The following is a 72,089-nucleotide window of genomic DNA, read 5'->3' as shown; positions in this document are numbered from 1 at the left end:
TAGGTGTATGCAATGGCAATTGTCACTCTTAGCAACTCTAAGCAAAGAAATAACACATACAGCAGAATCTCAATAGTTGTTAGCAGGCCTGCTTTTCTGAAGTTAACCCAATACCTCCAACCTGAAGTGTTTCTAGTTCCCTGTGAGCAAGGAAAACTACCAAAGGTTGAACTAGCTCACTTCGAGCCCTCATATTCTGATGGCAAGGTTTAAATCTTAAATAGGAAAGAGCTCTATACCTAGCGTAGTTCACATCCCTTTAAATGCAGTGAGGAATCTTCTGTGCTCTTGTTGCGGCCCAGTTAGTGCACTATAATGATTCAGAGCTTTTAAGGGGAAAGAAATGAAAGTGACAGTCCCTCAAAGGATCAATACAAGGAAAGGAGAAGTAAAGGCAAGTACCATTAGTAAAGGCAAGTGCCTTTAGGTAAAAAGATATAATAGGTGAGTGCACAAAATAAAACAAGCTGCTGGCATAAAGGATGAACCCCTGTATCCTCAAATAAACCGTAAACAAATATGCAGTGCTATATATAAGACAGTGACATGTGCATAGAGGCGCAAAAATGACTGCGCAAATATCAGTGAAAACAAGAAATATTTTCAGCTAAGTGACGAGTACAAATGTGAATGGATGAGTCAAAAACAATTATAGACACATTAGTGAAATGAATAACCAGTGATCAATTGTTATGCCCAAAACATAGAGCAATATGACACTCAAAAGTATCCTTATGAATCTGTAGGCCAGTAAATTTGTGAATGAATGAACCTGATATAGTTAATTATATATGGTGATCAATATATAGGATGCTCCAGTATAGGTAGCAATCCAACATATTCAAATATAAAGAGTCCAATAAAGATGGTGAATCAGACCTATGGTATATACGGGGAGTTCTCATCTGCCTCTCCCCCAGGCCCCCAGGGGGGAGAGGCAGATGAGAGCTCCCCATATATACCATAGGTAGCGGCGCCCTCCTGTGTTCACTGCCTGTGGAGTAGTACCATTTTGGCAGTCGGTTTTCTTTGGTGGAAACGCATAGAAGGAGCTGTCCCTGTATGCTGTAAGGGTCCGGTTGTGAGGTCTGGAGTGCCAATCCTGTATGTGTGTACCAGTGGAGCCCCTGTCCCTGGCCAGATCCCTGATGACCACCAGTGTTCTCCCCAGATATTATTATATGCGCATTTAACTTGCGCTTCCGGTGAGTGCAAGCACACCTCATTTTATACCACAAGAAGTAACATGCACAGAAGTCTGATTCACCATCTTTATTGGACTCTTTATATTTGAATATGTTGGATTGCTACATATACTGGAGCATCCTATATATTGATCACTATATACAGTCAGGTCCATAAATATTGGGACATCGACACAATTCTAACATTTTTGGCTCTATACACCACCACAATGGATTTGAAATGAAACGAACAAGATGCGCTTTAACTGCAGACTGTCAGCTTTAATTTGAGGGTATTTACATCCAAATCAGGGGAACGGTGTAGGAATTACAACAGTTTGCATATGTGCCTCCCACTTGTTAAGGGACCAAAAGTAATGGGACAGAATAATAATCATAAATCAAACTTTCACTTTTTTAATACTTGGTTGTAAATCCTTTGCAGTCAATTACAGCCTGAAGTTTGGAATGCATAGACATCACCAGGCGCTGGGTTTCATCCCTGGTGATGGTCTGCCAGGCCTCTACTGCAACTGTCTTCAGTTCCTGCTTGTTCTTGGGGCATTTTCCCTTCAGTTTTGTCTTCAGCAAGTGAAATGCATGCTCAATCGGATTCAGGTCAGGTGATTGACTTGGCCATTGCAGAACATTCCACTTCTTTCCCTTAAAAACGCTCTGGTTGATTTTGCAGTATGCTTTGGGTCATTGTCCATCTTCACTGTGAAGCGGCGTCCAATGGGTTCTGAAGCATTTGGCTGAATATGAGCAGATAATATTGCCCGAAACACTTCAGAATTCATCCTGCTGCTTTTGTCAGCAGTCACATCATCAATAAATACAAGAGAACCAGTTCCATTGGCAGCCATACATGCCCACGCCATGACACTACCACCACCATGCTTCATGGATGAGGTGGTATGCTTAGGATCATGAGCAGTTCCTTTCCTTCTCCATATTCTTCTCTTCCCATCACTCTGGTACAAGTTGATCTTGGTCTCATCTGTCCATAGGATGTTGTTCCAGAACTGTGAAGGCTTTTTTACATGTCGTTTGGCAAACTCTAATCTGGCTTTCCTGTTTTTGAGGCTCACCAATGGTTTACATCTTGTGGCGAACCCTCTGTATTCACTCTGGTGAAGTCTTCTCTTGATTGTTGACTTTGGCACACGTACACCTACCTCCTGGAGAATGTTCTTGATCTGTCCAACTGTTGTGAAGGGTGTTTTCTTCACCAGGGAAAGAATTCTTCAGTCATCCACCACAGTTGTTTTCCATGGTCTTCCGGGTCTTTTGGTGTTGCTGAGCTCACCGGTGCGTTCCTTCTTTTTAAGAATGTTCCAAACAGTTGTTTTGGCCACGCCTAATGTTTTTGCTATCTCTCTGATGGGTTTGTTTTGTTTTTTCAGCCTAATGATGGCTTGCTTCACTGATAGTGACAGCTCTTTGGATCTCATCTTGAGAGTTGACAGCAACAGATTCCAAATGCAAATAGCACACTTGAAATGAACTCTGGACCTTTTATCTGCTCATTGTAATTGGGATAATGAGGGAATAACACACACCTGGCCATGGAACAGCTGAGAAACCAATTGTCCTATTACTTTTGGTCCCTTAACAAGTGGGAGGCACATATGCAAACTGTTGTAATTCCTACACCGTTCACCTGATTTGGATGTAAATACCCTCAAATTAAAGCTGACAGTCTGCAGTTTAAGCACATCTTGTTTGTTTCATTTCAAATCCATTGTGGTGGTGTATAGAGCCAAAAATGTTAGAATTGTGTTGATGTCCCAATATTTATGGACCTGACTGTACCTCCTGGAGAGTGTTCTTGATCTGGCCAACTGTTGTGAAGGGTGTTTCTTCACCAGGGAAAGAATTCTTCGGTCATCCACCACAGTTGTTTTCCGTGGTCTTCTGGGTCTTTTGGTGTTGCTGAGCTAACCGGTGGGTTCCTTCTTTTTAAGAATGTTCCAAACATTTGTTTTGGCCACACCTAATGTTTTTGCTATCTCTCTAATGGGTTTGTTTTGTTTTTTCAGCCTAATGATGGCTTGCTTCACTGATAGTGACAGCTCTTTGGATCTCATCTTGAGAGTTGACAGCAACAGATTCCAAATGCAAATAGCACACTTGAAATTAACTCTGGACCTTTTATCTGTTCATTGTAATTGGGATAATGAGGGAATAACACACACCTGGCCATGGAACAGCTGAAAAGCCAATTGTCCCATTACTTTTGGTCCCTTAACAAGTGGGAGGCTCATATGCAAACTGTTGTAATTCCTACACCGTTCACCTGATTTGGATGTAAATACCCTGAAATTAAAGCTGACAGTCTGCAGTGAAAGCACATCTTGTTCGTTTCATTTCAAATCCATTGTGGTGGTGTATAGAGCCAAAAAAGTTAGAATTGTGTCGATGTCCCAATATTTATGGACCTGAGTGTATATTCACTTAATCAGTTCATCCATTCACAAATTTACTTGACTACAGATTCATAAAGATACTTTTGAGTGTCATATTGTTCTATGTTTTGGGCATTACAATTGATCACTGATTATTCATTTCACTAATGTGTCTATAATTGTTTTTGACTCATCCATTCACATTTGCACTCGTCACTCAGCTGGCGATGTTTCTTGTTTTCACTGATATTTGCGCAGTCATTTTTGAGCCTATATGCACATGTCACTGTCTTATATATAGAGCTGCATATTTTATTTATGAAGTGCCTTTAGGTGGCACTTGACTTGGGTGGTGTCCCTTTAATGCACTGTGCAAGTTGCACATTTTAGGCAAAAAGTTGTCAAAAGTTGGAAGAAGCACTTGCTGGCAAAGGGAAACTCCTTTCTGGGCTGTAGTACCTAATGACAATGATAGTAGAGGTTCCTTTAAGAGGGTAGGTCGATGGTTAAGGGAACACTGATGCAATTTGGCCTACAAAAGGAGTGCACTGTGGCCTGCTCTGTTGATTGGACTGTGCTGCAAATGTGTTCAATAGTAGTGGCCTGGGAAACTAGGCCACAACACGTGTTAACTATATGCAATGTCCGCAACTGTGTGCAGGAAAGTGGCTGATATGAGAAGAATGTCAGTGTTCACTTGTTTGGTTGGTGTATGGGACTCTCTCACCTGATTGGTGGCTTCAGGCAGGTCCTGGCAGTCTCTATCTTTCAGCAGATGGGGGCCCCCACAGATACTCTGGTCTAACTTGCAGCGTTCCATCCAGTCACCATGCTCCAGGCCACCTGCTGGCAGACTCTCGCTGAACAGGGTGACAAGGCTAGCAGTCAGTGACTTCTCCTTGCCTCTCCTCTTTATAGCTCAGTGGCCTGGTCCAGTTCTCCGGCAGTCAGCACAACTCTCTCTCTTTACTTCTGCTCTCCAGCTCTCTCACCTCTCAATTCCTGTCCAATCTCCTGGGCTTCTGTATATGAATGCCCCCACCCACATGCCAGCTCCCCTGGGAAATGTAGTCCTCTGGTGCACTGCTCTCTATCAAAGTCCTGCGATTCAGCACACAAGATCAATGGGGCTGTTCTACAGAGTGTGCATGCCACCGAATTGTAGGACACTGCCATCTTGAGTTTCTCTTAACATCCTGCAACTTGCATTATAGCAGGGTGTTACACATATATTGACTTCAACCACATATGAAACATTCTCATGTTCCCTCCATCAAAGAGAACATAAAACACACAAGTGGGAAAATAAGAATCTGCTACAGAACAATGTTTTTTTGAAATTGTAAACAACAACAACAATACCATAGCGTGACACTATAAGTAAATTATTTTTGCCCTAGCAGTGGGACAAGTCATTTAATGCATACAAATATGTCCTGATTTCTGAACAAGATTGCTCTCAATTACCTGCCAAATAGATGGTTATTAATGTGTCATGCAAACAACTCTGCAGGCCATGCTAAAACAGGAAGAATAGAATAGAAGTTGTGTAAGCAGAACACGGCATGCATGATGACTTGTTTCAAGATTATGATCATTCTAAATTATTCTAACACTCTAATTCTAAACACTCACATTCTCTATGTTACAAAGAATAGAGCAGGTGGGCTGAAACAAACTCATGTTTTTAAAACAGAAACTATACAGTATTTACCAGGAGGATTTCATTTGACATCAACATTTATTGTTAAGAGAGAGCAATCGTTCCCTCTATAAGGCGTTTTGGAAAGCACTTTTTTTTTCCTTATTACAATGCTTACTAAAAGATAAATGAAACTCCTCCTTTTTGAGAAAAAAACATTCACCTCTGGATGATTTATGTACATTGCATTCTAAAGAAATTGCTTTTTTTTGCCTGTGTCCATGTGCAAAGTGAATGTGAATAGAAGTGATTTTATATCAGTTGCTGCACTTGCAGGGTTCTAATGAGGAAAAATGGCAGACATGATTTCTCTTTGGGAGAATCTCAACAAAAATGTAATTTTTGTAGCAGGGGATGCCAACAATCTACTTGTACCTTAGTGCAGACTTCTAGGAAAATCAGTAAGCCAATCACAAAAGCATTAAATGACATTTCTGGGGGTGTTCTGTGTACTAACTGTGCACAGAAGACCTCTGGGTAGCCATATTGCAATGAATTTTACAGAAAATGACAGCACTGAAGTTTGAAAAGGAAAGCTAATCTTTAATACCATTCAATTACAATATGGCTTGTGCAGCAATTGTACATGCTATATTAATTTTATTATCTGCTACTTTTTTTCCCACAAAAGTTACCCTTTCCTAGAGTTACTCTTTAAGTGCAGGTTCACATCAACAGACAGAACTGGCCAGTAGTACCTTAATGAGCGAAGCAAGAATATTAATCCTCCATTTCCCAGTGGAAGTCCAGGATTTCCTTGGTAAGATAGTTAATGTGGTTCTACAGTCTCAAGGTTTTTTACCTTCATGTATTCTATGCATGAAGGAAAAAAACCTTTGGTGTGCAGGACCCCCCCAGCCTCCCTAACACTTACCTGAGGCCCCTCTGATCCAACAACATTCTCGACAGCTTCTGCTGTCTGTGGACTCTTCTTCCTCATTCGCTGAGACAGCAGCGGGAGCCCATTGGCTCCTGCTGCTGTCAATCACAGCCAGTGAGCCAATGAGGAGCAAGGGTAGGGGCAGAGCAGCTGCTCTATGTGTCTTATGGATGCATAGAACTGCTGCTTGGGAGCAAGCATGTAGCGGTGCCCCCAGGACAAGCAGCTTTCCCTGCTGTGCTCGAGCTGGAGAAACCAGAGAGCTGGCGGGGGACCCAAAATGAAGAGGATTTGGGCCGCTCTGTGCAAAATCACTGCAGAGAGCAGGTAAGTATAGACATGTTTGTTATTTAAAAAAAAACAACTTTAGTGTCACTTTAAGCACTTTAAAATGTAAGTAACTTGTATAGCCAAGTAACACTGGGGGCCTTAGGGCTCATGTCATAAGTGGAAAGATGTGGGAAAATCCATTCTTTAATATGCACTGGAACAGAGAAGATGTACAGTAGTAGCAGAGATACAGCCTTATAGAGAGAATGAGTAGAACGGCATGACAAGGGTGATGCAGATGAATATTTTGTAGATGTTCTGCTGTCCAACATAGCCAATAAAATAAAGGCAACTCCACATTTAAGTTCCACAAGGTGTTTGAAGTGAAGATAGCAGATGAGATGTCTGGAGCAGACATACAGGCTTGGATGGATAGACTTTTAAATATTACCTTTTAATCCTACTAGGAAATTAAAATGCTATTTAAAACAATTGATTAAGAAGGGAAAAGAATTAGGTGTTCGGAATGAAAAGGAGGCTAGATATCTTTATATCAAAAATCCTAGGATCCGACGATTTATTACTTACCAAAATTACACAAAGATAAACAAAATCCTCCCGGGAGACCCATTGTGGGATTAACTCTATTTTTGCTCGTATTGGAGAATACGTAGATTTTTTTCTACAAACCATAGTAAGAAATAATCTATCTTTTCTTAAAGATAGTGGGGAACTTATTAATATTCTTAGAACAATTAGAGACATTAACGAGTGTCTCTTGGTCACCATTGATGTAGAGGCCCTTTATACGAGTATCAACCAGAAAGATGGTATTAGAGCAGTAAAGTGGTCTTTAAAACATAAATCCAACCTTAAAAAAGTACAAAGACAATTTATTGTGGATATTTTGGAATTTGCTATGTCGAATAATTTTTTTTTGTATAAAAATACCTTCTTTCAACAATGCAAAGGAGTTGCAATGGGAGCTAAGTACGCTGCCAGTGTTGCTAATTTAGTTCTAGACAAATGGGAGGAGGAATGTATTTTTGATAAATGGCCAGAGATGTTTCTATATAGGCACTATATTGATGACATCATTATGGTTTGGAAAGGTTCTTCAACAGATCTTGATTTATTTACTCAATTTATTAATGACAACATTTATGGCCTAAAGTTCACTGTCACTAGTGATCATGAAATGGTTAATTTCCTAGATTTAACACTGTATAAGCATAATGGATGTATTTTGACTAAAACGTTTTTTCAAAGATATAGACAAAAATAGCTTTATTCTCAAATCTAGTGGTCATCATCCTAGATGGCTTCTTTCGACTCCAAGAAGTCAGTTTACTAGAATCAGGAGAAATTGCAGCACCCGAAATGACTTTTCAAATCAAACTGATATCTTGATTAATAGATTTGTTGATAAAGGTTATGATAGATCTTTTTTAGAACTCGAAAGAGAATTGATAAATAAGAAAGATAGAGACACTCTTCTATCAAATAACAAAAAAAGAACAAACAATACTATGGATAATGTGGTTTTTATCACAGATTATAGCATCCAATATAAAACCATTGAAGCCATTTTCAAAAAACATTGGCCAATTTTGTTGAAGGATGATATTCTTAAAAAGATCATTCCTTCCAAACCTAGATTTGTCTATAGGAAGAATAAATCGTTGCGGACTAGGTTAGTTCATAATGTCATAGATCCTCCCAAAGTTACCAATTTCTTTTCGGACCTAAGAGGTTTTTTTCATTGTAATAAATGTAAGGCGTGTAAAACAGTGAAAAAAGATCTTAGGATAAAACTAAAAGAATTTTGTTCAACATCTACAAACAAAAAATTTAAGGTCGATTCATTTATCTCATGCAGTACATCCTATGTAGTCTATATATTGGAATGTACGTGCCATCTTCAGTATGTGGGAAGGACAGGCAGATGTCTGAGGACTAGAATAGGTGAAATCCCTGGTTTGACTGGAGGAAGGCCTAAGAGTAGGTCTCAAGTGAACCTCATGACTGGAAGAGTATAACAGGGTAGAGTCGTACAGGCTCCATTGACCATGGTAGATGAGGAATCATTAGACCCATCTGCAACTAAAAAAGATGGATAGATATAGCATTGCCAATCCCCCCCCCCTTTTTTTTTTACTGACAAAGCACATTTATTTTTAGTGACAATCTAAAATATGACCAAAAATAATATTAGGGTCTGGGGTGTGGCAGTAGGTCGCGGACCAAAGTATCCTGAGGAGCTGGTCCGAGGTTTCTGGTATAGCTCAGAGTTTCCACCAAAAAAGAAAAGCGAGGAAGGCAGGCTGGAGAGCCCATATAGTGTAGTAGATTAATTCATAAACAAGGATGCAGTCCTTCCACAATAAAAGGAAAAAAGTTCAAAATGGACCATCAAGTGTTGAGGTTGCGGTAACCCAGCTAGGGGACAGCCTTCCTAGTGCTCAGGTGAAGGAAACCTGTCTCCACGCACAGTGTGGTCGCTCTCTATGCCTCGGACATACCCATCCTGGGAGCTCTTTGGGGGTTCTCAAGTGGGAGAACAAAGTAGTAGAAAAAGTCAGTGCAAAAAGGGGTCCTTAGGTAGTTCGATTGGCAGAGGCGCCTGATGTTTTTGTTCAAAGAATAGGCAGGAGTCGTCTAGTAGCAGCTAATAGTGAGCTCCAGTTGTTTCTTTGTTCTTTAATGGCTACTATTGTTACACATGATCCCCCTAGATCAAATCACTGCTACACTCATCCTAGTGGTCAATAAAGAATATTTCCCGAGTGGAGCTCCCCATCAAGTGATACTAGACGACTTGTGCCTATCATTTGAACAGGGGTGGACTGACAACTCATGGGGCCCCCGGGAAATAGGGGATCATGGGGCCCAAACTCAAAAAAGCCTATGAAAAAGGTACCAGGGGCATCTCATGGGGCCCCCTACTGACCCCAGGCCCTCAGGCAGTGCCCGAGTTTCCAAATGGTCAGTCTGCCCCTGCCTTTGAATAACCACAACGGGTGCCTCTGCCAATCAAACTACCTATGGGCCTTTTTTGCTTCTAGGGCCATATGCATTCAGGCATGTTTGCTCAGACTGGTATTTTTCACTCTGGGGCTGTCCCTGAACACATATGGCCCTAAACGCAAGTACCCCTAAAGTAGCAGTGTAGTATATCAGATAATTTGTGAAAAAAATAAGCAGCGGCAGGACAATATGTAACAGGACTGTATGTAATAGGTCAAAAAGTGTAAACACAAAGCAGGGTTTAACCACTTTCCTGCTGTCCTGTAGCAGATATACTGCTACAGGGCAGCAGGGGTGCGCAAAATCATGTATATATACAGGTGATTTTGCACTTCAGTGTAGGGGGCTATTCGCGGCCCCGACTGTCAATCACTGGGTCCCGGTCGGATATTACTCGCCATCACCCAGTGATCGCTGAGCATTACCAAAGGAGGGAGAGAACAATAAACAATACAGTTCTCTCCCCTGTCAGCTCCTGCAGACTGCTTTGCATGGCTCTGCATAGCAGAGCCATGCAAAGCAGTGTGCTTACAGTTTAAAGTACTATCACAGCTTACTGTGAAACAGAACACAGCACACAGTTAACCCTTTGATTGCCCCACATGTTAAACTCTTCCTGCCCAGTGGCATTAGTACAGTGTCAGTGCTTTTTTTTAGCACTGATCACTGTATTAGTGTCACTGGGGATGTCAGTGACATCAAGTCAGTTCCCCGCAGTGTCAGGATGCCCGCCGTGGTCCCGTTATAAGTTGCTGTTTGCCGCCAATACTAGTAAAATTGAAAATTTAAAAAAAATTCCAGTATATATACCGCCATTTGTAAAAGCTATAACTTTCATGTAAACCAATGATTTTACATGTACTGGGATTTTTTTTTAGCAGACATGTAGCAGAATACATTTTGGCCTAAATTTATGACGAAATCTGGTTGTTTAATTATTTTTTACTGGACATGTTTAATAGCAAAAAGTCAAAAAAATTGTTTTCTCCTCAAAATTGTCGGTCTTTTTTTTTATAGCGCAAAAAATAAAAAACGCACAGGCAATCAAATACCACCGAAAGAAAGCTCTATTCGTGAGGAAAAAAGGGTGCAGCATTGCATGACCATGAATTGTCAGTTAAAGTAACACAGCATCATAATGCAAAAAATGGCTTGGTCAGGAAGGGGGGTAAATCCTCTGGAGGGCAGGTGGTTAATGGTTAATTCGTCAACAATTCCATTTTCACAGTGCCATGCAGATGCTGTTTTACAGCACATTAAAATGCACATGCCGTGTATTGTCTTGCCAAAAAGTAGTGCAGTGAAGTTTTTCATGTGTTAAGATGAGTTGCCAGAACATTTAAAATTATTGGACTGTCTTAATGTCTCAACACAAATGAGCCCTCAATGATACGTGTGAAGACAGAGAAAGCAAGATTTCCAGTGTTGTTGGGGCTTATTCTTCTCTTGCCTATAGCTGTGCCATTGAACAATATTGCACAATAAACTGAATGGATATGCTAGTCACCAAAAATTCCGGACTATTTCTCAGAAGGCTAGAAACCAACTGACATTTTCATGTGGATTTAATTGAATGCCCATAAAGTGAGCTAAAGAAGGTGGCCTTAAGCGGAGATCCTGCCTCTTTCCTTCGACTATTATTTCATACAGAAAATAACCATTGTTTACCAAGCCAGATTGACCAATAACAGTGTAAGCCTGCATATTGTTAACCATTTCAATACCGGGCAATTTTACACCTTCCTGCCCAGGCCATTTTTCACGTTTCAGCGCTCTCACACTTTGAATGACAATTGCGCGGTCATACAACATTGTTCCAAAACTAAAATTTTATCATTTTCTTCACACAACTAGAGCTTTCTTTTGGTGGTATTTAATCACCGCTGGGGTTTTTATTTTTTGCTAAATTAACAAAAAAAGACCGAAAATTTTGAAAAAAAAAACGTTTTTCTTTGTTTCTGTTATAAAAGTTTACAAATAAATAATTGTTCTTCATAAATTTAGGCCGAGATGTATTCTGCTCCATGTCTTTGGTGAAAATAACCCAAATTAGGATGTATTATTTAGTTTGTAGGAAAGTTATAGAGTTCAGAAACTATGGTATAGATCTGAAAATTGATCAATCTTGAAGTACTGACAGCCATCTAATTTCTTGAGGTCCAAGAATGTCAGAATAATACAGATATCCCCAAATGACCCCTTTTTGCAGAGTAGACAGTCCAACGTACTTCATAAGAGGCATGGCGAGTTTTTTGAAGTTGTATTTTTTTTGTCATAATTTTTCGGAAAATGAAAAAATGAAAAAATTATTTTCACTATTTTTTTTTACATACTGTCACCAGTGCAGTACAGCGTCATCATATAACTGGCATGGCGGTGAACAGGGACACTGACTGGTGACAGTATGAAAAAAATATATATATTTTTTTTTTATTATTATTTTTAATTTTTTATTAAATTTGTTTTTGTTTTTTTTAAGATTTTTTTTTTCATATTTTACTATGATCAAAGTAATACAATGTTACCATAGTAACATTGTACTACTTTGGGGAAGTGATCAGTATTTTTTTTTTTGTTACACAATTTGCTTATAGCAAAGAATTACTTTGCTATAAGCAAGCATTTACCTGAATGACATCGATTCATTCAGGTTTTTTTGTTTTTGTTTTTTTGTTTTGTGCTTAGCTGTGATTTGGCCACAGCTAATCACATGACATGTGCATGTGACCTGCTGTGACCATTCACAGCTAGGCACTAGTATACAATGGATGGCATGAATGAAGCCATCCATTGTATACAACTGTCATGTGACCTGCTGTGATTAGTCACAGCAGGTCACATGGTACCAGCAATGGGGGCCGGTACTCAGATCTGTCATCGGCCGTGTCCGAGGTACACGGCCGGTGACAGATCGTGCCGCTGCGTGGCTCTGCAACCTCGCAAACTGCGCATGTGCGGGAGGACGCCAAATGGCGTACACCCCGAAAAGCTAAACCATTTTTGCGGCCGCCAAACAGCTATAGGCCGGGCAGCTAATGGTTAAGCAGCAGCAAAATTCACTTTTTTAATTTTAACACTGACTAAGATATGGCAATCCAAGCAATCTGATACCAACCCACATTCACAAATACAGTATTTAAAGAATTTGGGAGGATTTGTTTTTTACTCTCTTCCACTATGTGTCTCTTGGTAGATCAACTTCTGCACAACCACAGTGCCCTTGTATGGACCAGATGAATTTCGATCCATATATGGCCGCTCTTACTTCCACATCTGCAATCAGATCTGTGTTGTTTGCAATTAGTAGATCTAGCAGAGCATTATATCAAGTTGTGGCTTACACCAATTGGCACATGAAGTTGTCCTCTTCAAGATGTTACACAAAAGAGTCCCAAGACCTCCAAAGTGCCAGACCAGCACACATGCTTTGGATACGAAAAGAGGAAATCTGCATACTGCTATATATTTCATATTTACCGAAGAGAAGACAGTCATCAGGTGCTTGCTGTTACCTTTAGCCTCTTTTTTAATTAAGTTAACTTTCTTATTAGAGGCAAAATTTCCATGGCTTCATGTTGAAGCCCTGCAAACTGCTATTGCGCTGTTAGTAAGACCTTCATCAGTGACAACTAGGAGTACTCACACTGGGCATGGGGATAGCAATTGATGAATCTCAGCCATGAAATCAGGGAAGGTTAAGACTCAGGAACAATGTAAAACTGAATCAGAAACAGTCATTTTTTTTTCTGTCTAATACAAGTATTCTCAAAGCCTGGGTATTCACAAACCCTTATAGTTAAAGTGCTTTTAAAACTCAGACATGAAATATGAACAAATCATATCCCTCTAGAGCAGTGGTTCTTAACCTTGTTGGAGGTACTGAACCCCACCAGTTTCATATGCGCATTCACCGAACCCTTCTTAACTGGAAAAATAAAATATGATTTTTAAAATTCAAAACATAGGTATATATTTAGGTATATATTTATACATAGGTGCACAAAATGAACAAAACCGTTAAGAACAAAACCATTAAAACATGATTTTCACACAAAAACAAAAACATAATAATGAATATTTACTGCACGAATCATATGAGTCGGGTGTGGGTCTTCACCTCCGCCGAACCCGCGAGACTGACTCACCGAACCCCTGGGGTTCGATCGAACCCAGGTTAAGAACCACTGCTCTAGAGTGTGTACTTGTCTCAATCCAGAGCACTAAATGTCAATTCTGTCTGCTGCTTCATTCCTCTGCTGAATCCAATGATTTCGAGGGCTGTCCCAATACTTTTGGCAATATAGGCTATATCTGGCTTCTAGCAAATGACAGTTTGGCTCTGTGCTCATAGTATACATGCTGCAAATTCTGTTTTGTCTTGCAAATATAATCGGAGCAGGAAGCATTTTAATGTCTTATATTGATTTAACATTTGTGAAAATATTGAGCTGAATAAATTTGATATTTTTTGAAAGCTGACATTGCTAATGGGTATATAAAGCAGAAAAAAAAGAATGTGATCTGTTACTTTCGGAAATTGATAAGGTCAGAGTGAAATAGTGTGTTATCAATATCTAGCCTTACTTTACAGGGGGTCAATGCTTCTTTTTACAGTATACTATTAAAAGTGACATACTAAAAATGATGGCAAGTCCTTTCATACCACATGCATACAGCTGAGTTACAGGCATACCAGACAGTTATAGCAGAGGAGGGTAGAACATTAAAATGTTCTGGAAAAAAGACATTATTTACTAGTATCTCTTCTCTTGTTTTACAAAACTCTTTTTGACCTTAGTAGGGCAGATATACTGTTTTACAGATAGCATGATCACATTAATTAGATTTTTTTATTATATTTACTATTATTTTTATTATATACGTGAAAGTGTTTAAACAAAATAAATTTAAACAACAACTATAAAGTCCATCAATTAGTCCAACTATTACCCCTAATTACCCTAAAATATCATAGTGAAAAATAGTTCAAACTGTTCAAAATTCTTCCAACGATCTCCCAGATGTTTATACCTCAAAAAAAGAAAAATATCACATAGTGCATTATCCTTCATACAACATCAATTCAATTCATCCCCCGCACTTCGTACAGTGAATAAGTGTGAAAAAAATGAAAAAACGTGAAAAAAACGTGAATTAATTAGTGAAAACACTGTGTGTGTGAATCACCCTTCAGTGCCACAAAAAGTTGCAAACCAGTGTGCACTTCTATTTAAAGTAAGGGTACCCTTACCAACACTCCAAATAACACATGCTTATACTGATCCAACAGCTTTCCCAGGAATAGGTAATCTCCACAATCCTCCCTGGATTCCTTAACCTCAATGATCCCAATGACTCCAGGCGCTTCACTCCATCCAGAGATAAAATATGAGGGACATAATAGTGTAATACCGCCAATCATATAATAATTAATTAATAAAGGTCATATTATTATATGATTGGCGGTATTGTGTTGTGGGGTTCTAGTATTATATTTTGGAGGTGGTTTTTTGATTGAAAAAAATATTATTTTTATTAGCAGACGTGGTAGTGGTAGTAGTAGTAGTAGCAGCAGCAGCGGCAGCAGCAGCAGTAGCAGTAACATGAAACAAAAAGCAGGAAGGTCCTGTCTACAATAATTTTACGATCTCAAGGAAATGAATTAAATTAAGGCAAGAAGATTAAGTGCTTCTTTGTAAAATAGACCAGTCATGTCTACTTGTCAAAGATAATAATATCATAATATTGAATAAACTGTAGTATTCTTTTGGGTGGGGGTCATGAGAAATGGCCCTCCCCAAACATGATATTTCTTTAAACCTGTAGGTAAATAAAAAACAGAAAATCTGCTAAGTGAAAGGGTGGGTTTGATAATAAAGTAAGCAGTGCCTCCACGCAGGACAGGGCCTCTGTGAGCAGTGAGTATACCTTTCCTGGGAAATTAACTAGTAATCTAATCAAAGTAATTGGGAGAATTGAAACTACTGCAGCCATCAAATACCATTAAGTATATAGATACACACCATTATGGCAATAATATAAGCTTTATATAATAAAAGGTTATTATTAGTACATACGATACATCCAATGTACAATCAGGTAATATCAACAAATGGCCCAATAGGAGTCCTGGTGGAATTGTGTGCTTATATCTAGGTATATAGTTATTAATAAAGGTACTTCCAGATGAATGTTGCAGCAAAGTCCAATGGCAGGGGCCCCTGAGGATAATCAGGATGTGGTGTCCATTTTGGTGTCAAAGACCTGAAGACAGAATTAGTGATTATGAGAAGTCCTCCAACCATCATCTAACCAACCTGGAACGAAGCTTCTCACTGGCAGAAACCTGCCATGAAACCAAACTTCTAACTACCTGTGGGCCATCAGATTGCTTTGCTGGTTATTAAGTCTAGCTATAGAATCCCAGACCAGAAGGGGCACAATTAACTAACATAACAGGAGGCACATATAAACTCTATTGCAATAAACAGGTTTACTTACTAATATACAGCAAGGTGATCACCACACACACACACACACACTGTCACAGTCTCAGCTACATTATCTGGTATAATGAATGTGAGATATCAGCAAGGGGACAAATATTTACAGTATTTATAGTTCTTCCATGGGGACATGTACTTACTCTCTCTTACTCTGTCTATCTCTCATTTATATAGCATTAACTTCCTGCTTCCTGGAATCCACCTGTGCTTAGCTCAAGCATGCATGCAGGAGGGTGTGCTTAACTGAGAAAACCCCTGCTCAAGAAGTAAAAAAAAAAGATTAAGACAAGTAAATATGTTATACTTTCCTATTATTTCTATCTATTTACTAATACTAACAGCATGAGCATTCAAATTGTCAATGTTGATTGAGAGACTGAAGTTCAGATTTAAGGAAACATATGTTAATGTAGCTATAAACCTCTGAAATGAAATATGAATATCCCTCTGTACAGTGTATACTTGTCTCAATCTAGAGCACTAAGTGTAATTTCTATCTGCTTCTTTGTTCCTCTGCTATCTGCATGAGTCATATCTGACAAGTTTTCCTGACACCAAGAGATAAAAAAGTGCCAGAGCTCCACCACACAGCCTGTGACTGACAGCCTCACTTCTGTTGCTGTGTACTGTGTGAAGGGTTGTGTGTACCATTCCTCCAATCAGCTTTGACTGAGTTCTGCAGAGTGAAACTACAGCTACCTTCTCCCTGCTTTCTGAAAGCTCAGACAAGCTGGATAAAATCTGGACTTTGAACAGCTGTGCAGAAGAGAGGGCTGCAGATAAACAGATCCAGCTTATGTAAGATGATTTGTTTCAGCTTTGTGTATCACCTAAGGCTGATCAGTTCACTGAGTATATGTTAGGGCTAACAACCACTTTAAAAATGCACATTCATTTTATATTGCCTGTGTGCCTTAATGCACCTGTCAAAAGGCTATGTGAGTTGTTGTGTGCTGAACTGCAGGTGCTTGCATAACAGTCTAAAGCAGTGGTCTCCAAACTTCGGCCGTGAGCCGAATGTGGCCCTTTTCTTGCCTTTATTTGGCCTATAGGGAACTATTCCTTCCACCATTCATCCTCTTACTACCCACAGAGGTTATGTAATTTTTTTACCTCCACTGACCACCAAGTATGGGGCATTTTCTACACCCACTATCCACAATCTGGCCTTCCTAAAGTCGGACGTATTGTAAACTGGCCCTTAGAACGTTTGGAGACCCCTGGTCTACAGGAATGTGAGTTTTACTGCAATGCGACAGTGTAAATAAGACTTAACACAGCTATTTGCAGACGCCACATGATGACTTCAGCACTTTTGCTAACTCAGAAATGTTTTAGGTCAAGTTCACTTTTATGTAGCTTGATGTACATAGGAATGTAATTAGTTTCATACAGGAAACACACAGCAGAAAACTGGAAAGCCATATCAGTTGTCAATATCTTTTGTAGCCCTTACGTAAAACATAATTAGCTTTTTGTTTATATTTCCAAAGGTTTGAAGGCATGCACCAAAGCAACATTCATTAGCACACAACCTTGATTAGCAAGCTGGCCTTGAATGAAAACAATAGGTCTCTTAGAGGAATTCAGTTTGAATGTGTATTTTTAAGTACATGGAACAAAATAATATATAATGAAACTGTAAAGACTAAATTAACACACTGTGCCTAATAATTACACAGCTTCACTATGCGTAGGTTATTAATTTAAAAGACACAGTATGGCTTGTGAATGCTAATGAACACAACCATTCACCAAAGATTTTCCTCAGGACCCCACTCTACCATGATAGGCTGTAATGAGGGTGTCATATCATAATAAAATCAAGCTGGGTTCACTTGACAGCTTGTACAAGAAAGAGTTAATAGTTCCCTTCTCCGTGCCCCCCTTCACCACAAAGCACCATCCAAAGCCAGTTACATCCAAGTGTGGGAGCAGAGGGAACATTGGACACTCCCTCCTGCTTAATACATTGCAGGGTTCAGTGCCTGAGAGATCGCCAACAATTGATAGACCCAAGTGCTGCCATGTAGCGATGGAGGAAGCATGAATTCCAATAGGCAAGTTTGCAGTTTATGAAGGTCAAAACTTGCAAAGGTGTTTTTGGGGTTACAGTGGTGAACTGAGCAAGCTGCAGCATGTTATGAAAGGAAATATACAGTAAATTCCTTGCGCAGCATGCTTTCATGTGAACCTGGTACTTTGCCTACTTTAGGAAATATAAAGGATCCCTTTAAGATTAGAATTAATATGCAGTGTTCTTTTACTAAACTTTCCTAAATATCACACTGTAACTTTGATTGCATTGCCTCCATATTCACTAAGAGATCATTAGGATGTCTTGCAACGTGAGAAGGCAAGAGCTGAAAACAAAGTGGACTTTTCAGGATTATTTCCTGTGGGGGTACACATATTGACTGAAAGCGGGTGTAGAGCTCAGGGTAGCTGAGTATTTGAGTATTAAATTAAAGTGTAAATGGAGCTGGGTGGAAGGGATGTGGATTTATGGGTTTAAGAAGTGAATTGGGGATGTGCAGCTTGTCCTGGAAAACAGCGGTATCAGTAATAAGAGTGGAATTCTTCATTAATTTGCATGCACATTGTAAAATGTTTATATATTTATGACTGTATGTATGTATTTTAACAATATCATTTTATATTTTAACATAGGCTGTGTATATTCTGCTATCAGAGTGGCAGCTGACTTTCAGAATTGTTTAGAAACCAAGAGCTGAAAGTCCAGGGTGTCAAGAGCTCACACAATATGGCCTTGTCCCATTTTGTGATCTCTTGGAACTCAAGCATGTGGTCAAAAAAACTACTGATAGAACATCCAGTTTGAGGCATGGTGGTGGCCCAGTGGTGTATGTGGGATCCAGGGTATAAACCAATTGCTATATTTGGAATCAGGAAGCAATTATATTTACTCTTTGAGACACAATTGGCCAAAAATGACTCTAGGGGGTTTCTTCATCATTCTCTGGATTTACAGAGCCGTCCATTCCTGGAACAAAATTCATCTGGTTCAGCAGGGACCAACCAAATTTTAATCCATGTATGGACACCCTAGTTGTACATAAGTCAATCGATCGACTTGTGTACAACCAGCCTATCAGGTTCTTCTTGAATGATTAGCACCACTAGCTGTAGCCAGCAACACTAATCACTGTTCTGTCCACAGGGAAGGCTCCCCACACTCCCCATATGCAAAACAACATAGCGTTGCAGGAGAGATTGATCAGTGATCAGTGGCTGTGGGTGGGCTGTTTGGTGGTTTCTGGGGCTGGGAACGTGCGGGTTTTGGCGATGGTTTTTGCGGAGGTGGAGTCTGCACGGGCTGGGGGGAAGACAAGAAACTCGGTTTTGGAGAGGTTCAGTTTAGGGAGGTGGAGCAACATCCAGTCTGATATGTCGCTCAGTAGCTGTGTGTTGAGAGGGGTTGGGCTCCGTTTCCTCCACCCCCCTCTGCCAATCCCTCCACTGGCTTCCGATTGCGCAACGGATCAAATTCAAAATCCTAACGCTGACGTCCAAAGCCGTCCACCATACTGCCCCGAACTACATCACTGACCTAATATCCAAGTACCGCCCAGCACGCACACTCTGCTCCTCACAAGACCTCCTTCTCTCTAGTTCCCTGGTCTCCTCCTCCCATGCCCGCCTCCAGGACTTCTTCAGGGTGTCACCCATCCTCTGGAACTCCCTGCCCCAACCTATCAGATTATCACCTACTCTCCTCTCCTTTAGGCGCACCATGAAAACCCATCTCTTCAGGGAAGCCTACCCCACCCCCTGCTAACTTGTCGACCTCCTCCACTCTTCCTACCACTCCATCCCCCACAGCTATCTCCTCCTGTACCACTATCCCCTCCCTCCTAGATTGTAAGCTGGAAAGAGCAGGGCCCTCAATCCCCTCATGTTTGCATTGTATTGGTATTGTTCTGTCACATGTTCTGTCCCCCTTTGTAATGTACAGCGCTGAGTGAACTATTGGCGCTTTATAAATACTGTATAATAATAATAATAATAATCAGTGCTAATAAAAAGCTCTGACACTGTACTAATGACACTGGGCAGGAAGAGGTTAACATCTGGGGTGATCAAAGGGTTAACTGTGTGCTGTTTTACTAGGGAAACATGCTGCTGTGTATTTCTCTGCTGTGCATGTTATTGCTGGTAGGAGAGAGACCAGTGTTGTTTACACACAGGTATCTCCCCTGTTAGGGTTACTCGGCGATTGCCAGGTGCCGGCGGGAATCTCCAGCCGGGACCCAGTGATTGACATCTGTAGTCACCCATGGCCATGTGGGCAGGGCGGCACGCACGCACCCCCTACCCGAAACTGTAAGTCACATATATACGTGATTAATAGTCTTCAGTATGTATCTCTCCCCCCTGCCCCACAAATACTTACCCGAGCCTGATCCCAATCCAGCGATGTGCATGATAGCGGCTGCTGTCCCAGCTCTCTGCCGCCTCATTGGCTCAGAGCCATTGGCTCCCACTGCTGTCAATCACAACCACCAAGGAAGGAGTGTGGGAGGGGCTTATGGACACACAGAGCAGGGTTTGGGATCAAACACACACACAAGTCCCCTCAGAGCAAGCGGCTTGCTCTGGGAGCACTCAGCAGAGCAGGGCCACGAGCGGTGGGAGCGCCTCAAGAAGAGGAGGATCAGGGCTGCTCTGTGCAAAACCATTGTACAGAGCAGGTAAGTATCAAATATTTGGGGTTTTTTTAATTAAGCTTTTAATTAAGCCTTTAAAATCAGCATTTTATACAGTTGCCTTCTTGCCACTAACCAACTAATCATCCTTTATGAGACCAATATGCTCTGACCTTGCCTTTTTTACTATTAATATACACTATACTGCCAAATGTATGGGACGCCTGCCTTTACACGCACATGAACTTTAATGGCATCCCAGTCTTAGTCCATAAGGTTCAATATTGAGTAGGCTTATCTTTTGCAGCTATAACAGCTTCAACTCTTCTAGGAAGGCTGTCCACAAGGTTTAGGAGTGTGTCTATAGGAATGTTTCTTCAGTCTTCCAGAAGCACATTTGTGAGGTCAGGCACTGATGTTGGACAAGAAGGCCTGGCTCACAGTCTCAGCTCTGATTCATCCCAAAGGTGTTCTATCGGGTTGATGTCAGGACTCTGTGCAGGCCAGTCAAGTTCCTCCACCCCAAACTTGCTCATCAATATCTTTATAGACCTTGCTTTGTGCACTGGTGCACAGTCATGTTGGAACAGGATGGGGCCATCCCCAAACTGTTCCCACAAAGTTAGGTGCATGAAATTGTCCAAAATGTCTTAGTATGCTGACTCTTAAGAGTTCCCTTTACTGGAACTAAGGGGCCAAGCCCAACCCCTGAAAAACAACCCCACACCATAATCCCTTCTCCACCAAACTTTACACTTGGCACAATGCAGTCAGGCAAGTACCGTTCTCCTGGCAACTGCCAAACCCAGACACATCCATCAGATTGCCAGATAGAGAAGTGTGATTCGTCACTCAAGAGAACATGTTTCCACTGCTCTAGAGTCCAGTAGCAGTGTGCTTTACACCACTGCATCTGACGCTTTGCATTGTACTTGGTGATGTAAGGCTTAGATTTAGCTGCTCGGCCATGGAAACCCATTCCATGAAGCTCTCTATGCACTGTTGTTGTGCTAATTTGAAGGACACACAAAGTTTGGAGGTCTTTAGCTATTGACTCTGCAGAGAGTTAGCGACTTCTGCACACTGTTCATGACTGAGTTGTTGTTGTTCCCAGTTGCTTCCACTTTGTTACAATACCACTAACAGTTGACTGTGGAATATTTAGTAGCAAGGAAATTTCACAGATGGACTTATTGCACAGGTGCCATCCTATCACAGTACCATACTTGAATTCCTGAAAGTGACCCATTCTTTCACAAATGTTTGTAGAAGCAGTATGCATGCCTAGGTGCTTGATTTTATACACCTGTGGCTGATGTGATTGGAATATCTGAATCCAATGATTTGGAGGGGTGTCCCAATACTTTTTGCAATATAGTTTATATATATAAATATAGTGTATTTTAAACATTTGTGAGGATTTCGGTTCTTACTCTCCTCCACTATGTGTCTCTTGGTAGATCAACTTCTGCACAACCACAGTGCCCATACATACACCGAATGAATTTTGACCCATGTATGGCCACCCTTACTTCCACATCTGCAATCAGATGTGTTGTTTGCAATTAGTAGATCTAGCAGAGTATTATTTCAAGTTGTGGCTTACACCAATTAGCACATACATGAAGTTGTCCTTCAAGAAGTTACACAAAAGAGTCCCAAGACTTCTAAAGTGCCAGACCAGCACAGATGCTTTGGATACGAAAAGAGGAAATCTGCATACTGCTATATATTTCATATATACAGGAGAGAAGATAGCCTGCAGGTGCTTGCTGTTACCTTTAGCCTCTTTTTGAATTAGGTTAACTTTCGTAATAGAGGCAAAATTTCCATGACTTCATGTTGAAGCCCTGTAAACTGCTATTGCACTGATAGTGAGACCTTCATCAGTGGCAAGTAGGAGTACTCACACTGGGCATGGGGTAGCAATTGGTGAATCTCAGCCATGAAATCAGGGAATGTTAAGACTCAGGAACAATGTGAAACTGAATCAGAAACAGTCATTGTTTTTGTGTAATACAAGTATTCTCAAAGGCTGGGTATTCCCAAACCCTTATAGTTAAAGTGCTTTCAAAGCTCAGACATGAAATATGAACAAATCATATCCCTCTAGAATGTGTCTCAATCTAGAGCACTGTGTCTGTCTGCTGCCTCCTTCCTCTGTTAGCATGAATAATTTCTCATACGTTTTCCTGACACCAAGAGAAATATAGTGACATGAGAGGGACCTCCAGTACATTGACTGCCTCAGCTCTGTTCCTGTGAACTGTGTGGAGAGGAGGTGTGTCTCTTCCCTCCAATCAGCTCTCAGAACTTTCCTCGTTGAGCTCTGCAGGGTGTGACTTCAGCTCTCTACCCCCTTTTTTTCTCAAACAAGCTTTATAAAGTTAGCACTTTGAATGGAAATAGAGAAGAGTCCAGTCAATTCACTGGCTATATGTAAGGGTTTACAACCACTTTAATGTAGACCTGATTATATTACACATAGAAGCTGTGTGCAGCTATAATTGCAGGCAACTACCACCACTTTACCCAAAGGGAATGACCCCACAGCCACCACACAAGCTAGCTAAGAGCCCAAACTGCTTCTCTGCATAGGGGCAGCTTGTAATTGGTCTCTGTTCATACTTACAATAAATATTTTTCATGGTATAACTAATAGACTTCCATCAATGAATTGCCTCACTGAGGTTTTGTCTTCTTCAGTATTCCTGGTATTGAAATAGGATGAACGTGACAGAAGCAAGTCTATTTTATCATCATTAGTTTGTCAGCGTTTTTATATGTTACTTTCAGAAATAAAAAATGATCTCATTTAGAATCCTACATTGAGTAGTGACAGCAAAAAGGGTTAATACACTCTAAAAATAGTGTCCTCTACAACCTTCATTGACCTTTTCCATTTACATCTGCTGTGATTTTGTTCCAGAGGCAGTAAAACATCCTGTCATTCATCTTACAAATACACCTGTCTCTACTACATTGAATGAGCACTTTTTTAGCTCTGCTCTCGCCCCATCACTCGCATAAACTGTTGCCTCAAGGCAGAAAAAATTCACATGTTTAGAAATGGTGTGACAGCTGGGCTAAATCAAATGACCTGAATACTAGTCAAAAATAGTTCACTGTCAAGAAAATATGGCAAGAGCAGAAAAAAATCTGAGAACGATTTTGATTAAAGAAACTTTATTTTATTACAAGTGGCAAAAAGTAATGTCATTTTTATGGAAGTCATTGCCTTGTAATAAGTAATCAAATTTATAAATCTTGTATGCCTGTCTAACCCTCTGCATGGAAGACTTAGGGGAATAAGTAGCCAAGAAATGTTATAAGTAGTTATAGCTTTTCTTCAGTACTAAAATCAATAATGCTGTTGAACTTTGTGTAATACACAGAGGCAACAATTGTGACTGAGCACTTATTATACAGCAGCAGATGTTCCAGAAGACATTTTTAGCTTAGCAATGTGAAGGTTCTATTTGTGCATATGACAAGGGTATTGTAGAATCAATAAGCAAAACAACATCTACCCCCACTTAATCCCAACCCAATTCCATTCTATATAGCCAGGCTGTTATGAGAGAAGTCTACCACTGCTGATTTCCTGCCGAAAATGCTGTTAGTTTGTACACTAGTGGTTACATGTTATGCGGACACACTAACTTAAAGTGATACTAAACAGAGCAATGTTAATTTCCATAACTCATTCACATAAATCATATACTGCGTATATATACAGGTGAAACTTGAAAAATTAGAATATCGTGCAAAAGTTCATTTATTTCAGTAATGCAATTTAAAAGGTGAAACTAATATATGAGATAGACTCATTAAATGCAAAGCAAGATAGTTCAAGCCGTGATTTGCCATAATTGTGATGATTATGGCTTACAGCTCATGAAAACCCCAATTCCACAATCTCAGAAAATTAGAATATTACATGCAATCAATAAAACAAGGATTGTACATAGAACAATATTGGACCTCTGAAAAGTATAAGCATGCATATGTACTCAGTACTTGGTTTGGGCCCTTTTTGCAGCAATTAATACCTCAATACGGCGTGGTATGGAAGCTATCAGCCTGTGGCACTGCTGAGGTGTTATGGAAGACCAGGATGCTTCAATAGCAGCCTTCAGCTCTTCTGCATTGTTCGATCTCATGTCTCTCATCTTTCTCTTTGCAATGCCCCATAGATTCTCTATGGGGTTCAGGTCAGGCGAGTTTGCTGGCCAATCAAGCACAGTAATCCCACGGTCATTGAACCAGGTTTTGGTGCTTTTGGCAGTGTGGGCATTTTCCTGCTGGAAAATGAAGTCAGGATCCCCATAAAGCTCGTCTGCGGAAGGAAGCATGAAGTGCTCCAAAATCTCCTGGTAGACGGCTGTATTGACCCTGGACTTAATGAAGCACAGTGGACCAACACCAGCAGATGACATGGCTCCCCAAATCAACACAGACTGTGGAAACTTCACACTGGACTTCAAGCATCTTGCAGTGTGTGCCTCTCCATTCTTCCTCCATACTCTGGGTCCTTGGTTTCCAAATGAGATGCAAAAGTTGCTCTCATCAGAAATGAGGACTTTGGACCACTGAGCAACAGACACTGAGTTCTGAGGAAGGGGGTTCAGCTCCCGAAACGCGTCAGCTTATCCGCATCATTAGACACAGTTGTTTTGTGACTGTCCTTGTGGATCACCTATACTGCCTATAATCACGTTGGTTTGTGAGTATACATCCTTTTTATTCAATAAATTACGTGGTGTACCACGGTAATGCACGATGAGAGTGCGCCCTTGTTTGTTTTTATTCACTAGTGGTCAGATTTTCCGATCTCAGAAAGGCAGCACCTCTTTGATTGGCATTTTGGCAATTCCTTGGTTTGCATGAAGATTGGAGCTCTGGTTTCGTTTGTCTATCTGTTTTTCTTTAGCCCAGGTAAGACACTTCTGACGTTGTTTGTTGTTCAGAAGCGGCTTGACAAGAGGAATACGACATTTGAAGCCCATGTCCAGGATCCGTCTGCGTGTGGTGGCTCTTGATGCACTGATTCCAGCCTCAGTCCACTCCTTGTGAAAGTCCCCAACACTTTTGAATGGCCTTTTCCTGACAATCCTCTCCAGGCTGTGGTCATCCCTGCTGCTTGTGCACCTTTTTCTTCCACACTTTTCCCTTCCACATAACTTTCTATTAATGTGCTTTGATACAGCACTTTGGGAACATCCAACTTCTTTTGCAATTACCTTTTGAGGCTTTCCCTCCTTATGGAGGGTGTCAATGGTGGTTTTCTGCACAACTGTCAGGTCAGCAGTCTTTCCCATGATTGTGATTCCTACTGAACCAGACTGAGAGACCATTTAAAGGCTCAGGAACCCTTTGCAGGTCTTATGGCTTAATTAGCTGATTAGAGTGGGACACTTTGAGCCTAGAATATTGCACCTTTTCACAATATTCTAATTTTCTGAGATTGTGGATTTGGGGTTTTCATGAGCTGTAATCCATAATCATCACAATTATGACAAACCATGGCTTGAACTATCTTGCTTTGCATGTGATGAGTCTATCTCATATATTAGTTTCACCTTTTAAATTGCATTACTGAAATAAATGAACTTTTGCACGATATTCTAATTTTTTGAGTTTCACCTGTGTGTATATATATATATATATATATATATATATATGCTATACACATACATACATACACACACACTCACTATATTGCCAAAAGTATTGGGACACCCTTCCAAATCATTAGATTCAGCTGTTCCAATCACCTCCATGGTCACTGGTGTATAAAATCAAGCACCTAGGCATGCAGACTGCTTCTAAAAACATTTGTGAAAGAATGGGTCACTCTCAGGAGCTCAGTGAATTCAAGTGTGGTACCGTCATAGGTTACCGGGGTTAGGCTTGGCCCCTTAGTTTCAGTTGAGGGAACTCCTAAGGCATCAGTCAAGTTCCTCCACCCCAAATTCGCTCATCAATGTCTTTACGGACTTTGCTTTGGAGCATAAAATTGTCCAAAGTGTCTTGGTATGCTGATGCCTTAAGAGTTCCCTTCACTGGAACTAAAGGGCCAAACCCAACCCCTGAAAAAAAAACCACACCATCTAGATAATTTGTAACGCATTCCTATCTACACTCAGTTGCACCACATCTACATCTTTACTCAGCAGACTGCAGTCCGTATATATAGTCAATAAATCCAAAATAAATGTGCGCTTGGAGTACAGAATGAAAACACAAACAAGAGCAGCTAGACACTATACCATGATACCAGGTATTCAAGATAAATGTGTATAATAAAAAGTGCAGCGCTTATTCATTCAAAGATGCAAAACAATTTACACCTGTACCATTCAATGTAACAAATATAATAAATGTGAAAAATTGTGATCATAAAGTGTCCATAATGTAAATAATCAAAATAATAATCAGTCCCACATGCCGTGATGGAAACAAGAAATTTCAGAGATTACCCATGCAAGGCTTACCGGAAGGTTTGTAACCCCCTACTAAAAGTGGTCAATAAATGCTCTTTAAGATGCTAAAGTTGACATCATGGAAACCGAATGGTCATCATCAAAAAGCCCAGAGATGTGACAAGCTATTTCAGCCACTGCCACCTCTATGGTTAACAATAACTCCATAGCACTCTGACACTATTTAATGGAACTGGAACTTGCAGCTGAACACATGCAATGAAGGAATACTCCACATTGAGTAAAACCACTAGCATGGAACATTTATTAAATAGAATTGCACTTACATTGTGTTCTGTAAAACCAGCAAGTACAAAACACCAGAGAAATGATTTCCGGTAACAAAGAAGGTCACCAGCCAACTGTGTATGCATGGTAGCATGTGTAAGGGAGTCCGCCCCGCGCGTTTTGTCATACGTGACGTCATCAGGGACATATTTATATAGTCCATAACTTCATCATTAACAAAGCTTGGCCTGTTAAAAAGATTGCCATACGTTTCCTGAGCATAAAACTCAATGGCCAGATGGCCTTCCCTACAGCTGTTAAAAAAACTTCCATTAGCTCTTACTGCCACACATGATCAAATTGTTCAAAGGCTTTCTCCACAAAGGGCCTGTACCAAGAAATAAACATTCACTCAAGACTTCATTCATTACAGTCATCCCCAAACCAAATAAGGATCATACTCTGTGCTTTAAAGTGTTACTAAACCCAGGTCCCTGCATTCACTATATTTGGTCTCCCACAGTACACAGAATATGGGAATGTAATTATTTTAGTAAATATAAACTGCTATATACCTTTTCTCATCAGCAGTTAGAGCAGTCTTGTGACTTCTATCAGTGTCCAGCAGAGCACTGGTTAAAATTGTAGGAGGAGTTTTCATTATCCCCTGATTGTCCTATAAGACTGCATAACCCCTCACTCTCTCTCTGGACAGTGCTGATTGGCCCTGTGCTGATCCCATGCACTCTCCCAAGAAAAAAACCTCTCTAGCAATGCACACCAAATTGAGCATGTGCAGCTAGCCCCCAAGGCTCTGTTCTTTCAGGAGATGGATTGGGGACAGTAAAAGAAAGGGAGGATCAGCACAGACAGGATCAAACAGCCTTTTTATACAATGCGGAGGATTAACCTCTTAGGTTCCACAGTGCGTATAAGAAGCACGCTTTACTGCATATATAGACTGATTTTACTGTTGTGGGTTTAGTGACACTTTAATTATAGGGCCATTACCTATATAAAGTCTGATTTGAAAATATCTGTGGTACTGTTGTTGCTCAGAATGAACAGAATCCATGAAGACCAAGTTGGTTTTATACATTAAATCATATTGATGTAGTTAACAGAGAAGGGAGAGGCCCTTCTGCTATGTTTAAATGCAGAAATGGCCTTTGACAGACTGAGCTAACTTTTCCTGTTCGATACTCTAGGGCAGGGGTGTCAAACTGGCAGCCCTCCAACTGTTGCGAAACTACAAATCCCATCATGCCTCTGCCTTTGGGAGTCATGCTTGTAACTGTCAGTCTTGCAATGCCTCATGGGACTTGGTAATGCAAAAAGGAACTGGAATCTCTTCAACATATACTGTATATTTGCACTACCCACTCATCAAACCTTACTCAGAATCAGTTCATTATCTAGTTTATTGAGTACTTGATACATGGATTCCCTTCTTTCCTTAATTCTACCTATTAGGCTTGCCCCTATCTGGCTTCTCTAAATATACAAAAAGATTGCTATCAAACATCACTGCAGTTAGATGCCTGATAGCTCTCAAATAGAAAAAGATAGAGCAACCAACCTTCACAGAATCCCAAGTCAGGAGGATAAACTAATGGAGAATCTTACCACACACCTCCATGACAGACTTGAACAGTTCAATAAAGTATGTAAGCTTTGGCACTTTAAAGCGGAGTTCCACCCAAAGGGGAAAAGGTAAGTTCCACTTTAAAGATTGGTCCCCTGCTCCCCATTAAGGATTGGCACCTTTGGGGAGTGGGTACCCGAAATTGACAGGTAACCGCTCCCACTGCGATCGCCTAGGCGATCGAAAGCAGAAGTTGTCCTCCTACCCTCCCTCCCCATAGTCTTGTGGGACACGTGACAGGTCCCAGAAGATGACGGGGCCATTCAGGAAGTGAAGCGCTACTCGCACATGTGCAGTGGGCACCCGGCTGTGAAGCCGCAAGCCGTCACAGCCAGGTGCCCACACTGAAGATGCCGGTGCCTGGAATACAGGATGGCCAGTGAAACGGGCTGCAGCGGAGGCACCACGGGATCGTGGGACAGGTGAGTGGCTGTTTTTTAAAAGTCAGCAGATACAGTTTTTGTAGCTGCTAACTTTTATTTTTTAACAGAGTGAGTGGAACTCCGCTTAAAGGAGGGAATATCTTGATGTGAGCCTATCATTTTATTTTTTTTACCTAATAGAGGCTTGTAAAAGGACACAGTTTGATTTTATTATTCATCTGTTTGTTCTTTCTGCAACAATTCCTCTTTATACTCTTTATATATGCTATACCTTTCCCTCCTCATTAAGTGATCCCCACATTAAATATGAATTGTGTATCTCCGACTAATATACCTAGCTTGAGGTCCATAAATCTACTGTTATCATTGCCCTAGACAGCCCCAGGCAGAGTAACACAGAAGACTGCACACTGTTGTAGGATTTCAATTGTACACAACTGCCCTAGAAATGACTATATCCTTGAACAAACAATGTTATTTCTAGAATTGTTTAAGCTACAACTAAAACACACAATGTAGTCAAGGTATTGTGTCCACTGTAGCTCTTTTGAACGTAGACTAATTCTATATTCTTTGGAAAAGTCGCTACAAAGGACAATCTATATTGTTATAATTATTGCACACTGTGAAATGTCGCACATCTCCTTTCTTTACCTAGATGTTATAGTATTCTGTTAAAATACAACAAAGAGCCAGTATATATATATATATATATATATATATATACACAATATATGAATTGATATTACAGATATTTTATCATTTCGAAAATGAATAGTTAGACAAATGTTCACAATTTGAATGTTAAAAGATAATTCAGGACTGCAGGCCTCAAGTGACACCTACATAGATGCTAAAGAGTTTCTGCCAGGACCTGTGGACTTGTTGGTGTAGAAGTGATTAATTAAACTATATTTCAAAAGCCCTCAAAAGGATCCTTCAGACCTTTCAACTGCAAAAAAAGACTGGGAGGAGGAGATCTGACACACTAAGGCCCTGAAAGGTCTGAGATGTTTGTCATTATTCAGAGATCAGAGGGAGTGTGTTTCGTCCATCATGGAATCCAAAATTTCAATAGCATAGAGATATAAATTATTATTTCTGTACATATTCTGAGCTTCATACAAATACAGATTAGTATATCCTGGCCTGATTGAACAACTTAGGGACAGACTAAAAAATTTAATCAGCCCGGTTCATAGCAGCCATGTTGTGTATGAACTTGCTGTGATTAGACCAGTGTATTTATGTTGGGAATACTAACTCTCACTTGGTCATCAGAAATGGCTGGTCCATGCAACCTATAACCATTTTCGGAGGCAAGATCTCTACTAGCTGATGTATGACCCCCAGAGGTGATTGGTCAAGGGGTTAGAGTCCATCCCAAGTCAATACCTCTGTTAAATGACCAGCATAATAAATGAACTGGGCAATACGTACAAAGGCTGTTCTGAAGAAGACAGATTGCTGACTTAAACCATTTCCAAACCATTCGGTTTTTTCCTTTTATTTTTAAAGCAAATGGCCAAATTCTGTAGGTCATTTTCTGTTTCAGTATTTTGTAGTTTTTAATTTTTTACATATTTCTATTCACTGCCCACCTAGGGATCTCAAATTTCTGTGTACTAAGCTAAGAATGTATACTCCTAGACAGTGATGAGCCAAACTTAGGTTAGGTTTGCACAGGGTTCGGCGAACTTCAAAGAAGTGTGAATTCTGAATCCAAACCCCAACGAAATCAATGGGAGCTGAATCTGGGCTAATAGGCAAGAGTTTTACATTGCTGGCAAATGATATCTCCCTCTTGGCTTCTTTTTTTAAATGAATAAATGGACAAAGACCCCAAGCCCCCCCCCCCCAATACATAGTAGACCCCCTAAGGGGTTGTTATGTATTTTGGGGGACTTCTGGAGAGCTTTGTATGCTTTGTTTTTTTATTTTAAAAGAATCCAGCAATTAAATTTTTTTTTCCAGCAATTTAAACTGTGTCATTTTTTTCTTCTTTGCAAATGTCATTTTCCTGTAGCACATCATACAGCAAGAATGAAAATATACATGGATTCTCCCCCAAAATGCGCACCAAATCCTTTAAGTCTGGCACAAATTTTAAGTGGATACCTCACACAAAAAAAACAAAAAAATGTGCATGCATATTAGTGTGTGTGTGTGTGTAAGCGAGTAGATATGTGAGTGTGCCTGTGTGTGTATGGTTGTCTAGCAGACCAGTCAGCTGGCAAATCGCAGGAGTCATGTGCCTGACGACTGTTGGTGTGTGTATGTGGGCAGTGGGAAAAGTGGCAGCACCAGAATTCTAGCTTGCAGGATCGCTTAGGAAATCACAGAAGTGTGTGGGAATCACTTTGCTACTCCACAGCCCTTGGAGTGCACCAGATTGTATGTAAGATTTGTATCTGCCTGTGTGTGTTCAGATTTAGGATGAGCCCCTCTAGTAGCAGCCAGCCATATAGCAGGCTATGATAACTCTATTACTTTCCCAATCATTCCTTCTCCAAGGTGCTTGCTCCAGTTAGTGAGTTTCTATGTGCATGATTTATTAACCTGTTGTTTACAGTTGTTACCTGTGTCCAGACTGGGGAACTTGGGGTTCTTGTGGGAATCTGTCAGCATCATGGTCAATTTCCAGGGCTGTAAGGTGTATAGTGATTCGTCATATCACTCAGCCTCCTTCATCCCTGTACCCTCAGTACTCCCACCAATGATACTATTTTTGTACATTCCAAATACCATCAAGGTATTTAAAGTGGTTGTAAAGGCTGAAGGTTTTTTTACCTTCATGCATTCTATGCATGAAAGTAAAAAACCTTCTGCATGCAGCAGTGCCCCCAGCCCCATCATTACTTACCTGAGACCCGTCTCGATCCAGCAATGTGAATGACAGCCTCGGCTGCCCCAGGTCTCTGCCTCCTCATTGGCTCCCACTACTGTCAATCGCAGCCAGTCAGCCAATGAGAAGAGAGAGGGGAAGGGCCAAGCCATGTCTCCATGTGTAAATGGGCAGACGGAGCAGCGGGTGCCCCCATAACAAGCTGCTTGCTGTAGGAGTACCTGACAGACAAGAGGAGCCAGGAGAGCCTGTGGGGGACCCAAGAATAGGAGGATCCAGGCTGTTCTGTGCAAAAATACTTCACACAGTAGGCACATATAGACATGTTTGTTATTTTACAAAAAACCTTTAGAATCACTTTAAGGTAACTTGTATTAGAGAACTTATTAGGCTGCCAACATGCAACTGAAACACGCTTATTTTGCCAGAAGAAGACCAGCAGTCTTTTTAGTTGGAGGATAGCTGCTTATATCAGTTATACATGTAGGCAGGTGTAGTCTGTAGTCTCAATTGCAGGTGGCGTTTATCTACAGTGGCAATGCAGATGGGGTAGAAAGTTAAGAGAAATTGAGTTTTTCTATGATTTCCCTGGAGACTTAGGCCAGGGATTCCATTGGATGCTTATGCCCCATGTGACCCCAGCAGCCATCTTGGGTAAGGCAGAGTCTATTTAAGACTCTGACACTGGGTTTGGCACACTTTATGCAATTGGCTATGGTAGAGACAGGTTCCCCATCTGCCAGGGACAGTGTTGAGCTTTAGGAAAAAGTTCTGGAGGAGTAGAAAGAGAACAGGGACCATGTCTACATCATCAGGAAGCTTCCCCTTTGGGTTGAACTGGCCAGGCCGCATTCATGGCAGATGCTGTCAGCATCCTTGGTTTTCTGATCATTGTCTCAAAGATGAACAGCTGTATGGGACACTGGACCCTTCCTGCCAGGCCTGTTTGCACAGGTTGAACCTTTTTTTACAATACATTGTTTCTGGCAAAAGGGACTCTGTGTTCACTGCCTCGCTGCACCTACCCAACATACAGGTTTATTATAAACACAATGCAGGAGTATCCCACAGGATGAATGTCCCTATCCATAAAATGTATTGATCAGCAAATTGCAGAGCAGAAACTGCTAGAGTTAACTATCAACTAAGAAATTGCAAGTACCTATAAACTAATGTAGACATGATTGTCATTTTTAGCCTGTCTCGACTTCCTCTAAATTGATCTATGTCAATAAAAATGCATCTTGAACTTTTGTTCCCCAGGAAAAAAAATGTGACCTTCAGAAAGCACTGAAATGATAAAACTAATATCACAGTTACTTATATTTATTACCTTGTTGTTTTAAGGAGCAAAAAATATATCCCTCACAAGCACTGCTAGTTGTGTAACGTAACACAGGTTCAGTGCAGGTTATTTTGATGACTATAAGAAAAATAAGTAAATGAATAGGATATGATAGCCACCATCTGTCCTAAGGAACAGCAAGAGAGACAGACTACCTCATCTTAAAACATATTTGTGCTTCCTTCTCCTCCCTCCATAGCCACAACATGACAAAGTCCTCAATCACAAATACTGTTAGCCCTGAGAGTTGTTTTTCACATCCGTGGAAGTGGCTATATATCATACTTTCATTTTTTCTTACAAATTGTTTGTGAGGCTTGTAATGGTTTTGTTGACTTGTCCCTTACTTCACTTTTGCTTCTATTCTCAGGAAAACACTGTTCTCTGTGATTTATGGAAAGAAGTTTTGAATAATGACGAAAAGATAACAAGAGGAAGGCTCCAGAATGCTGGTGAGTTGTTAAGGACACAAATGAGGCTCGTTGCTGCACATTGCACCTGCTGCAGATTTCTTATGGCACGATGTGAATTGGCCATAAAAACAAAACTAATATATTCTTTTCCATATCTGCACCATTTTTCTTTCATTGAGGCAGAGTAGCAGCTGCTCACACTCTCCAAATTAAAATGATAATACATGTCATAGAGCTTAATTGCTTGAATCATAGACACTCAGTAAAATACAAATTTCCTAAAGTTTATTATTTTTCTGTAGCCCAAAGAAAGCTACAGAATAAAGATGATATACAATGAGCATGCACTAGACATTTACTACTTTTAAAGTACATCTATAGCCAAGGTTTTTTTCAGTTTTGAATAAAGTAGGGGTATTTTTTCAATCTACTTAACGTATATAAAGCAGATTTTCCTTCAGATCCTATCCAAGAAACACAACAGGAAGCAAGAGGAAATCTCTCTAATGTGAGAGTAAATCCCTTTTTAGACTTCTGTTACTGGAACACGTCCCCATTAGAAGATTTCCTCTCAACACCTGTTCCAACAACAACCGTACAATTGTAGATTTCCCATCAGTTTCTGCCCCAGTGAAAATGGACACCAAGACAATTAGAAAGGGACACTGCAATAAATGTTCTAACACTTCTAACAATTCCTCACTCTATTTAAGGTGAAGTATGTTTAATTCTCTTCTCAAGGGTAACTCCTTGCCCTTGGATTCGTTGAGGGTGCATATCACAGTCATTCCAAAGGAAGGATCCCTCTCAGTGTCAGAATTATAGGCCCATTTCCCTTTTAAACGCAGATCTAAAAATATTTACCAAGATTCTTTCTGTCCAATTGTTGCCTTTCCTCCAGGAGCTAGTCCATCCTGATCAAGTGGGCGTTATGTCATGCAAGGAAGCCAAAGACAATACTACTAGGGTCTTGAATGTGATTCATTGTGCCCATTCTCCAAAGCTTCCCCTGTGTCTGCTTTCTGCGGACGCTGAGAATGCCTTTAACAGGGTGGATTGGCTATTCTTGAAGGAGACGCTCCGATATATAGGTGTGGGTTCGGGATTCCTGGCTTGGATTGATGCCATCCATTCCCACCCTTTAGCAGCTGTCAGTACCAATGAGGCCACCTCTGCGTATTTCTCCCTGTCCAATGGGACTCGCCAGGGTTGTCCTTTGTCGCCAATGATCTTTATTTTGACTTTGGAGCCCCTTTTGCATCACGTGCGTTTGAACAACAGTGTTCAGAGGGTTCTCATGGGCAAGACGGAGCATAGGTTGGCAGCATTTGTCAAAGACCTTTTGTTCTTTGTGGGGGCCCCAGAGGTTACATTGCCCAATATTTTAGAAGAGCTGTCTTGCTATGGGGCTCTTTCAAATTTCAAAATTAATAACCACAAGTCAGAGTTCTTGAATGTTACTATGCCTGATGGTAGATTTTAGGGCCACCTCATTGCTGTCCTACCTGGGGGTCAGGATTACCCGTACTCTGGATCAGTTATTCCAAGCCAATTAGCTTCCTGCTCTGGTGGCTGTTACAGCAGATCTGCAAAAATGGAATGATATTGCCCACTCTTGGATGAGGAGGAATGTAATACGTAAGATGAATGTTTTGCCCTGCCTACTATATCTCTTCCAGACGCTCCCAATTGCAGTCCCTTTGGCATTTTTGAGGAAGGTGAGGGGTGTATTTCTGCATTTCATATGGGAAAAGACTTTCTCATTCCTATTTGTCATTGCCTAAGGGCCCCGTTAGGTACTATCAAGTCATTAATTTGGCTAGAATTCTCTCCTGGTGTAGGGATGGGGGTCTTCGGAAACAGGTAGAGATGGAGCAGTGTGCAGTGGATGCTCCTCTTCAGTATCTCCCGTGGTTGAATTCTCACAAACTCCCGGCCGTTAAGTCCCATCCTTTGTTGAGCGCTTCCTGGGGGGTTGCACGTGGTTGTGTGGAGGGCCGACTTGTCCAATCCACGATCTCCTGCTTGTATCCTGTTCTGGGTAACCCTCGCTTTTCGCCGAGGATTTCAGTCTCTATTGGTGGGCGATTCTTTCCGCCTTTACGATTTTATGACCAGGCCCCGGCTGAAGTCTCCGATGGAAATAGGGCAGATGTTTGTTCCTCCCTTGGATAGTTGGAGGTTACGACAACCTGTTCATTTCTTGTCTTCCTTGACTCATAAGGGAGTGGACCTGGGTCCTAGTACTCTTTTTGAGGATCTTTGCGTTACTCCTGAGCCCACTTCACATGCCATCTCGTTGGCTTACAAGTTGCTCAGCCATCCGGATGACACGTTTGTGCCACCGTTTTTTCTCAAATGGGACGAGGAGTTGCACAGGACATTTTCGTCCAAACAGAGGGACCACATCTTGTATTTTGCCCATCGTTCCTCCGTCTCCAGCAAATATCAGGAATTGGGGTATAAACTGCTTACTCAGTGGTATAGGGTTCCATTGCTCCTGCATAAGATCTTCCCTGAGGCCCTGAAGGTTTGTTGGCGCTGTAAGGAGGAGGATGGCTCGCTCTTACATATCTTTTGGTCTCGTAGGAAACTGACTGCATTTTGGGCACAGGTGAGGGCTCTGATTCAACGCCTGACTGGGTTTGACCAGGAGGATGACCCTGCTGGATATCTGCTGCTCCACTCTGATCTCTCTAGGAAACGTTTCAAGCGCTATTTGTTGGTGCATTTGCTCAATGCTGCTCGTGCCTGTATACCAGCTCTCTGGCAGAAGGAGGCTCCCCCCTCTATTTCTATGTGGTTATCCAGAGTAGATGTCAGCCACCGCCCGGCGGGATCTCTAGTGATCCACAGAACAGGATTCCCCAGGACGCGGAGTCTAAGTTCCAGTCTGCCTTTTCACCAGAGCCCCTGATGGTGGGGATGGTGCAAGACTGAAACCAGGTCACGACCCCTGAGTGCACCCAACTATGGTAGAGGGGTCCCGCCGAGGGTATGTGCCAGGGGTGAGCCTGATGTGAAGAGGCTGACAAGTCCAGGTCCCGAGCGTGATGGATGGATGACAGTCAGGAATGAGTGTAGTCAGACTAGCCGGGTCGGTAACGGTGGAGGCAGATAGGTACCAAGCAGTAGACAGAGAGCAGCCGGGTCACGAGCCAAGGTTCAGCAACGGGAGGTCCAATAGTAATATAACAACAGGCAGAAGAGTAGTCAGGGACGAGCCGGGGGTCAGAGCAGGAGAAGGTCAACACAAATCAGGACAAGCAGGATCGGCAACAGGAACACATCAGAAACACAGGTACAGGAACTAGACCTTGCGGCGACCTGATCACTGCCTGGCCAGTTTAAATAGTGCGCCCTGCACCGCCATTGGTGCCAGGCGCGCGCCCGCGTGCGCGAGTGCGCATGCGCAGCCACAATTGCCGCCGCCGACGCCCAGGTCCTAGTGCCTGCACATTAGTGCACCTAGGCAATCTGCGCATGCGCAGACCTGTGCGCTGCGGCGAGACCCGCAGTCCCTGACAGTAGAGGACATTTACTCAATGGAAAGTATCATGGCGGCAGTTCGGGGTCAGGAGGCCCAGTTTCACCAGAAATGGGTTTCATTGGTCTCTCTTTACTTGCTCAAATGATTATGATGCCTTGCTGCGTTCAGTGGCTTGAAGTCCCTTCGTTGTCCTCCTTTTGCACCTTTTTTCTCCCTTCTCTCCCTCTTTTTCTTTTTTTTTCTTTCTCTTTTTCTTTTTTCTTGTCTGGGAAGCTACTGCTGTTTGTTTATGACAATAGCCTGGTCTGTTTGTACCAACTTTCGGCCCAGTGTGCTATACTTTGCTGTTTTTGGAACTGATAATTTGCATCTCTATGTATTTGGACTGAACATGGTTTGTTGTCTTATCTGCTGGCATACATTAATTTGCCTTATTTTTGTATACATTTGTATTGTACAAAAGCTGTTTAAATAAAGAATGTTAAAAAAAAAAAGGAGAAAAATTGCCAAAGATCTTTTGACCATACTTCTGTGGGTCATAGGAGTGCTCTCCTGCAACCCAGAGCTGGTCCAGGCTCTGCAAGGACCCCAACAATAATGTCAGGATCCACCCAGATGCCTGACCTACAGCTGGCTCAGCTTCTCAGTGCACTACTGAGATCAATCAAATCGATGTTGCAGCCATCTAGGTGAGTATGCATGTTTTTTTTTTTATTCCCAGACTTCTTTTTTAAAAATAAAGTTTTCACCTCAAATACAATTTAAGGTGCTCTAATCGTACACTTTTTTATTGCTCAATTGTTTTGAGTGCAGGTAAATCTATACAATAGGTACAGTTTTATATTATCCCTGTGCACTATATGTGCAAATGATTGTTACTGCTTCTTCTTAGAAAGCAAAATCCTATATATACAGTAACAAATATTTTTACATTTATCTTATTGTATTTATTGCCATATTAAAGGAAATTATATAGCACTGTCAATTTTACAGAGCTCTTTACATACAGTATATTCACATAAGATATACTGTGTAAAAAGCTAAAATTAAAAAAAAATGGGTAAGACTGTCTTTCATTGTACATTTTCTGAAATTAAATGAATAAAATCAATTAAAAGTTTTTACATGTTTTGAACACATGAAAAAAGTCTCATAAAATAACAGGTTTTTTCAAAGTTAAATAATTGTGTGGTAAGTCAGTAAAAACAAAAACAAGCAGGCAAATATGAATCCACACTAATATTAGTCCATAAGATCCAAGAAGTCCATAGAGTCTGTGCATAAAACATAGAGCTAGGGACTGTCACTATGGTGTCAGTGTGAGAAATCAAACTGCCAAAATGTCATGCAGCTTCCATATCTTGTAGAGGTACAGCTGATAGAAATAAAGGGAGAAGAAACACATAGAAATAGGGCAATGAAACCTTTTATTTAAAAAACAGCAAACAAAATGCAGTACACGTACTGCACTGACATGTAAGAGATGTAAGATTCACCTTTATGAATCAAAATGCAGCCTGGAGTGGACCTTAGAGTCAGTAGTGCAATGAGCAGGAACCGGAGGACATCTTTTACCAGACAGAGGGAGGCTATTCACTAAAGTAACTCTGAAGTCCAATCGGGGCTGCATCTTAATTCTTGTAGGCAACTCTTACATGTGACTGCAATACATATATGTTGTCTGTTGTTTTATAAATAAAAGTTTGCACTGCGCTAGGTCTATGGGCTTCCTTTCTCTTTTTGTTTCTATTGGGAAATAATTTACCCTCACAGCCAGATATACCTGAAGATATTTTTATCAATTTCACAAAATCAATATCAATGTTGTCTACAGGACATTTGTACGTAAGCCTGCTGCATGTGCTTGATCATATACTGTAAAAGTATATAAGGTTATACATTTATTATTTACATTTGAATCTGATGAATACAAAGGCAAAATTATAAAATGGGGTTAGAAAGTGACTTATTATAATATATTTGCTGACATTACAAATTAATTATAGGCATTCTTATATGTAAAAAGGTGTTGTTATGTACGCTCAGACATTCCACATTATAAAATTAAAAAAAAAACTTAGAATAAAACTATTGATTGGTAAAGTTTACTTTCTCAGCCAAGTATATCTAAAGATATTATTAGATCATTGCTGTATATAGGAGAGCTGTGGATAGGTCTGTTTGCTTGGCCTATTGTTTATATTTATTTTGAAAAATGGAAGTCTTTGTGTATATCTGTTCTTTCATTTTCATCTTGACATCTTCGATTTATATTTTTAATTACTTTATATTCATTTTAGATATGAAATATTGCACACAGTTTTTACATTTTCATTTCCAAGTAGCAGGTAGGTGTTTTTGTTTTGTTTTTTTTTTACATTTTTGAGGCTTACCTTAGCTGCTTTGTTTAAAAAAGCCTGTTGATTACAAAGTTCAATAGCTCAGGAATGATTTCTTCACCCCCCTTCATTTCTATACTGTATGATGTTTCTATTAGGCCAAGTCAGTCTGAAATAAAACAGTGTTTGTTGTGCTCTTTCTTTCCAAAGTCCTTAATGTGATTCTAAAGCCTGAAGGTTTTTTTTACCTTAATGCATTTTGCTCCACCTAACTCCCCTTATACTTACCTGAGCCTGATCTCAATCCAGTGATGTGCACGAGAACAGCGGCTCTCTCTTTACTAGACAGAGAGGCAACAGCAGGAGCCATTGCCTTCTGCTTATGTCAATCACAGCATGGAGCGGGGGCAGGGATGAACCACGCTCTATGTATCAATAGACACACAGAGCTGGCTCAGGAGCAAGCATGCATGAGTGCCCCCATAGCAAGTGGCTTGCTCTGGGGGGACTCAGCAGGGGGGAGGAGTGAACAGCGCCAGTGGGGGGACCAGAGGATCAGAGCTGTTCTGTGCAAAACCATTGCACAGAGCAGGTTTGTAGAACACGTTTGATATTTAACACCTTCCCCCTACGGCCTATAGCAGATTGACGGCCAAGTAGGACCCTCCTCCTTCTGAGTGGATGTCATATGAAGCCCTGTCAGAAGGCACTACTCACAGCGATCACATGACACTAGCAGCAGGCCAGTGCAGTGGTCAGTCACTGGCTGAGATAGTGAGTGGCGCGATCCACCGGACACAGCCAATGACTAATCACTACACCGGCCTGCTGCCAGTGTCATGTGTTCACTGTGACCAATCACAACAGATCACATGACAATTGTATACAGTGGATGGCTTCCTTTCATGCCATCCATTGTATACAATTGTGTTAGCTGTGATTGGTTACAGCGGTCACATGGTAGAGACAGGGCCAATCACAACCCATCTGTACCATGTGATGAGCTTTGACCAATCAAAGCTAATCACAACAAAAGACACTGAATGAATTAGATTCATTTGGTAAAAATGATTGCCAATATCAATAAAATACATTGGTATAAGCAATCATAATGTGTAAGAAAAAAAAATCCTGATCACTTGCACAGAGTAGTACAATGTTACCTTGTATTGCTCTAGTCACAGTGTGTTGCAAAAAAAATAGTAAAAAAGAAATAACAAAATGTAATCACATTTTTTTTTTACATACTGTCACCAGTCAATGTCCCTGGTCACCGCAACACCAGTTTACAGTTGTGACCAAAATTATTCAACCCCCACTGAAATTGAGTGTTTTGGCCAGTTTGACATTGCTTTTGATCATTCAGTCATCTTGCTTACATTTACATTAAAGAGGCACTTGTAGGTCAGACAAATATAACATAACAGTTATAATGAAATAACCACAAATGTCTTTTCTGTGCTCACAGCATTATCAGTTTTATTCAACCCCCAAGTGACATTCAATCTTAGTACTTAGTACAGCATCCTTTTACAGTTATAACAGCTTTTAAACGTGAAGCATAGCTTGACACAAGTGTCTTGCAGCGATCTACGGGTATCTTCGCCCATTCTTCATGGGCAAAGGCCTCCAGTTCAGTCACATTCTTAGGCTTGCGCACTGCAACTGCTTTCTTTAAGTCCCACCAGAGGTTCTCAATCGGATTTAAGTCTGGTGACTGCGATGGCCACTCCAAAATGTTCCAGCCTTTCCTCTGCAACCATGCTCTAGTGGACTTGGAGGTATGCTTGGGATCATTGTCCTGTTGAAAGGTCCAACGTCTCCCAAGCCTCAGGTGTGTGACGGACTGCATCACGTTTCCATCCAATATCTCCTGGTACTGAAGAGAATTCATGGTACCTTGCACACGCTGAAGCTTCCCTGTACCTGCAGAAGCAAAACAGCCCCAAAGCATGATTGACCCTCCACCATGCTTCACAGTAGGCAAGGTGTTCTTTTCATCATAGGCCTTGTTCTTCCTCCTCCAAACATAGCGTTGATCCATGGGCCCAAACAGTTCTAATTTTGTTTCATCAGTCCACAGAACACTATCCCACAACTTTTGTGGTTTGTCCACATGGCTTTTGGCATACTGCAGTCGACTCTTCTTATTCTTTGGAGACAGCAAGGGGGTACGCCTGGGAGTTCTGGCACGGAGGCCTTCATTACGCAGTGTGCGTCTTATTGTCTGGGCTGAAACTTCTGTACCCACATCTGACAAATCTTTTCTCAGTTCCTCAGCAGTCACACGGGGACTTCTCTCCACTCTACGCTTCAGGTAGCGCACAGCAGTCGAAGTCAGCATCTTCTTTCTGCCACGACCAGGTAGCGTTTCAACAGTGCCCTTTGCCTTGAATTTGCGAATGATGCTTCCTAAGGTGTCTCTTGGTATGTTTAACATCTTTGCAATCTTCTTATAGCCATTGCCCTTCCTGTGAAGAGAAATCACCTCTTCTCTTGTCTTCCTGGACCATTCTCTTGCCTTCACCATGTTTGTAACCACACCAGTAAATGTCTAGAAGGAGCTGAGTATCACAGTCATTTTAAAGCTGCCTAATTGGTGCTTATTATGCTTGATTGCTGCTCGGTGACATCCACAGGTGTTTTCAATACCTGATGGAAAGCACCTGTATGAACCTCTGTTCTTCAGAGTGGTAGTCTTTAAGGGGTTGAATAATTGTGGCAATGAAGAAACCACATAAGAACCATTTACTACTGTATTACATAAACAATTGATGTCATTTTAGTTGCATTTGGGTAGTTACAACGTCCTTGTAGGATTTGATTCTGAATACAATTCCAAATGTACACTATAGTCCCTAAACCCCTTTACAGCATTGGGGGTTGAATAATTTTGGTCACAACTGTATATGATAACACTGTACTGGACTGGTGACAATTTGTAAAGAAAAAAAAAGAAATGCAAAAAAAAGTTTTTTTCATTTCTTTATTTTCCAAAAAATTGTGACAAAAAATTACAACTTCAAAAAACTCACCATGCTTCTTGCTAAATACCTTTGACTGTCTATTTTCCAAAAATGGGTCATTGGGGGGTATACTATCCTAGAACTTTCAGGCCTCGAGAGATTAGCAGTCAGTACATCAGGATTGATCGATTGTCAGATATACTGTACAGTATATACCATAGTTTGTGGACTTTCCTACAGACTAAATAGTATACACTAATTTGGGTTGTTTTCACCAAAGAAATGTAGCAGAATACATTTTGTCCTATATTTATGAAGAAAGGTTATTTATTAGCAATATTTTATAACAGAAACAAAAAAAAACAAGGTTTTTTTTCAAATGTTTTGTGGGTTTTTTTTGTTTATTTAGCAAAAAATAAAAAAACTCAGTGGTGATTAAATACCACCAAAAGAAAGCTTTATTTGTATAAAAAAATTATTCAATGTTTTTATGGGTACAGTGTTGCATGACTGCACAATTGTCATTCAAAGTGCGACAACGATGAAAGCTAAAAATGTGCCTGGGCAGTAAGGGGGTAAGAGTGCCCGTTATTGAAGTGGTTAAAAAAAATAAAAAACAAAGCTTTACAATCACTTTAACACTCATAGGTGAACTCCGAATTTATTGCTTATTTTAGAGGAAGCATGCCTAAATATCACATGGCAAAGGTAACAATTAATATAATTTTACCATTCAACGACGTCTCATAAATAAGTGTTTTTTTTCTCAAGAAAAATAGTTTTATCTCCACGCTATATGATTTTTCCATTCCTCAAAAGATATGTTATAGAAATTTTAAGTCAACATTTTTGGGATGAAAAACCCATGAGTTTTTTTTGCTAGCTGACTTTTACATACAAAATTATTATAGAAATGAACAACATGATATACTGTCCATATGGTAAATGCTTCTCTGTCTGATAAAGCCTTTAGTACATTAAAAATATTAATTTTATAAAGAATAGCTTACAATAGTGAAATACATTGTGCTTTAGTTATCTGACCTCAATATATTGCCATCAAGCATTTGTTCCAATACATAAATTATAAATAGACATTAACATTTTATTATCATTTTTGTCTTTTGTCAATGTCCAGAGAACATTTTAATTTAAAAAAAGGAAATTATATTTTCCAATGTCACTTGCATCTGTCTGCAATTTGTGTTAACCCATTATGACCACTTAAAAATTGCTGCTACCAATGAAAGCTGTCATTATCAGTCATGATTATCAACTAATCAGCCAATCTAATTCTTCTGCTGCAATGTCTACGAATACTAAAACCTGAATTTGTTATTAGCTGATATCAGCCATCAAAACTCATTCTACAAATTCCACCTGGCAATCAAAGCTACCTCTCTCACTAATTGCTTAAGTGCCACATTCTTTTAATAGCATGATATTGCAAGTTATCACTGTCAGTTGTGAGCTACAACTCTGCATTTTAGTTGACAACTGACTACTCCAACAGCCAGTCAGAGTAAAGGACAGTTCAAGGCCATAAGGCAGTGGCTATACTGACAGCGTTCCAAGTGTGCAAACACAACGTATCTCTATTTAGGTTTTGTAAAAAATACAATTTAGTCCAATACATTAAGATTCGTAAGCTCCATGTACACGGGACACTTCTGAACGATGGAAACTGACTGCTGGAAAACGTAGATAAAAAAAGTCTGTCCAGCCACGTTTGCATACCGCGTTTATGTGCGTTTATGAGCGTTTGCACTTAGAAGCGTTTTTTAAAGATAATCTCAGGAGACCTTCCAAAATGCAGAAAATGGACTGAAAAACAGTAAAATATTAACTATTTCAGACATTTTGAGAGAAATAGAGAGAGCAGAAGCAGAGAGAGCAGTATTTGTCTTTTTTTTTGTGGTGTTTGGATGTTTTCCAGCTCATGTCTGTGCAGAAATTATTGCAGCAGTGTCTAACATATTTTTTTTCATGCAAAACCTCAAAGTATGGTGTACCAGGTCCATTTGAGTACTGGGAAAACGCTTTGCATGCATTTTTCATGATGAAAAAAGGCTCTGGACAGTATCTGGAAATGGAAGAGTTAAAAAAAATTTCCAACCGCAAATGCTTATAAACGCGGTTAGCCAAGTTTACATGCGTGTACAAGCATTTGGTGTTTGAAACGCGGATAACATCTACTCCTGAGCACAAGTTTGGTGCGTTCAAAAAAAAAGACTGTAAACTCAACTGCCTGTAAACGACATAGTGTACATGGACACACAGGAAAACATTAGGGAGAGTTCAGGGGCTGCTGAAAAAAACGCAGAAAAGCTCCTAAACGTGAGTTTATCAGCTGCAGTGTACATAGAGCCTTACACAGCCTTTTATCAGACATAAAGCTTTTTAAAGTGTTAGTAAAGTAGTAAAGTCTTTTTTTTTACCTGTCGGTACAGTAAATATCTCCTACATGTGCACTGTTAGGAGATATTTACTATAGCAGCGCCGGTGACATCACCGCCACATGCGCATTGCACTCTCAATGGATGGTGTGCCATCCAATGAGAGGGCCATGCTGCGGCTGACTGATGTCATCGCAGCTTGGCCAGTCAAATGGCTGCAGCCCACGAACCTAAAAAGAAGACCGGGTGAAGATGGAAGCCCCAGGGAGCCGAGACAGCTCTCCACTGGAGAGCTTCATTTTCAGGGAGGTCTTTCATAATGTGCTAGTATGCGATGCATACTAACACATTATGCTCTTAACCTGCAAAGAGAAGATTTTTTTGTTTGTTTGTTTTTGCGGTTTACTACCGCTTTAACACATTCCTTTATGTGGAATCCCCCCCGGTCATGCTGCGTGTGTGGAAAAAAGGTTGCAGTGGATCGTTCTTGACAATATGACTAAATACAACATGTTTTTACAATAAACACATCAGTCTAAATTGTCGAAAATTATTATTTTTTTGGGCATGAGAATTTGCTATTTGTAACCTTATCATTTTCATTATGTTTTATTTTTAGGACATTTTGTGCTTATTGTTTGCTAAAATATAAAATGATTCACTCAACCAAGGAACTGAATAACTGGAATACAAAATAGGCTCAAAATAAGTTCCATCTGAATGAATGAAAATCTTTATAAATAACAATCTGACAATTTTAGCTGTGTAAAAATGTAACTGCTACAGAGCTCAAAGACCATGCCAAATGAGATAAGCTGAGGAAAATAGCCTAAAGTTGCCCAAAGATGATGCGATTTTCTATCCTGTAAATACTGGCTGCAGGAAAGAAAACAGCTTGATTCCCCATCAACACAATTGGCGTTAATGGGGGAATCCCTCCTGTGGAACTATTGTGTTCTCCTGGCAGGGGGGTGTGGGGAGAGGCAGGAGAACACAATGATTATTGCTGGTGGCTAAAGCCGCCGGCAATAATCACATGTAAAAAATTCAACAGGCTGGTTGCACCCATGTTGTACAAGAATTGATTTGGGTACAATCAATCTGGCCATAGATGGTTCTAATCTTGGTCGGTCTCTGCTGAACCATCTATGGCCGGCTTTACTCATACTAAATAATTAAAGGCACTTTTGTGGTACTTCATGTTCCTAATTACCAGCCACATGCAGACAAGCAACAATAGGCTGGAAGATTACTGTCTACTGATGACTTTCTGTCAGTGCCTTAGAAAAAAAAGAATAGAATTCCGTTAAAAGCCAATGAGAGAAAGAGAAAACTCGGCAATATCAGCAATAACACTATGATGATTGAGATAATCGTCTGTATAGCACTGTCACCACAGACAGGTTATACAGAGGGTTAAACAAACACAGTAGCGCTCTTTTAGAGGCAGGAATTCGTAAGTTGCAATAAGGAGCTTTAGAAACAGTTCAACACTTTCAGAAAGAAAGATTTATTACTAAAAGGTCAGAAGGGTACAATAAAAATATTTACAGTAAAAAGATGTAACCAATATATATATAAATATACCAAGAACAATAGCACAGCAAAGAGGTAACAGAAAGGAGGTTAAAGGATTAAAGTACTTGCCAATTAGCCTTGGGTTAAGCAGATCAAGTTTAAGAGCGAAAGGGCATGATCTCCCACAGTGGTTCTGATGTTAAAAGGGAGAATTCTTCAACTTACACTCTTAGGCGTGACAGCCTATTTTGTAGTCCCCCAGCAGGGGGTGTCTCTGAAGCCAAGGACCAATGCCTCATTTAGGGAGGGATTGTCTGGGCGGAGACCTAAACTAGAACCAAAATTTCTCTTTGTTCATATTTTGGCTCATAACTTTCTCTATGCACAAGTACCATTCAACCCGTGGGTTAATTATTATGCAGACGCATCTGAGGAACGGTTAGATATGAAATACCTACTTGAAGGGTTCAAGAGATGTGATTTTATGCTTTCCTAGGTATTCCAGTCAGGGAGTGTGACCTATCAAACAATTTGTCTGATCGTGACCAATCCGAAGATATACCTGGTTTTTATGTAAGTCTCTCATATTCAAAGATATGAGACATAGGGGAAAAATGGATCTTAAAAGTGTTAACTAGTTTCTTACTCCTCTGGAATGTCTTTGAACTCAGGGGAAGGCTTGGGTTATCTTTTTACAATGTTCCAGATTGCACAGGTTCTTTAGACAGCGAGGCCCCAGCTCCCTTGGGGGTGTTATAGCTCGGAGCTCCCTGCTGTGTTTTGGCCTCCTGTAACACTTTCAACACACACGACCACCTGTCACGGTGTATGAAAAGAGAGGAAGGGGGGATGATGGGACAACATGGAGAATGCTTAAAACAATGGCTGAACCGCGTCCATCTCTGTGGCATGATTGCTACAAGGGTCATTTAATTAAGATCATTAAACTGATAACATTTTCATTTCACTTAGTAAATGTAGTAGCTTTGATGTGATGTTTGCATGACAATAATGTCATTATTTTATGATTGGACTAACACCTTTATAATATTAGAAATGGTTGTCATTGTACTGTGTTATGATGTTGATTAACATGTCCACTATACCAGCAAATATATATATATATATATATATATATATATATATATATATCCACCATTTTAACTGTAGGATTGCTTAGATAATAAAGAAAACATCACATGCATTTTTAAATTTCAGAAGAAAACCTTTAAAATCTTTGCATGAAGAGACTATTATACTCTTTTAAAACAAAAGGTTGTTATTGTTTTGACTGTTTTTGTAGGCACCAGGGAATGGAGATTTGAGTTCCTTTCGGTACTTATAAAGTCTGCTTAGCTCTTTTTCTTTTTTGCTCTTTACAAGCTTAAAACAGTATTAAACCCAAAACCAAAAATGTAATATACATTATTGCAGCTTACCAATCATTAGATGTGGTGGCTGCATTTGTTTTCATTTTTAGGTTTTCTTTTCCCTCTGTTTTCCCCTTGTGATCTTGCCAGTAACACACCTCATGTAATATAATGCTCTCACTCTGGATGAAGGAGCACAGGGGCCACAGCAGACAGCAGCATTGTCAGTCTGGAGGGAGGGAGGGAGGGAGGGAGGGAGGGGGGCGTTAGAAGTACTTGCAGAATTAAACACAGTAATGAACTGAAACTGAACTCCAGTTAATACTTACTGGGCTCAGCATAAATGAGTACACCTCAACAGATTTGTCAGAAAACCTTTCCTTTCAGAATCAACATTTTCTAAGGGACACTATACTACAAAATACTCCCACAAATGTGGACCATTGATTGCAAACAAGATTTGTTCATTTGCACACACAAAAAAGTACTTTTGCTATTAAACTCATTCAAGACCATGTTGACAAAAATGAATACACCCCAATGAAAGACTTAGGAGCAAAGCTAAATTTTAGACAACAAAATTCTAATTAACAAGAATTCAACTCCAGGTGAGTCTAATTATTCAATAACAAGTGTCCAGCAGACAGTTGATTATAAAATGGCGTTACTTAACAAAGAAAACCCCTTCCCATTTCATGCTGTCAGCAATGGCACCACATGGAAGAGAAATGTCACAAGGCCTGAAAAGTAAAGAGAAGATCAACACAGTTTTACTTATCAGTCAGAATACTCTAGCAAAAGTGATACAAAAATTTAACAAAGATGGAACTGCAACCATCTCACAGAGACTTCCAGGCTATCCATGGATGTTAACACCTTGACAGGAGTGTCTTCTGATAAGAAATGTTGAAGAAAATTGCCATGCAAGTTCACTGCAGTTGGCTAAAGAAGTACAAACTGGGGTGATTGTTTCCCATGACACAATATGGCGTGCACTGCAGAGGAATGACATATATGACCCACTGACTGGATCTCAAGGTAAAAATAAAAGAAAGAAAGCCAAAAAAGTAAACTAATACAGCCATAATATCTAAGAACTGCTAAACTGCAATATAATAAATGTTTTGTTTCGGGTTTAATACCAACTGCTGCTGTGAGTCAAAATTCTGTTAGTGGGCATTCTATCTTGATGAGCTTAGAATAACATTTCTTTTTTTCATTTTATTAAAACAACCTAGTCACCCATTACTAATCCACATAAATTTAGCCACAGCACACTTCCATAACCAGAAAGTCAGATGTACTGGTTATGTCTAAAGATGAACCAGAAAGTAGAATGCTTTAATAGAAAAGAGTAATACAAGCAAAACAGTAACACGAGTAAAATACTTTAACATGATAGGAACATCATGAAAGAAATTCTGTCTGCAGTCTAACTATATGAGAAAGAATATTTTTGAAATATTGACAAATACTACGGTTTGTTTCCTTGGTTAAAAATCCCTGTCTTACAAAACATTTTTAATAAAGGATCGACCCTTGACTCCGGTGTTGCAGCATATACATAGAATTCTTTTAAAGGTACTAAAGGTAGGTTTTTTTTAATAACAAACATGTCATATTTACCTGTTCTGTGCAATCCTTTTGCACAGAATAGCCCTAATCCTCCTCTTCTTGGGTCCCTCGCCAGCTCTCCTGGCTTCTCCCCACTGCTGAATGCCAGAGTGCCCCCATAGCAAGCTGCTTGCTATTGAGGCACTTGTGTCTGCTCACTCCCAAACCTTGCCTATGAACACACAGAACACTAAGTCTTTAGAACCACTTTAATTAAAGCAGAACTCCACCCAACTGCCTTCACCATACTATCTATGGTCAGTGTGCTGTATGGAGTGTGCTTTGAATCTTTTGCAAAATTCCTTCACCACAGAACACATAGAAATTAATACTCCTTCTCTAAGCTCTGGTTTATACTGTATGACAAGTGAACTAACATGAGTTTCTATGAAAGTAGTTTACATGCAGTATGTGCAGTGTGATTCTGTTGCAGTTTTAAAAAGGATTCTGTGGAGTTTAGTGCAGTGCAGTGCAATTATTTGTCCTAAGATAATGTGATTCCAGTACTATTTCTGCAAGTCTTTTCTTTGTTTCTTATCTCCCATCCCTGGTCCATGAGAAATAGAGAGAGACTGAGAACACTGACAAATTGCATCAGAGTTGCACCTGAATCGTTGAACATGTACCCCTTGAAATCACACTGAAAAAGGCAGGAAAGTCACACTGCATTTATGTGAGCCTAGACTAAAGGCTTGAACATGTAACTATTCTTTAGACCTTGACATTGATACTTACATGGAGCAAATTAGGCTTTTGAAAAAAAAAATCCATTTCCACCAGCTGCTCGTTGTGCCTGACAGGAAAGACAAGACATCTTTTGAGGTCTTTGTTACCCCATCACAGTTGTCACTTTTTTCTGAAGTATTGGCAGGATGGGATGGCGATTATTTAATGTCAATGGATATTGCGCTCTTTATTTATATGTATTACATCCATCTAGGGAGACAGGATGATTAAAACTATTCAAAATGTTAGTCAATTATAATATATCTCTTTCATCAAATATGGTACATTATCTTTTCTTATAGCACTCAGTAGGTGTCCATTCTTCTTTGAAGCACATTAATCTTTCACTCTAATCATTGTTGCTAACATCCATCTTAAACCCTTTGTTCTCCTGCATCTCTGTTCTTAATACTGTCAGCAATTAATTAGCAGCTTTGAGGTTCCTACCTGTCGTTATCAGTGTTTTTCTATTACTGGTTTTCTCCAAAATATCTAACGCCCTTTTCTTCTGATGTAACTGAGCTAAATCCTTTTATGTAACTACTGCCAGTTTGATACAATAAATGTGCTCATTATGATAAAATAGTTCATGTGTAGCTAAAAATTTTTAAATGAGATGTTGATTCTTATTACTGCCCTTCATTTTAGACATTAATCACAAAAGGTATAAAATTTGAAAAACTCCAGTGGATGTGGAAGGGCACCATCTGATACGCCCTTAGGACTGGCTGGGACCTGAGCTATAATAATAGCCATTTCTGAAAATCTAGTGCACCTGCCCATGTTCTACAGAGACTCTTACTCTAACTAAGGGAATGACAAACATGATGTCAGTCTACAGAGTCCCAGGAGGCAGTGGACCTATACAGCATTTCTGAAGTTACTAAACATCCAGGGATGTTCAGGGGTGCAATTCTCTGATACAATATTTCCAGGCATCACCTATGACTTATAATGTTATGATGTACTGTAACTTCTAGAGAGAGCAGACATATGTAAGCACTGGAGAATAGATTATTTGTGCACCTATACATAGAATATTTTCATGACAGCAGTAATGTTTTCCACTTAAATACCAATACTGTGAGTAATACAACACTTTCATAATAGCAGAAGCTATAATTTAGCAACCTTTGTATCCTAGCATTCCCTACTTCACAGCTGTTATTGCAGTGATGTCCTCCTAACATGGTATAACAGATTACGGATAAATACAGTATATGTGATGTTGACCCTAACTCACAGGACAGTTTATCTTAGATGGCAGTCTATTTGGTAACATTTTAAGATTATGGCAAAATCTCTGGTAAGGAGGTCATCTCTCTCTAGCATGAATAAAGAAAGATTTTATCCATTTACCATAATTTTCCTTACCTAACTTTTCCTCAAATTAGCATACTAAATGTCAACTCTATCTCTATGACATAGGACCACCTTCCTAATCTATGAGAGAGTAAAGGAAAGAAGAGTAGAGAAAAGAAAGAGCAACCATAGAACTCAAAAAAGTATTACAATATTAATGCAATTAGCACCAAAGACCCCAAATGGGTCTATGTCTAGTCTATGGTGTTGAATAAAAGTATTCACAGAACTTCAGTTGGCCATTTTACAGATGTCATCTATGAAAACCTTGGTATGAACAGGTCACAATGTTTTCATCCCTCTGGTTGAATGAACTTGAACCTCAGTCAGTGGGCACTCTGCTAGATATGTTGACTTTTTGAATGCATTGTGGGAATTCTAGTTGACACTGGCAAACCTTTCTTAGCACCAGCTGGAAAGATGAACATATTGTCGGTCTTTCTGAAGAGCTTCACCATGCCCAGTAGACTTACTGTAAGTAATCCTGCTGAGAATCTTCATTGGCAGGGGAAAGAGACAGTAAGATGGACTTAACATTGGCATAGGGTTATGAGGCTTTGATTATGACCTGATCGCCCCATTCCAAATTTTTATTAAAACTCCCAACATTAGCAGAGACAGAGGAAAACATAAGTCAATGGAAAGTCCCGTATTATAATGAATGCACCTTAAGCCAGAGCTTGAGGGCACCCGAACTGGGAAATGAAACAGGGAGCATGCGTGCATTTATAGAATCCCCCAGTGTGCAAAAATGTTCCAAATATATCTTCTGTTCACCATTCACATGTAGTTGTCTGAGAAATAATCCAACAGCAGGTTCTTCACCTCCAGGTGGCATGCTGCTGTCAAGACCTCCAAGAGTGTCTCTGCCCACTGAAACATCTCAGCTGTAATTTTCAGGAAGAAGATGCTCCTTGTGCCACCAATGTATGGCATGACTGTCTTGTTGGCTATCAGAATTTTAGTCTGGCAACCTTGGAGGAGAAGGGCAAATGTCTTTAGGGTCAAGAAAGCCACAAACCTAATTTCAGAAGAATGGACTTAAAAGGCACCGGGCCTTCCAACTGCCCTGAAATGGGCTCCCCAGTTCTGAAGAATTTCATCCAGACGAAGAAAGATCTACTCTTCAAGAGTGATCCAGATTAAAAATCTAGTCTTCAAAACTGGGATGCATGCTCACGAAGAGGTTGGATGGAACTGTCCACTACAAAGCTTGTCAAATAGGATAAAAGCTGATGGAACCACAGAGATGCACATGGTCATCATTCCTAGTAAGGTCATACAGTCCCTTAAATACAAGGGTGGTCTTGGCATCACTTGCTGAGTGCACTGTATTGTGGATCTTGCATTTGGGCAAAAATGCTTTTGATAGAACCGTACTGAAAAAAAGTGCCTAAATATTACATTTTAGGGCTCTTTATGGCTCTTTCTGAAGTTGACTATACAACTAAACCATATCAGCTCCAGAAAAACCACTGACATGTCATCTGCTGGTTCGTGTTTTAATTTTGACAGGGCCAAGCTATCACCTAGAGTGAAAATTGCAAATGTTTCTGAGATGAAGCAGGGCTACCATGGTGAAATGCACTTTGGATAATGTCCAGGAAGCTGTATACAGCCAAAATTGGAGGCAATTATATTGCATAGGGCGAGTATTGAGGATGATCCTGGTATATCAGTAAGTAGGTGCCACCTAAGTTATCAGATAAACTATAGTCATTATTGTTTTATTTGAAACCTTTTAAAGTAGATAAAAATTGGATTTTTAATGTATCTGTAAAATCCATTACATTACATTGATTGTAGTACAAGACACAGGTCCTTACACCAAAATGCATGTGTTATATGCCACAAATTTAGGTGCTTGGACACTGGAAAAGCCACTCAAAGCTTTAACACTCCCTCACATAATCTCTCCTTCTATGCTAGTATCCTCTGTTTTGTAGCAAGAAATGTTAGGATCACAGTAACAGAGGGGGAAGTCCTGTGTCCTGTACTGTACTCCAAGAAAAGGATTTTACAGGTACATTAAAAATTTCATTATCTTTATTGTACAGTACAGGACAAAGTTCTTCAAATCATAATGGATAGAACATCCTAAAGCAGTAAAATGAGGAAAGGGTAACATGGCAACCGACAACCTGCTAACAGAACCCAAAAAAAACAAAGACCAAGACCAACTGTAAACGATGGTCTCCAACATTTTGCGGCCAAAGATGGCATCATCAGAGGCCTGAACATCAACCCAGTAGCACTTAGTAAACATCTGAACTGAAGACCACGTAGCAGCCTTACAAAGCTGTGCAGCAAAAGCCTGATGCTGAAACACCCAAGATATGCCAACAAATAATAGAATGAGCTTTAATGAGAAAAGAAGGCACCTTACCCATCAGGCTATAGGCACAAGAAACAAACTGGCGAATCCACCTGAAAATAGTGGACTGTGAGGCAGAAAGAGCATTCTCTCTCTAAGGTTCTGGTAATTCTGAGATCTGTAGTTCCAGAGCTAATATGTATAGGCTCAGTCTTCCTGGGGAATACATTCCCCATGTTGAATAGGTTACGTGTATTTGTGAATACACTCCAATCCTAGTAGGAGTATCTACATATATCCAGCTAGATCTGAGAGTTCCTACACAAAAGAGGTAGTTCCATCTGCAATATACATTTATTGATAGAGGTACATAATATATACAAATTACACGCTAAGCAGTATTTCCAACACAATGTACAGTTTAAGTCTCTTGACTTATACGATAGTTACAATTTACCCACAAAACCATGTTTAACCATTTCAATACCGGGCAATTTTACACCTTCCTGCCCAGGCCAGTTTTCAGGTTTCAGCGCTCTCACACTTTGAATGACAATTGCGCGGTCATACAACATTGTACCCAAACTAAAATTTTATCATTTTTATCACACAACTAGAGCTTTCTTTTGGTGGTATTTAATTACTGCTGGGGTTTTTATTTTTTGCTAAATTAACAAAAAAAGACCAAAAATTTTGAAAAAAAAACACGTTTTTCTTTGTTTCTGTTATAAAAGTTTACAAATAAATAATTGTTCTTCATAAATTTAGGCCAAGATGTATTCTGCTACATGTCTTTGGTGAAAATAATCCAAATTAGGATGTATTATTTAGTTTGTAGGAAAGTTATAGAGTTCACAAACTATGGTATAGATCTGAATATTGATCAATCCTGAAGTACTGACAGCCAATCTAATTTCTTGAGGTCCAAGAATATCAGAATAGTACAGATATCCCCCAAATGACCCCTTTTTGCAGAGTAGACAGTCCGACGTACTTCATAAGAGGAATGGTGAGTTTTTTGAAGTTGTATTTTTTTGTCATAATTTTTCGGAAAATTAAAAAATTTAAATTAGTTTCACTATTTTTTTTTTTTACATACTGTCACCAGTGCAGTACAGCGTCATCATATAACTGGCATGGTGGTGAACAGGGACACTGACTGGTGACAGTATGAAACAATATATATATTTTTTTAAGATTTTTTTTTCATTTTCATATTTTACTATGACCAAAGTAGTACAATGTTACCATAGTAACATTGTACTACTTTGGGGAAATGATCAGTATTTTTTTTTTTTTTTTACACAATTTGCTTATAGCAAAGAATTACTTTGCTATAAGCAAGCATTTACCTGAATGAAATCGATTCATTCAGGTTTTTTTTTTTTTGTTTTGTGCTTGGCTGTGATTTGGCCACAGCTAATCACATGACATGTGCATGTGACCTGCTGTGACCATTCACAGCTAGGCACTATAAGCAAGCATTTACCTGAATGAAATCAATTCATTCAGGGGTTTTTTTTTTGTTGTTTTTTTTTTTGTGCTTGGCTGTGATTTGGCCACAGCTAATCACATGACGTGTGCATGTGACCTGCTGTGACCATTCACAGCTAGGCACTAGTATACAATGGATGGCATGAATGAAGCCATCCATTGTATACAACTGTCATGTTACCTGCTGTGATTGGTCACAGCAGGTCACATGGTACTGGCAATGGGGCCGGTACTCAGATCTGTCATCGGCCCTGTCCGAGGTACACGGCCGATGACAGATCGCGCCGCTGCACGGATCTGCAACCGCGCGAACTGCGCATGTGCGGGAGGACGCCAAATGGCGTGCACCCTGAAAGCTAAAGCATTTTTGCGGCCGCCAAACGGCTATAGGCCGGCGGCTAATGGTTAAAATACAATGTACAATACAAGTATACAAGTACGAAGTTTACCTCTGAACTTCAGGTTTAGTCATCCTGCCTGCTGTGTGTGTCTCATCACAAAGAGTCTCCCAGCTGGGTGACCAGGCCTTACATCCCCCCTCCTTTCTGTACTGTGGCTAATATAATGCTCACAAATTGGACACTGTATCTAGCCAATGTATATTGGGCACAGCCTGATTGGAAGTTCAAAGAAGGCTGCTGTTTACCACTCATGTGAGATATGCTAAGGGTACAACGAAAGGCCAGAACTTGTATAGTGGAAAACTCTATATATATATTTACAGTAATCTGTCCGATTTTGGATTCACGTCTGTATATGTATTGTTATGCCTGTTTTCTCCTAATAAAAATCTTTTTTGGAAGAAAAAAAAATATATATTTACACCAGTATGGAAGCTAGAAAGTTTAAAGCACTCAATGGTTTAAATACTGTATATTTCCATCTAACTAAAATATACTTGTATTTATAACATTATTTACATCCATTAATGGAGATTTCACATAAACTCATTATCTAACACCCACAAGTCAGAATTCCTGCCAGTAGGCTCTGTCCTTCCCACAATCCACAGCAGCTAAGTTCCCTCTTCCTCTGCTTTGGTTGGGTGATGGGCAGGGCAATCCCTCTGGCTGAATACAGTCCTGCATACATACCTGTGTACCAAAAATGGCTTTCCCCAGGGTTCAAGACACTCCATAGCTGAGCATTGTTCATGGGGTTCCCTAAAATGGTCAATGCAGCTCAATATTGCAGGCAATTTATATAACCCTCCTTGTATCACAGACAAAGAGCAAAGCTTCCAAGCAGGGAAAACATTTGTAACAACTAGCAAACCTGGGTACATATGCTTGTAATATATGACACTCCAAAATGATAACAACCAAAAATAAATAAAATAAGTAAACTCCAGTTGATCAGGCTTAGTTAAAAACTGCAGTTCTAATCACTAAGACCATGTTACATGTGCATTAAACCTAACAACCAGTTTAGAATTTATCTTTTTAAGGACCTAAGTACAGTGAGCTGATCTGCTTGGCTGCTGTGGACAACTGTAGGTTACATATTTTCTTTTCACTTTGCACCAGTTTATTAAATTAACCCAAAGTCTAAAAGAAACTGCCTATTTCTACTTTATGGCTATTACTAATACATTTATTTTCACACTATATGTAACTGTTTTCTAAAGTTTATGTAAGGCTTATCCTACATTCAGTAGGAAGCTTTGGAACATCCAAGGTCACACAGTCAATAGTCAGTAGTGTCACTGCAATGGAATGGGTAGTCATTAACTTTTGGAAAACACAGCAAAATATTCTGAATTCAAAAACTGTTTTCCAATGGATGTACAAAACTGCACAAAATCTTGCTGTTTTTCCATGAACTTGCAGAGATGTGAGCTAAATGTGTACTAAAAAGCCGGCAGTCCTATGACAGCACTGCCATCTAATGATAACACAATGCATTTAAGCCTTTTTAAATTGCAATTGTCCTAGTTTTCTTAGTTATCGTAATATTTTTAGTTTAGTAGAATATGAAGTGGGAGGGTTTATCAAATGCATACCTAGTACAAATGCAATATAACAGTATAATGATACAGCTCTGATTTCCATGCTTCCTGAGATTTTAATTGGTCTTTTTCATTAAAAATTATGGAGTGTGATATTATGCACATCTTGCTTTATAACGCTTTAACAGTTTGAGAAATTACACTGTTATCAGTAACTCCATGCCTGCCTTTACATTTATTTTATGGAGGCTTGTTGAAACAATTATCTATTCAAGAGTAATTAGTTTTTAATGTTCAAATAGTTTTGGATGCATTGTACTTTCCTATTCATATTGAAATCTTGTCTTTTGTTTCACTTTGAACAGTTTCTAGTCCAAATTCTGCATATTCATGAGATGCATGCAAGAAAACAAAACATTAAAAAGGCAAAGCTACAGACATATTTAAATATAGATTCAATTAAAGTGATACAATCTGCTAAATGCATTAAATGAATCCAAAAGGAGATTACATTTAGAGGTAGACAGCCAAGTGTATTGAGTTAAACAGTAGAAGAAAGAGATGAAGATTGTAAAAGCAGGTAGCAGAAATAAGAATTGGTGTTTCTATTTTGATTGGGATCTTTGGCTAATTCCAGGCTCATAGAGTGATTTAGTAATGCGCATAATATACACATAGGAATTATTAAGATAAGGTGTCTTTTGGAAAGTTGCTTAATGTGTTGCTGAATTACTAACTCCAAAATCCATTAACAGTATTTCTAAACTTCTGCTAATTACTTATAAGAAAGTTTTAATATTTACAGAAAAATTAACAGCCTTATTTAGGGGAGAAGATCTTCGACATAGATGCAAGGGAAAACTATTTTGATGATGACATCCTTTTTTTACTCACATAAACATTTCCCTTAAAGTACTATAGAACTATAAACAAAACTTTTTTTCATTTTGGCTAGAATAAGGGAAGGTCCCATTGGGCAAATTTCCCTTCACTTCCTGTCCCATAGCCAAAACAGGAAGTGAGAGGTAATTGCTGCAAATTAAGGGACTCCCTAAGGAACCCCCAGGTCACTAAAACTAGTGTCCCCATTGGAAGATTTCCCATCTACAGTGGGGCAAAAAAGTATTTAGTCAGCCACCAATTGTGCAAGTTCTCCCACTTACAAAGATGAGAGTGGCCTGTAATTGGCATCATAGGTATACCTCAACTATGAGAGACAAAATGAGAAAAAAATCCAGACAATCACATTGGCTGATTTGGAAAGAATTTATTTGCAAATTATGGTGGAAAATAAGTATTTGGTCAATATCAAAAGTTCATCTCAATACTTTGTTATATATCCTTTGTTGGCAATGACAGAGGTCAAACGTTTCCTGTAAGTCTTCACAAGGTTGGCACACACTGTTGCTGGTATGTTGGCTCATTCCTCCATGCAGATCTCCTCTAGAGCAGTGATGTTTTGGGGCTGTTGCTGGGCAACACAGATTTTCAACTCCCTCCAAAGGTTTTCTATGGGGTTGAGATCTGGAGACTGGCTAGGCCACTCCAGGACCTTGAAATGCTTCTTACGAAGCCACTCCTTCGTTGCCCGGGCGGTATGTTTGGGATCATTGTCATGTTGGAAGACCCAGCCACGTTTCATCTTCAATGCCCTTGCTGATGGAAGGAGGTTTGCACTCAAAATCTCACGATACATGGCCCCATTCATTCTGCCCTGTACATGGATCAGTTGTCCTGGTCCCTTTGCGGAGAAACAGCCCCAAAGCATGATGTTGCCACCCCCATGCTTCACAGTAGTATGGTGTTCTTTGGATGCAACTTAGCATTCTCTCTCCTCCAAACACAATGAGTTGTGTTTCTACCAAACAGTTCTATTTTGGTTTCATCTGACCATATGACATTCTCCCAATCCTCTTCTGGATCATCCAAATGCTCTCTAGCAAACTTCAGATGGGCCCGGACATGTACTGGCTTAAGCAGGGGGACACGTCTGGCACTGCAAGATCTGAGTCCCTGGCAGCGTAGTGTTTTACTGATGGTAGCCTTTGTTACGTTGGTCCCAGCTCACTGCAGGTCATTCACTAGGTCCCCCCGTGTGGTCCTGGGATTTTTGCTCACCGTTCTTGTGATAATTTTGACCCCACGGGGTGAGATCTTGCGTGGAGCCCCAGATCGAGGGAGATTATCAGTGGTCTTGTATGTCTTCCATTTTCTAATTATTGCTCCCACAGTTGATTTGTTCACACCAAGCTGCTTGCCTATTGCAGATTCAGTCTTCCCAGCCTGGTGCAGTCTACAATTTTGTTTCTGGTGTCCTTCGACAGCTCTTTGGTCTTCACCATAGTGGAGTTTGGAGTGTGACTGTTTGAGGTTGTGGACAGGTGTCTTTTGTACTGATAACAAGTTCAAACAGGTGCCATTGATACAGGTAATGAGTGCAGGACAGAGGAGCCTCTTAAAGAAGAAGGTACAGGTCTGTGAGAACCAGAAATCTTGCTTGTTTGTAGGTGACCAAATACTTATTTTCCACCATAATTTGCAAATAAATTCTTTTCAAATCAGCCAATGTGATTGTCTGGATTTTTTTTCTCATTTTGTCTCTCATAGTTGAGGTCTACCCATGATGACAATTACAGGCCTCTCTCATCTTTTTAAGTGGGAGAACTTGCACAATTGGTGGCTGACTAAATACTTTTTTGCCCCACTGTATTATTATTCCAGGGACAACCTCAAATTTGGGATTTTCTTTTACTTTCACTTTCTATGATAATGGTAAACATGACAAATAAAGAGGGTGAATCTCCCTCACGAGGGCAAAGGCAGCAATAAAAACTGAGAGGTGTTCTAATCCCTCTCCACTCTATCCACAACTTAAAAAAAAGGTTTTGCCTTTAGTTGTACTTTTGTTTCAATATGTTTATTGGGTTTGAAAATAGATATGAACTGTTAAAGATAAGCATATGGTTCACTCGTGCAGGGGAGAAATAAACAACCAATACAGACTGATCAATAACAGTTACAGTCAAGGATATCCAAATAGAAGGATACTGAAACATTTGCATGATATCAATAAGCTGAAATTGTAATAAGCCCATGCCCCAAAATGTACTCGCAGACACCAAAGGGGAGGTTCTCCTCCTGTAGCCTACCCCGTGAAGCAGCAACTCTAAGATCATAAACTAGAGAAGACTAAAAGAAGAAAAAGGAAAGAAAGGAAAAAGGTGCATAGTTAAGAGAAGGAAAGAACAGGGGGTTATTCGGACTCAGGGACTCCGAAGAGAGTAGTCAGACAAGGCCTAAGCATGTAGATTAGAGTGATGGAAACACATATGAGATCCAAAGCTCCCAGACCTTAAGAAATTCATGAGAATCATTCAGAATACTGGACATTTGCTCATGAAGCATTATTGTGATTAATCGTGTCTTTACCCCCTTAAAAGCTACATGTTGGGTCTTACAAGCTTGCGCTATGGTCCGTTTAGCTGAAAGAAAAAGGTATGTAGCCAATTTCTGCTGTGATACATATAAGCCAGGTATGGGGCAATGTAAGAGGGCCAACTTTGTGTCCCTATGAAGCATTAGATGGAAGAGAGTCTGGAGCAGGCCAAAGACCCTTGACTAAACCCCACTAGTCTTAGACAGGACTACCAGACATGCAAAAACCATCTCCCCCACACTGTCCGCAGTTATGGAAGTACCTACCACTGCTTCCAGGGTGAGCATGTGCAATTCGGGCAGGGACCCAGTACCACCTGAGTAGGACCTTATGTGCTGCTTCAAGTGTATTTGTGTTGAAGGAGCATTTAGTAACTATTTTCCAAGCCTTACTCCAGTCCTCCAAATCCCAGGGGGACTGGAGGTCCCATTCCCATTGAGATGTGTAAGAGGGATATTGATGATGGGCGTCCATTTAGGGATGCATAAATGTTTGAGATGAGGCCCGGGGCCCCAGGATGTGCTGACAAAGAAAGTTGTGGATGTTCAAAGAAAGTCTTCCAATATGGGTAGGTGAACGTGCGGCGCAGGGTACCAATCCAGTGTTTTAGTTGGAGAAAGGGGAAGTGTTCCCTGGCAGGGGCATCATGCATCTCTCTGATGGCCTCCTAAGATAGAAAGGAGTGAGAGGAAAGAAAATTTAAAGCCATGGGAAAGCCACAGAGAAAATGCCCAAATCCCCTCCAGACCTAAGGGGAAGAGGGGGTTGTGAGTGATAGGAAGTAACAGTAGAAAGGGGGATATCAGGTTGTTTGAATAGCAAACTGAGTCCCATATCCGCAGTCTATGTAATATCATAGGACTCAAAAAAGGGAGGCGTGTTTTAAGGGGGAGCCAGAGCAAAGCTTGCAGTGCACATAAAGCATAGATAATGGGGAGATCTGTGCCATCGCATAGTACCTCGATAAGTTAGGGACCCCCCCCAGGCCCCCTTGCAATCTATGAACATAAAGAGTCGACCTAGGGGCTCTTGGATGCTCTTGAGACCAAATGAAACAGAGAATCTGATTTTGCAATAAATGAAGAAAGAAAGAGGGCACTCGGACTGTTAACATGCAGAAATAATAAAGGGCCTTATGATACTCATGTTAACAGTGGAAATCTGCCCTATCCAAGAAAGAGCTGGGTATTGCAAAAATGCATAAGTAAGGTCAGAATACGTAACAGGGGATAGTAGTTAGCAGAAAATAGAGAGGAGTAAGAAGAAGTTGCTTTAATGCCTAGGTAATCAATTGAGTGAGATGCCCAATGGTAGGGAAAGTGCTCCTGGAGGCGGGCCACAACATCGGCAGAGAGGGTGATGTTTAAAGCTGTTTTTGGAAGGATTGATAAGAAGACCCAAAAAATAGTGGAAAAACGATATAGCGTGAGCTGCAAATTGGGAAACGATAAACAGATTGGTCGGGATTAGGAGGGCATCATCTGCAAAAAAGTTAGCTTTTTATTGGGTCCCAGCATATGCCACCCCTGATATATCCACATTGGCCCTAATTGCCACCACCAGGGGTTCCAGTATCATAATGAAAAGTGCAGGGGGCGACCCAGCCGGGTACCCTGGAGAATGGGGAATGGATCGGAGAGAAAACTAGCATTATTCATTATTCCAACGCGTTAAAGCAAATTGAAGGTATTCCCAAGAGAGCATGTCAAATGCTTTATAAATATCTAGGGAAGGCAAGCAACCAGGAATTTTACTTTGGGGTAGAACATGGATAAAGTGAAGCACCTTACAGACATTATCCCCCACCTGACGCCCCAGTACAAAGCCCACTTGATCCTTGTGAATGAGGGCCTGAAGGTATTTATTGATGCCAAAGCTTAAGATATTCCCCAAAACCTTCAGGTCCACATTCTACAGAGAAATGGGATGAAAGGATTGTGGGTGAAAAGCCTCTTCAGATGATTTAGGAATCATAGTAATCTAATCTTTGAGTGAGTCCGTGGAATGCTTCACTCCATCTCGAAATTAATTAAAGTAGGTAGATGTGGAAAAAGGAAATTCAAACTTTTCATAATAGAATCTAGAGAAACCATCTGGGCCTGGAGCTTTAGATGGCTTGAGGGATTTTATAGCTCATGTGATTTCTAACTCAGAGATGGGAGCATTTAAAGAATCCTGAGCCATCGAGGACAACATGGAAAGGTGCAATGATCGGAAAAGGCTCTTGGCCTTATCTAATTCAAAAGGAGAGTGTCTTCTGTATAGAGAGGAAAGTCAGCAAAAATAGAAACGATCTTAAAAGGGTCTGAAGAGAGCCCACCTCCCCTTACCCTCAGCCGTATCGGCCTAGGCGCACAACCCACCAAATTAAGTTTCCTGGCTAACATGGGACCAGGTTTGCTTGCACTAGTATAAAATCTGTATTGAGGCCAACACAAGGCCTTTTCAGCCTGGGCAGTGGCGAGAAGGTCCAGCTCAGTTGCTAGGTTGTCATGGGGTTTTCTATTCCCCACTATCAGATGAGCCTTTCAGGTTGCATCCGCAGCATCCAGGAGAGAGATGAATCCACCTCTCCCTAGCACATTTCCTGGATGATGTCAACTGGATCAGATGGCCCTTAACTGTGGCCTTATGGGCCTCCCATAGAGTAATGGGGGACTCAACCAAGCCTACATTATGAGAGAAAGGTTTGGATATGTGTCTGTACCTGAGCATAGGTGTCCAGGGTAGTCAAGAGGGATTTATTAATCTGTCACTGGTAAGCTGGATGGGTCAATCCAGTGAGGAAGACCCTGGAGATCAAAGGGTCGTGATCTGACCACACAGAAATAGAGATAACAATCCTGTCCAAATGTCAGGGACCTCGGGCTGGATCGCGGTGCGTGGGTCTGCGCATGGCGATGTGCCGAGGCGCACTGGCATGCGGGTACTAGGACCTGGGCATCCGCGACGGTAGCGGTGATCGCGCATGCGCACTTGCGATTGTGGACGCGCGCCTGTCACCAATAGGAGCGCAGGGCGCCCTATTTAAACGGGCTCTGACAGTGCTTAGTTGCTGTATGGTCTTTCCTGTGTTCCGTGAGTTTACTTTGCTGCTGACCCTGTCTGATCCTGATCTGCTGACTTCTCCTGCTCTGACCCCTGGCTTGCCTGACCATTCTCCTGCCTGCTCCTACACCTTTGATCCCCTGTTGCCGAACCTGGACTGTGACCCATATATTCTTCTGCCTGCTATTTGTACCGACCTGCTCCGCTGTTACCGACCCGGCCTGTCTGACCTCGCTTACTCTGCCTCCTCACATCAGACTCTCACCTGCTGCGTACCGCCGACAGGTGCCTCTACCACGGCTGGTTGCACCCAGGGGTCGCGACCTGGTCTCGGCTTGCTCCAAGTCCATCCCCACCATCAGGGGCTCTGGTGAACAAGCAGGTCGGTACTTAGATTCCGTGCCCTGGGGAATTCTGGTCTGTGGAACGCTAGAGGCTTCCACCGGTTGGTCCATAACACCACCTGAGGAAGTGGAAGGATGTTGCTCAAGCCACACATCCACCAAGTCATGTGACTGAAAAAGTGAAAAAGAGTGCACAATATTAACTTATTGAAATACAGGGTAGTATGAGGACAGGTAACGGGAGTAGGAAGACTGTGAGAATCTAGTTTCCTGGAGACAGACTACATCCACAGACTGGGAATTCAGGTGATGAAAAAGTTTGGATCTTTTGGTGGGGGGAGGTAAACCCATGGATATTTTTTGAAAAAAAAATCTGCATATTGCAAGATATCAGGAGGGAGAGAAAGAGAGCTGCTTAAATATAAAATATTGCACCGGCCGAAATTTCATCATAAGGAAAAAGGAGTAGGGAAAGCAGTGGATCTCCCAATTAGGTAGGGAGACATCAGGTCAAATTAGTGCACATAATAACACAAGATTCGGGCCACAGGAGGGCCGCAAAAAGTTCAAAAAAGTAATGGAGTTCAGTCTCAGAAAAAGCAGAGGCCTGTATCTCCTGCATGACAGCTTTGGTTCCAGGGCTGGATCTCAGAGATGGCACCTATCAGAGTGGAACCTATCAGAAAGGTCCTGGGCATGGATCCAAAGGCAGGCCGGTAAAGGGCAAGTTATCCAGAAAGGTCTCCATGGTCGGCAATCAAGTGGGGAGTGGGCAACAATAGCCAACAATACATAAAATGGAAAACAGTAGTAAACATAGTAACCATTTACCCCATTAAGGGTAGCCATCAGTAAAAAAAGATAAGTCTCAATTGCACTAGGAGGGATTAATCAGCAGCCTCACCCACCTCATTGCTCATCCTGGGTCAGAGCGAGGGGATCTTGAAAGCGGTGGGGTGCTAGGGAGGAAGCGCTTCCGGGTGCCAACTGACTCCCGCCTTTAGTTGTACTTTAACACAAAATAACAATAGTTGTTATTAGAAAAATACTGACATGGTAGTACTGAACCGCACTGGTCCTACATGTTGGAGATGTGGTCAAGCTAGGGGGGGTGACATCTTGCATTTGTTCTTGTCTTTCCCCTTTCTATCTACTCCATCTTAATTCTATCCCAAGGGAAAGGTATAAAAAATCTATACTCTCCCACCTACTTAACACAGCCAAAAGCTGTATCCCAAACCTATGGAAGGCTATGTAAAAGATTTATCCCAAATCTATGTGCATTCTACATAGCAATGTGGTTTGCTAAAATAAATAAGAACAAATACATGTCCCCTAGTAGAGGCAACCATTAACAATTCTGACAAATGTGGTTTTACTGAATTACATTTTCTGGAACTACAGAGTATTTAGACATTCTAAGTAACTCAGGCTAAGCACTCTTTAGAAAGGAATTATGTGGAAGGCTCAAGGTGTTATGCGATTCTCTCAGTTATACCAAGTTTCAAATCTTAGAAGATCTTAGCGAAGAATTCTCACTCTCATATCACAGATTTTTTTTCAGTACCCTCAATTGTTACATGCATTAATCAGCCCAGTTCAGATTATTATAATATTATTATACAGGATTCAAATAGCACCAACATTTTGTGCAGCACTTTACAAAATGAAGGAAGACATTACAGTTACAATACAATTTGGTACAAGAGGAATCAGAGAGCTTGTAAGTTAGAGCTTACAATCTAAGATATCAATTTCTTTGAAACTCATTACGGCCCCTTTATCTTGCTTTGTGGCCCAAGCCATGTCCACGAAAGGCTTGGCTTCCATTCTCCTCTCAACTCTTATCTCCAATAACTTCCTTCCATGCAAACAGAAGTGGGGGGAACAATGGGTGTACATATTGGGTGCAATCCTTATGGTATCTCTTTCACCTACTCAAAAGGTAACCCTGTTATTTATATGTAGATCCCCGAGGGAGCCACCAATAATGAAATGCAGGGTCAAGAGATCTTAGATAAACTTATGATTCCAGGAGCAAGAGGAAACATTTAGTCAGTGAAGTCCTGCTGCCACAGGCAAAGAAAGCAATAAAGCACAATTTAAGAAACCTGGGCAGGAATTCCCCCTTCAAGTAAACAATTGCTATGTCAACAACAAAAAGAAGGACAGTGAATGACAGACTCTGTAGACTCAATCTTTTGAGTGGAGGAGTCCTTGAGGTAAGTGTGTCCTTGGTCTTCATCTAGCTTATGGTGGGGCCCAAAAGTATCACTGCGCAATGACAACAAGAGGAGTTAATCGGATAGCAAAGGGTATTTCCCAACAGAAGCCTTTAAGTAGATAACGAGGGGGATTACAATGTCTGCATGCAGTGTCTATACTGTGTTAGGGAGAATGTTGGGCTTGCACCTTGCACCAGCAGACTAGAATGGCACCGGATTGCCTCCTGACAACCGATCAAGACAATGGGTAGCAATGCCTGCAAAGAGCCTAGCAGCAGCCGAACTGATTTACAGATGATACTGAAGTCTTTGAAATGTTGAGGGTTGCCCTGTGGTGCTGGACTGCCGATCAAATTTACTGCGCTGAGTGGTTGAGCCACAGCCTGGTCCTGCAGGCAAAATAGACATACTCCCCTCTGTCAGCCTCCAAGTCCCCTGCTGAAGGGAAATATATCTGCCTCCCAAGAAAGCCCTTTGGTTTTCCTTTCTTCTGGTAAATGTAGTCCAGACAATGCTGAAGAATACAGTGCCTTGAGGCGATGGGACTACAGGTCCCAAGATCCTTTGCTGCTCTGACACACTTCCCACTCTGCTAGCAGAAAATGATATGATTACTCTGCACTGAACACTAGAGGAGGGAAGAAAAAGGATCTCAGTCTATGCAGCAAATGTCCCTGAATTGCAGAATAACCCTGCCTGGACCTGGCTTTGAATGGCCACTTCAGTTCATTCACAAGGGCCCAGGACCTGTAGCATAGAAGGACTTTTTTGTATTTTGGCTTGCAGGCAGATTTACACAAGCTGACAATGCTGCATTTGCTGATAAAATTATAGTTCTGGCTCACATTCCCTGCTGGCGGAGTGATATCACTCACAGCTGCTTCTTCACTGCCTGCCTCTTTTAGTGAAGTGCTGATGGAAGGGTAGGCTTTGGATTAGAGGGAATCAGTGACAGGTTAGAAGGTGGCATATGGCAGACATCATATCATCAGCGTAGTTGGCAGAGGCAGCTGTCAGTGTGACGTAAACACAGGCAAAGAAGTACACTCCTCCACCCATCCTCTATTCATCAAGTCTGCAGAGTATTCTCAGAAAAGGTACAGTCAGTAAAAGAGATACACAGCAAAGTGTGTGCCTTGCCCCAAATTGCAGTGCCCTGGTTGTTGTCCATGATGAATTAGACCCCTTCCACACTGGCACCCCACAGTGCAAGGGGACCTCTGCAGACCCTGATGTAAGGTGAACACTGATGTAAAAACGAATGCTGCTGACTGTGATGTAAAGGGGGCGTTGGCTTTGGTGCCCCCCTTACATATCAGAGTTCACCTTTACATCAGGGTTCGCAGAGGTTCCCACTGTACTGCAGAGTCTGATGTGAGGGGAACTCTGGGGACTCCTGTGTAAGACCGGAGAGCCCCTTACATCAGAGTTCCTGTTTACATCACATTCTGCAGTGTTCACATTTACAACAAAGTCTACAGCATTCCCCTTTACACATATAAAAATATTCATATAAAAATATTTCATGAAAAAAAAGTTGTTCTTAGTGGGTTTTTTTTTTTTTTGGGGGGGGGGGGACTTCAGAATTCTCTACCTATAGGCTTCTGAGATTTAAATCTGGCTCTGGTCAGCGGAATCCAATTCATCCTATCTTTTCAGCCTGAGCAGCAGCCTGAGTACAATGCAATCCTACAGGACGCCTCCCTTCCTTCATCTGGCCTTATAGTTTGCAGAAGCAGTCAACAAGTTTAGAGCCAGTGCTGGGCTTTCTTTTTAGAATGCCCATCATACTCTGCAAGTAGTTTTCTAGTTCAGGTTATGAAACTAACTGCTTGCTTGATTTCTTCCAAAAGGTATTTTAAAATGTAATACTCATTTTATAAAAAGCTCATTCTATGTGCTCATTTTACTTATCTTTCTCCTCTCAGACATCATGAGCAGTCTCCCCTTTTCTCTCCATCATGGCTGTCAGAGCGAGCGCTTTTCATTCTGCTAGCATAAGTGCATGATGTCAATCTACAACTCCCAAGAGCCTTTCATTCAGCCAGTATGAGAGCTAATCCTTGAGGGTAGTGATAGAAAGAGTGCTCTGGCCATTCATAGGGGAGCTGTGTTCTCACCTTGTCAATACCCAGACTAAAACTCATCAGAGGGTGTGGACAAGAAAGCCTTACAAAGATAATTTTCACAGTGCTAATATAAAGGCACTGACACTATCTATAAAGAACATCCTATGGGCAGGTAGATGACAAGGGCTGCAGTGACTAGTCTCAATAACTAGAAATTGAAGAGGAGCAGTGCTACTTGAGAACTGCACCTGGAATAAACATACATTTCCTACCAACTGCATATATCATTCACGGTACAGTATGTAACAACATAAACATTTTCTATGCCCAGAATTCAGTTTTAGAGAATTTTAATAAAAAATAATAATGTCAAGGTTTGTAAGATTAACGAAAGTAATACCCTCCTGCGCTTAAATGGGGACAACAAAAATAAAAACAGATAGCTGCTATCACCTAACCTGATTCCAATAGGTGCAATGTAATAATAAAAAATGGTGAAGCGCTAGCAATATGGCACAAATAACAGCAGATAAAAAAATGAGCATACGTATAACAAATAAATAAAATCAATAAAGTGACAATACAAAGTGTTGATCCAATAAGATCAAATAAAGTGCTGCTGATAGTGAACGGGTAAAACCTGTACTCAAACAGGTGAACCCTTCCAATTTGGGAAAAAAACAGCAAACCAGCCACCCCTAGTTCACTGAGGGACTGATGGTATAAATCATGTGACCCCTCTGTGGGTGAAGACACGGCAAAAAGTGACCAATAAATAAATGAAAATATAATCACTCCTAATATTGTAAAATGCACATGTAACCATGTACGAAAGTCCAGAGCAAACTGTATATTAATCACACTAGTGCTGGGAATCAGTGTGAGTATACAACATGCAGAGTAGCTGCAGATCAACAGCTGTGTGCTTGTGGTAGGTGATCTTCAAACAAGGTGAAAAAATCCTAAATGGCAGAAATGGCCCCTCACCTCCAAGCGGTGACCACAAGGGCCAACTCGGCTTATGAATATCAACTCGAAGCCACGTCCAGACCAGGAAGTCCCATGGAATCCTCTGCCACTAGCAATCTCAGGTCACATTCCCCACATAGCGTCAAAGATATAAAGACAGAACATCCTCCATAGTGTAAAACCATTTATTAGCATCAATAAGTTAATTAAAAATGCCCACTCACATGTAGGAAATGGTAAAATCGCATTGCCACCACTTGATATGGGTGTTAATAAATGGTTTTACACTATGGAGGATGTTCTGTCTTTATATCTTTGACGCTATGTGGGGAGTGTCATTTAGGATTTTTTCACCTTGTTTGAAGATCACTTACCACGAGCACACAGCTGTTGATCTGCAGCTACTCTGCATGTTGTATACTCACACTGATTCCCAGCACTAGTGTGATTGCAACTAGTGTGACTAGTGCAACTCATCCACTCCCTTATCATATCACAACTTGACTACTGCAACTCCCTCGTCACTGGCCTACCTCACCACAGGCTATGCCCGCTTCAGTCGATCCTGAATACGGTGGCCAGACTCATCCACCTTACCAACCGCTCCATTTCCGCCACCCCCCTCTGCCAATCCCTGCACTGGCTTACGATTGCCCAACGGATCACATTCAAAATGCTAACACTGACTTACAAAGCTGTCCATAACACTGCCCCAAACTACATCACCGACCTGATATCCAAATACCACCCAAAACGCACTCTCTGCTCCTCACAAGACCTCCTTTTTTCTAGTTCCCTGGTCTCCTCCTCCCATGCCCGCCTCCAGGACTTCTCCAGGGCCTCACCCATCCTCTGGAACTCACTATTACAATCCATCCAACTATCACCTACTCTCCTCTCCTTTAGGCGCACCCTGAAAACCCACCTCTTCAGGGAAGCCTACCCCACCCCCTGCTAACTTGCCAACCTCCTCCACTCTGCCTACCACTCCATCCCCCACAGCTATCTCCTCCTGTACCACTATCCCCTCCCTCCTAGATTGTAAGCTCGAAAGAGCAGGGCCCTCTAACCCCTCGTGTACCGCATTGTATTGTTATTGTACTGTCTCATGTATTGTCTCCCATTGTAATGTACAGCGCTGAGCGAACTGTTGGCGCTATATAAATACTGTATAATAATAATAAAAAATGTGATAAAAGGAATGTGTAGTTGGAGTAGTCATCTCTAGGAAGTCATAATAAACTTTGTCAAGATGAAAATATGTAATAGACTATATTCATTTTTGATATTTTATGTTATTGCACTATAGCAGCCAACAAAATTAAAAGCAATCATTAAAATATATTTACAGTAAATGTGAGTGATATAAAACTATATATAATAAATGTCAATATAGTTTCCAAAGCCTATTCTTAGCTGCTGTTTTCAGCAGACTAATACAAATTCATTTCTACATTCCAGAAGAATCACAGCCAGACATGTATTAATAATATCCCCTTTGGTCAGAACCTTAGGTCAAAGCACAACTGCACTTTTAGATGCAGGTTTTCAAACTCAAACTGAAGTAGTGGATAAAAGGTTTTTGCAGATGGGATACAACCATAATGTAGGTTATAGAAGCAAAAATACAAGTAGTAATCTGGCACATCATCTTTTTCTTAGAAATATGAGGAACATATGAATAGAGAAAACAAGTGGGAAATATTAGTTATCCTGTGTTATTATATATTTAGTATAAAAGGTAAGTGAACTTCTTAAAATGTGCACCATTAACAATTCACTAAAATTAACTCTTTTACCAATTTGGCAGCAAATAAATCTGCTGAAAATTGCAAATTGTGGATTTCCTAGGGATAGAATGTTTTTTAGAAAAAATAAGGGGAAAATGCTCCCTATTACAAGTTCCTGCTACTCCAAACGTTACTCCATTTTTGCAGCATAAACTGAAAATCAGCCAAGGAAATATTTATGAGTATCTTCAAATGTAATTTTTTTCTGATCCACATTGCCTAACTGAACACTGAGCATTTGGAAAGAAAGCTATTTTTTTTGCAGTTCTATTGAAGAAAGCAATTGTCACAAATCTGGTGGTATGAAGGAGAATTAAGAAGTGGCAGGGCCTTGAATGCTTGAGTGAGGGCCACAAGGTGCTGCCTCACAGATCTTGTCCAGTGTGGAGGTCCCTCTTACAGGCTCGGACATGGCTGTCTGATACTGTCATGTACTCGGTAGTAGAGCCTGATGTGAAAAGGAATTTCTTTTACAGCTATGGTTCAAGGGCCACTGGTTCAACACATTAAAAAAGTGAGCTGTTCACTTTAAATGTGATAGATAAATAAATATGTGCAAACTAAAATTCATATATCCTCAAATGATAGTTATTTCATATGAAATTCAAAAGTGTGCAAACTAAAATACATATAACATCAAATGATTAATTCATATATAGTGCAATGCAGTGCAAAATAAATAT

The sequence above is a fragment of the Staurois parvus genome, unplaced genomic scaffold (assembly GCF_062004578.1).
Source record: "Staurois parvus isolate SC_StPar_1 unplaced genomic scaffold, SC_StPar_1.0 ptg000334l, whole genome shotgun sequence".
Taxonomy (NCBI): domain Eukaryota; kingdom Metazoa; phylum Chordata; class Amphibia; order Anura; family Ranidae; genus Staurois; species Staurois parvus.
The sequence above is the reverse complement of the archived record's forward strand: the minus strand, read 5'-3'. Positions refer to the sequence as shown.